This window comes from Nesoenas mayeri (assembly GCF_963082525.1).
Source record: "Nesoenas mayeri genome assembly, chromosome: 19".
Classification (NCBI taxonomy): domain Eukaryota; kingdom Metazoa; phylum Chordata; class Aves; order Columbiformes; family Columbidae; genus Nesoenas; species Nesoenas mayeri.
The window spans coordinates 11,777,717-11,832,843 of NC_137568.1; the positions used below are offsets into that span (position 1 = coordinate 11,777,717).

Here is a 55,127-nt window from a genome sequence, read left to right on the forward strand (position 1 = left end):
TCCAGCACGGTGCCCAACACCGGCCAGGGGACCAGGCAGGGACACACAGCGAAGGGACAGGGCCTGGGGACAGTGGAAGCACAGAGAAAGCCGGTCTCCACCTGTGCAGCACAATGTAAACACGTCCCCATGCACATCGTCCCCCAGGAACTCAGGCCACTGCTGTCACTACTGTTTCCTTTTATTCTTTGCATTTGTACATATATGGTATAAAACCCTCCTTTTCCACCCGCCTGTGCCAAGCCAGCCCCATGACAGTGGCCACCCGGCACGCAGGACCCTGAGGGACAGACCCACGCCCTCATCGGCATCCCCGCGCCCCCCGGGCTGTTTGGAGAGTCAGGCATTGGGGATGGATCCATCCATCCATCTGAGGGATGGGGAGCGACCCCCGCAGCACAGGGCTGGAGGCTCCTGGTCTGCAGAAGGTCCCCGAGAAACCTGGGGAGCTGGGGCCACCCATGGTCCTGGGGTCCCCCCTGAGCTCCAGAGCCAAGTCCTTCCTCATGGGAAACCTCCCCTCTGTAAAAACCAATCACAAGAGTAAAGAAAGTTAAGTACAAATCGGAGAGCAGTAAAAACCGTACGGTGGAAAAAAAAATATATATATATTACTAAAGGGGCTAAAACTTCAAAGCCTCGTCTTGTTTGATCCTATATTGCTTTACATGGGGGGGAGGAGGGAGAAGAAAAGAGCTAATATCCAAAGTCCAACAGAAAGAACCAAAATCAGGTCTGCTTTCCTCCCCAGGGGCAGGGGGTGTCGGGGCTGTCCCCAGCCCGCAGCAGAGCACTGTCCTGTCCCACGGCCATCGCCGCCGAGGAGGGGGAACAAGCGAGGAGTTGAGTCTTCCCCGGTGCCACCCATTGCAGCACCGGAGCATTCGGCCCCGTGTCCAACAACCGCAAACGAGAACCAGACCCCTTGGCTCAGCTGCCCGCCTTTTATACTCTGATCTCGTCGTCATCTTCATCAGCAAATGAAAACTCCTTGTCGGGGCGTTTCAGGGGTCCCCCCCGCTGGCCCGGTGGCCCGGGGACAGGGCTGCGCTGCTCCGGCCCGGAGGGGCAGCCGGACACCGAACTGCTGTCCCTGGGGCAGCGGCCGCCGGCACCGCGGGATGGGCTCTGGCTCAGCAGGGCTGCCGCCGCGGAACCAGGCAGGGCGGCCTCCTCCTCCTCCTCGCGGCTCTGATCCAGCTCGGGGTCTTCGTCCTGCTCCCACTGCTCCTTATCCATGATGCTCAGCACGTCCCCGAGCATGGAGGGCCCCAGGTCGATGTGGAAGGACATGATGGACTCAGCGTGCTTCATGCCCGCCCCGCTCTTGGCCACCATGATGGGCAGCTCCGTGATGTCCCCGAAGTCACGCTCGTCCAAGCCGGGGCTCAGTGGCCCAGCAGCCGCCCCGTTCGGGTGCTGCTGCTCTTCGGGACTCCCCTCCTCGGGCAGCTTCTTCACCGGGCTGGAGGAGAGGCTCTTGGGCAGCTGCCCCGCGCTCCTGTCCACCTCCTTCTCGTTGAGCTGCGGCAGGGACACGGCGTTCTTCACGAACAGAGCCGAGTCCCGCAGCGACCCCAGCATGTCCTGCCGGTCACCCCGCGTCACCGACTGCGAGCGCTTGCTGCTGCGGAAGCGGCGGGAGAGCAGGCTGGGTTTGGAGGCGCCGGGCTCCTCGCACACCTCCGGCTCCCCTGCCTTGCTGGTGAGGAAGGACGTGTCCCCAAAGGCGTCCCCCGCCCGCCCCACGTGCATGGTGTGGCGGAAGTCCCCCAAGGGCGCGCTGATCATCTCGGCCGTCAGGTCGGCCCGCGAGCGCCGCTTGGAGTGGGCAGAGTTGGAGACGAGCTGCTTGAGGATCGGCATGGCTGCGGCCAGGAGCGGCTGCGCCGGGGCTGCTGAGACGGAGCTGGGCGTCCCACGGGGCCGGTCGGGGCTCACACCTGCTGCCCTGCGCTGGGCTGACACCGGCGTCACAGACGGGTCACTCCTAGGGGACGGGAGAGAGGGACACGGTCAGGTTTTGAGGACACGGCCCTGCCAACGCCAGCCCTCATCCCACCAGGCTGGTGACCCCTGTGCCCAGCAGCTGCTCCACCGCCCCAGGAACCGCTGCCACGCAGAACATCACTCCGCAGGGACGGGTCCCCAGGCACCCTGAGCTCCCACACACCCTAAACAAGCAGGTCCCAGACCCCATCCATGGGGCAGACGCACAGAAAGGACTGCAGGAGAAAGACCTGCCCATGGGGGCATTGCAGGACAGTTCCAACCCTGTGCCCCATGCGAATGGGCACCGTTTGCACCCACTGTCCCCTCCCCGTGCAGCCCCAGCTCACTGACGTGGGGCACGGCAGCGCTGGAGCCTCCGGGAGCCGCACGCCCAGAAGATGCCTGGAGTTTTAGGTTTTTTTAATTGGCAGAAAGCAGGGAGGAGCGGACGCCAGGAGGAATTGGAAGCAGACGGCAGGAAGTGTGCGAGGAGGGCGCAGAGCCCCGGGAGGCACTGCCGGCCCGGCGGTGGGATGGGGGGGGCTGGGATGGGGCCGGGCAGCACCCGCAGGGACCTCTTCCCACCTGGTTGGATGGGGACACAGCCTCGCTGCCACCCTCGGGCACCCCAAAGCTGTTTGCGCTGCTCCTCGCTGTACCGCGGTGCTGAGCCCGTGTGTGGCCGTGCCCACCCGCCCCGGCCACCTCACTGTCACCGCTGTGACTCAGGGGCAGCAGAGATGACGAGGGCCCTGGCTGACTGGGACGTGGAGAGGCACGTTCCTCCTTCCCACAGCCACCTCGGTGCCACCAGCCGACCTGTCCAGCCCAGCGCCCGTGGTCACAGCGGAGGGGACAAGGACAGCGACCACGTCACCGCATCCTGCACTTCCTCGGCGCCAGGCAGCCCCAGGTGGTCCCGGGAGAGGCTGCCGGGAGGAAGGGTTTGCAGCCGCCCTCTTCCTCCCTTTGGGCACAGCCGGTGACACTGTGACAGCCACGGGAAAGAGACCGACATCTCGCCTGGGGGCGGGGGCCATGTCCCCCCCCGTTGCCCACTCAGCCGCAGGGTGCACTGAACAGCTCCGCAGTGTCACCTGGAAGAGAGTCCCAGCCCCACAGCCTGCGGCCCCAGCACAACCCAGTGCTGTCCCTGCCCAGCCGGACAGCGCAGGGGCCACAGCATCTGCCCCAGAGCTCCCAGCACAGCACAGCTCCTGCCCCATCCCTTCCCAAACCTGCGACACCCACCCATGCCCCACCAGGGCAGCACGGCCTCAGGCTGCGGCCAGGCTGGTTCTGTGCAGGCAGGACGGACTCTGACCCCACACGGGTGCAAAGTTCTGGTTCCCTCCCATGCACGGCTCCCGTATGGAGCTGGTGTTCCCCGTGGCACGGCGACGACAGCACATGGCGGCGCTCCCCGTCCATCCCCAGCAGGATCCCACCACCCCTGGCCCTGAGCCCTCCTGGACAGAGCCCCCAGTTTATATCCAGCAGCTGAGGGAAGAGGCAGAGCAGCCGCACAACCTTCTCTGCACCCTCAAACTAGGAGACAAGTGGAGCCCCCCCCTCCTCGCCCCAGCGGAACGCAGACGAGCGGCTCGCGGCAGCCCCGCTCCCCTTGGCAGGGCGTCCCGCACGCCCAGCTGAGCCTCCGCGTGTGCGTGGCACAGACACCCTCCCCTCGCCCGCTCTCCTGGGCCGGCATTCCTCCAGCCCTCGCTTTTACATAAAACAAACACTCCCAGCGAGCTCCCCAGCTGGGCCAGGCAACCATGCTGCTGATTTAGGCCATCTGGGGACTGTCCCTCCCTTGTATTTAGATTTCAGGGCCAAGTTCAGCATTTGTGAGATACTTTGCAAGCGGCGGCGAAGGGGCCACCAGGAGGTTGGAGCGTTACCAGCGTGCCGCGGCAGCCTCCCCGGCCAGCGGCTCTCCATCGCCATCACAGCCCCCAAACAAGCTGCCGTGTCCCCCCTTTGATGCTCCTGCCCACAGAGCCTTTTCGTAGCAGCCAAAGTCTGCCCAATCTCCCGGTGCTCTGCTCCCAGCTCACCCCAAGAGGTGCCGGCAGCGCGGCGGACGCTGCTGCCCGCACAGCCCGGCTGCCGGCCCCGTCCTGCCCGCAGGGCGCGGGACACAGAGCCCTTTTCTCCTCCTTTCGCTCGGGGAGAGCGGATCCTGTGACATTCCCACTGCCGGCGCTTTCACAGAGGAAACCAGGCCAGGGTGGCTTTGCCACCGGCACCTCTCCAGCTGCCTACCAGGGGAAGCGGCTGGGTAACCCGAGAGCCGCGGCGGGCAGCGCTGCCCGCCCTGGCGCAGCCAGCTCCGGGCACGTCCAAGTTCCAGCAGAGCTTCGGGGAAAGGGGAGGGGATGGGACCTGCGAGCGTGGGTCAAGGACGAGAGGGATCAAGTGAACCGACAGACCATGCACTGCTTCTCACCTGCCCTCTCAGCCCTTTGGGACCACGAGCTGAGAAGCCTCAGGTCCCTGGGGACACGACTCTCCCTGCGAATGGGTGGCTGTGGAACAGCGGGGTCCTGCAGCCAGTGTGGAACGTGGACAGCCCCGGTTGGGTGCTGGGACTGTGTGCCCCGATGGTGCAGGCTTCCCACAAAGACTCCCCACCCTTCCCATCTCATCCCACCCAGCACCAGTCACCCACAGGGTCCGGTAGCTTAAAGAAAGAGCCCAGTGCATGGTGCACATGAGGGAAAGGCCGATTCCAGCCACGCTCCCACGCATCCTGCCCCTGGCTCGTCCCGCTCAGGGGCTGGGAGAGCCAAACCCACGGAGGGGAAAGCATCCCAGCCAGCCCGGCCGGCTCCAAACGAGCCTCCCCAGCTTTGCTGTGCAGATGCCCCAGGCAGCAGCCTCCAGCCCAGAGATCAGAGGATGCTCTTCCCAGCCAGCCAGGCGCTGGGGCAGGGGCTGCGCTGGACCGGTTGGACACCCCCATGTCACCTGGGGTCAGGTAGAACCCACACTCTGGGCAGGGAGGACACAGCAGCTGCTCAGCCCCACTTTCTGGTACAGAGCTCCTGGGGATCCGGCTCAGGAGGCCCTTTGATGTTGGTGCCTGGCAGACAGCTGATGGAGACAGGGCACGGAGCACACCCTGACACCGCCAGCCCCGGGAGGGGACCAGCCCCGGTCACACCGGGCTCTCCGGTGACTCTTCCCAAGGCCTGGGGGCAGCCAGCCCTGTTAGTGCGGCAGCCCAGGCGCCCCGGTGATCGTCTCCTCCCCAGTGGGTGACAGGTCTGGTCCTGTCCCTGGCACCAGGACACTGCTGCAGCTCAGCCAGGGGATGCACACAGCAGCCCCAGCAGCGCCTCTGGAAGCTGAAAGGCAACCGGCAGTGAGCACCAGAGCTGGGGATGGTGAGATAGCTCGCCAGGGCAGGAGGTGAAGCTCAGCTCTTGCCCGGGCTATCGGCACATCGATCAGAGCCAAGCCGAGGAACTTCTGGCACACCAGTGCCAAAAGCAGAGCAGCTCTCCCCAGGGACTGCCGACAACCGGGAGCTAGCCAGAGTTCAGCGAAGAACTATTCGCAGGACACGCCAGAACACGCACAGGACCATAAATCCTCCCGCTACGGGGCCACGAACCAGCCCACGGCTCTCCAGGGCGAGGAGGGGACGTTTCCGGGGGGAAAGGTTATCTCCTCGCTGGCCCCAGCTCTGTCTCTCACAACAACAGGGGCTGGCTGGGGTCCCACAGGATACTGGGGCTAAACAGACCTCCCGACCTCTGCCAGGCTCCAAATTCCTGCGGTTTTGCTGGGGTGGACGGGAAGTAAACAGGCAGCCTTCCCACGGCTTGGCTGCAGCACCCTACCTGCCGGCGGGGCCCAGCACCCCACAGCCGGCCGGCTTGGGGGGCCCGCGGCTGCGCCGGCTGTTTGTGCTCGCGACAAAACCCAGGGAACAAAGGGAGAGACCGCCATGGTCAGCACATCGCTGCCGGCAGCGGGGCTGCCTGCGGGGAACGGCGTGGGGCTGCCGGTGGGGCTGTGGAGGGAGCCCCACAGCACAGGGTGGGGCGGCTGCCCCCGGGGAGGGGGATTCGGGCCAGCCTTGCTCTTCTCCCCACCAGCACCCAAACTCACTGAAACTCCCCGGTGCTAAACCTCAGCTGGATTCGCTCCACGGTCTCCGAGGGAGCTGTGTCCAAAACAGACTTGTTTACTGCGTGCCCAACTAGGGAGAAAGCCCCATCCTGGGGCGCAGAGACCTGCGCTCCCCTCGCTGCCTCAGTTTCTCCCCCGGACAGCTAACGATCTCAGCTCCCTCTATAGCAGCCTCCCTAATCTATAGATTCGGCACTTGGAAACATCTATACTTCACACTGCCAGTGCCGGGGTCAACCCAGGGCGGTGCGGGCTGTGTCCAGCTCCCCACGGGCGCCCGCTGCCCACCAGCCCCGGCTCTCCGGGCACCGTCCCGCCCCGGAGCGGGTTCGGGAGCCAGCCCCGTGCCCGGGCTTGCAGAGCCGGCCCGGTCCCCGCTCCCCGGGGCACCCATGGGAGCTGCTGTGTGCTCCCCAGGGACGGCGAGCAGCGCTGGGTGGGACCCGGAGCCCTGTCCGGGCTGCAGAAGGATGAGCTGGAGGGGGATTTCGGGCGGCTCTGACTCAGCACCCGCCCGCGCCCGGCCCCGGCCAGCCCAGGGGTGCTGCTGGACCCGCTCCAGCGCGGGGAGGATCAGCCTTTCCGAGAAGGGCCCCGGGCAGCCACCGCCCCGGCTGCGGCCACCGCCGGCTCCGGGCACCGGGAAGCCCCCGCCGGGCTCGGGGGCGCGGGGAGCCGCGGGGAGCCGCGGGCGAGCGGCCGCCGATAGCCGGGGCGGGGTGAGCCAGGCCGGTGCCTCACACCGGGCAAACACGGCTCCGCATCCTGTTAACCCCTTCGCCCACCCGCGCCGCGGACCGGCCCCAGGCCCCGGGGTGGCGGAGGGGTCGGAGAGGGAATCGCCACCGCCCGCAGCCCGTTACCGGAGCGGAGCTCGGGGCAGCCCCGGGGACCCCGCCCGCCGCTGGACAATAGCCGAGCCGGGGCCCGGCTGCCTCCCCCCGCGCCGAGACGAACCGAACCGAGCCAAGCCAAGCCGGCCCGGACTGAACCGAGCCGAACCGGGCTGAATCGACCCCCCCCCGTGCCCCGGAGCCCCCGTACCTGCGCGCCCGGGCCCCGCTGCCGGGCCATGGCCGAGCCGAGCGGGAGCGAACCCGCCCCCCCCTGCAGCCGCGGCGGGCATGATGTCATCGCCCCGCCCGAGCCAATGGCGCGGCGCCACGTCACGGGGCAGTCCCACGCCCTCCATTCAAACCCGAGTGGGGCGGGGGGGGTGACCCTTGTCCCGGGCGCGGCTCCGCCCGTGGGGGGGTCCCGCGGTGGATTAGGGGGTGTCCCCCCGAGTAGGACCACGAGTAAGGTCCCCGGCCCCTCCATGGGCGTGGTGCGGAGGGTCCGCTGAGGTGGAGGGTTCCGGATCCGTTCACTCCTGGGGGTCCCAAGTGGGGTCCCAGCGGGCAGAGCAGGGGCTGGCTGCACCCCGGCAGACCGGCCGGCGCTGGGGAGGTGGGCGTGACCGACTCTAATTAATTAAGGGGAACGAAGAACAAACTGAGCCGCCATGAGGAGGTGTGTTCAGGCACGGGGTAGCACCCGCCTCCCCATTCCACTCATGACCGTGACACCAGCACCCACACTCGCTCTCCATCGTCCCCCAGCTCTCAGTTCCCGGCCAGCCCTGCTGCCCCGTCCTCCTAGGGGGGTCGCAGGGCCCCTCCAGGCCGTGGGGCAGTTGGGTGGTCCGTGGCCAGGACACAACAACGGGGACACCATGGCCACCCTGGCGATGCTGAAAGGGAGAGTGCAGGGCTGCACAGCCGAGGATTAAGGCGAGACCTTTGTGGGAGAAAAGGGGCGGGAGAGATGAGATTATCCCGAATCTGCCTAATGCAGCGTTTCTTGCATATTCCGTAGCGTCTGGCGGCTCTGCAGAGGGGGCCAGGCTGGGGCGTAGGTGGTGGTGGTGGGTCCCGGGATGTCCCAGCCATGCCACCCTGGGGGCTCGACAATGCTGCAGGGAGCTGAACATTTCCCATGTTATCAGAGCAAGAAGCTCCATTCCCTGGGCTCAGCGGCACTGACTGGATGGAGCTGGGTCTGGGCAGCACTGGACACTTCGATGGCTCAGCTGGCGCAGATGCTTCCATCAGTTGGAAGGGCAGGAGGCTGCTTGCGGCATAACCACAGAGCCGGCGCTCCTGCAGGCCGCAGGGCGAGTGTGGCACAGCAACAATGCCGGGGTTGGCGCAGGGTAGAAGCTCTGCCAGGCTGAGCACCGTGGCCAAACCACCCAGGGCACAGCCTCTGCCCGCAGGCAGGGTGTCCGGCATCGCCCGCCTCCACCGGTGCCGGCAGTCTGCTTCCCAGGCCGTGCTGCTTCCTCGCCTCGCACCAGGGCCATTTTCATAGCTGGTTTGTTTGGCGATTTTATTTCCCTTGCTTTCCATACGAGGAAACTGAGGCAAAGCCCCAAGCCCACAGTTGAGCAGTGGTCCCCTAGAAGCCACCGCTGGATGCGACACTGGTTTGTTACTGGGTGAGGAAGAGGAGGAAGGTTTGCCAGAGCCCCCACCAGCAGCTCGCGTGGGGCCAGCGTGTCACTCGGAGGCCGGTGCGGTGCTGCTCGCCTCACCTGACGCCGTCACGGGAGCACGGCGCTGGCTGAGACAGCGCAGTCAGGAGGGATTAACATCAGTCGGCGTGTGGGAGCTGCTGGGGAAGCTCCCGCGGGCTGGCCTGGCGCCGGCTGGAAGAGAAGCACCCACTCAACTTGAAAAACTGCCTGGGAGAGATGGGCCCCCTCCTGTCCCCTCCAGCGCAGCTCGGGCCACGCAGAGCCCCGGGGTGGACGGCGGCGTGGTCGGGGCGCTGGGAGGCTCAGGAGCACGGAGCGGGGTGGCCATGTCGCTCCCACCCCTCCTGAACCCGTTGCTGGTTCCTTTTGCTGCTTCTCAGCAGCTTTTGAATGTGGAGAATAAAAAAAAAAAAAAAAGAAAGAAAGAAAAAAGAAAAGGGTTGAAAAGCACTTTGAAAAGCAGGGCAGGGAGAAGCGCCCAAGTTTCCCGGCAGCCCCGTCCCCTCCTCCTGCCGCCAGCGCCTGCCAGCTTTGTCTGCTGACGCTGCTGCGGCCACGCAGGAGATGCTGCCGAGCGAGGCGGGGGCTTTCCCCCAGCCCCAGCGCTGCAGCAGGGTCTGGGATTGCATCCAGACACCCCAGGGGGCCAGCAGTGGGGCATTGCCCCCACCGCCCCCCTACATTCCCTGAGCTCCGAGGCCCAGTGCTGGCTGCTGCCAGAAACATCCCCGAAAGCCCAGCTAACCCCTGGACACCAACTCACTCCCACAGATGTGGGGTTTCACCCCCTCCTCATGCCCTTCATCCAGAGGTGAGTAGTTGCCCAGCTCACCCCGGCAGGACTGTGCCACCCGCTTGCTGCTGGCACCTCAGCACCCTTGGGTGCCTGGGTGAGCGCAGGACACACCATGTGCAGGTTGGAGCCGGCCGTGTGTGAGCTCTCCCTGCAGCCACCTGCCTTTCCCACCCCGAATGCTCCCCTGACCAGCAGCGCTGGGGAACAGGCTCACCCAACCTGCCACCCACCCAGGAACCCATCGCCCACCTGCGGTGTGCCCCAGGGATCCCACCTGAAGTGTGGCTGCTGCGGGGACCCACCGCTGGTGGCACCCATGGAAATCCCCTGTCCTGGCTCAGCTCCAGCGCAAGGACCCCTTTGTTTGGGGTGCTGTGGTGTGAGCTGCACGACGGTGCCAGGCACCCGTGTCTGCAGGACAGGGTGCACCGCTGCAGGTCCGTCCTCTCCGCCGCTCTCCTCTCCGGGAGGGCTCTGCCGGTGCCGGGAGCTCCGCAGCCGGGCACAGAGGCGGCAGGGCCCGCGGCACCCGCGGCTCTGAGGATGCGCTGAGTCCCAGCTGGTCCCGGGGGTGACAGGACAGGCTGTCCCTGTCCCCACACCCCAAGGCAAGGGAAAGGTGGGGACACCTGGCTCTGCCGCAGGAGGTGGCGGGGAATCGGGGAAATTAATCTGGAGGGAAGGGAGAGCCCAGGGCTGCTTCTCCTCCAATGCACACTGAGCGTTTCCCTTTGCTCCGATTGCTCCTTGCTGACCTGATCTCAACCCGGAGAATAAACTCTTGCTACCTGCCTCCTCCGATAGCAACGCTGCTCCAGCCAAATAAATAAAACCCACAGAATTCAGCCCAGGTTTGTAGACTGCAACCCGTTTCTGGCAAATAAACATCTCCCCACCACACCTGTGGCAGCGAGTGGGTACCGCTCCAGTGCTGCCCATGCACCCGGCACGGTCTGGGGGTGCAGCCTCTCCCCCTGCCCCCCTTGGCTCACAAACCATGATAAGTGAGCGCTGCTCTGCCCTTGGGAGAACCCGGCAGGAGCTGGGAGACACGTCAAGGCCAATTCAGTCCCGGGGGGCTGATGGCTGCCGACAGCTCGTCCTGCCTGTCTGCCGCGTGGAACAGCCTGGAGAGCCGGCGGGGCGGGCACGGAGGGGTTTGGGAGAGAGCTGGTTGTGGTAGGAGCACGGTGAAAGCCGAGGAGGGAGAGAGGTGGCTGTGCTTGGCAGAGAGCACAGTGCCTACCCCTGAATCTGTGCTGGGGGGAAACTGAGGCAGCACAGGCAAGCAAGAGCTCCCACTGGTGCCCCTGGCACTCAGCCCGTGTCTGCTGTGCCCACACTGGGCTCTGTGCCCCGTGCGGCTCCCAGACCATCTCCAAAGAGCAGAGGGTGACCCCACCGCTGCGGTGGGATGTGGGATCCGTCACTTCCTCGGGTGCCACATCCATCAGCCGTGGGAAACCACGAGCACAAAGGGCGCGTCCTGGCTTTGTCACCATTGCTGCCACAGGGCACCGGCGGCTCTGGCCACAGCCGCAGCGGCGGTTTCACCTCCTGGCACCGCACCAGCTCCAAACCTGCTGTGGAGGTTGCTGAACCTCTGGCTTCTCCTCCACGGAGCACATGCAGGCTCACAGGACCCACATCCCGCTGTCCCTGCAACAGGGGACAAGTCCAAGGACCACATCAGTGCCCGCTGGGTCGTGGCTGCTCACAGGAGCTGAACCATGCCCTGCGTGGGAGCGGAGCATCCCTCGCACGAGGAGCGGCCCTTGCACATGGCGCATCCCCCGCATGGGGAGCATCCCTCGCACGGGGAACTCACGCATGTTGTTCGACTCCCCAGACCTGCTCTGCCCCACGTTGCTGGCGGCTCTGTGTCCTGGCCCCGGTGACAGGATGATTTCTCTTGCACAAGCCCAGACACCTGGGGCTGCAGTTGGGCTACAAACAAGGGGCAGGATTTGTCCAGTCAAACGCAGACCCCCCATCCGTCCCCGTGCCCATGTCTGCACTCGAGTGGGGTGTCAGGGAGGTGACAGGCACCCCAGGGTGCCACAGTCCCTTTGGCACCAGCTCCAAAGTAGGTCGCATGAGTCACCTGCCAGAAATGCTCCTTGTCCCCACTGGCACTTCTGGCTGTGTCCCCAGTTTCTCCCCATCCCGGCACTGCAGCCTCTGGCACCCTCTGCCTGGCTCCTTCCCCAGTGCCATAGGGTGGACACAAGGCCAGCTGGGGCATCAGGACAGATGGACGCATCCCGCCAGCCCCAGGGTGACAGAGAGGCCAGACGGGCTCATCTCAGGCTGTTTATTGGCATCTCCCTCGGCTCAGCCCGGGCACCGCGGCCCCGCCGGGCTGGTGCCTGGTCACCCATAGGCACTGCAGGGGGTTTGCTGTGCAGAGACCACCCGAATGGCCCCAGAGCCCCCGGGCATCACGGCCCCTGTGCGCCCTTTATGCTCCCAGACCGCTGCACAAAACCCCGTTAAAAAAAACCACCAAACCACCAGCAATGCAGAGGAGCTGCCACGGTCTGAGCCCTCGCCAGATCCCGTGCGATATCAGGGTGCAAAATGAGGGGGGACATCAGCACCACTTGCACCCTGGCAGGGCTCCCCTGATGTTCAGTTCTGGCTTCTGCTGGGGCTGCTGTGCTGGGCCAGGCACTAATGAGGGGAGGAATTAATTGCCCCCTGGGTTCCTGGGGGTCCAGGGTGTGGGTTTCAAGTCCAGAGGTTTTAAGTTCAGCAGAGCTCCTCTTCCCCCCCGCAGTCAGTGGTCTCTGTGTCACCGCTTGTCCCCAGAGCCTGGGGTGCCACAAGCCGGTGGAGGGGCCAGGGTCAAGGGCAAAGTCCGGAGTCCAGAACCCAGAAAGCTTTGGCCAAGAAGAGGAGCTGGTTTTGCTGCGCAGCCCCAGGGAAGGCGCTCGGTGTTCTGCTTCGGCGCTGCCAAGAAAGCAAAACACCCTGAGCCGGGACCGCTGCCCCCGGCACCGCTGCCCCCGGCACCGCTGCCAGCCCCGGGCCCTTCGGCCTCTCTGCTTCCTCCTCCTCTTTTTCTCCTTCTTGCCGCCTTTTTTTTTTTTTCTTAATTTCTTGGGGCTTTTCTCTTTTTTTTCCCTCTCTCTTTTTTTTTTTTTTCTTTTTTTAATATACATTTTTTTCCTCCTGTTTGTTTTCGCTTCTGTTTAAATATCAAACGAAAGAAGAAAAGCCAGCGATGGGGGCCCTGGAGCCGGGAGCCAGGCTGCTGGGCGGGCGGTAGAGGGTCCCGGGCTGGCTGGGGGGGTTGCCGGGGGTCTGGGGGGTGGGAGTCCTGCTGGCTTTGGGACGGAAGAGGCTGCCCTGCTGCGTGGAGGTGCTGTTGGCCAGGGGCGCGTGGTCGGGCTCCCCCGAGTCGCTCTCGGTGTAGCTGTACGCCTGCGCGCGCGAGATGCCCTTCTGCTGCCGCCGCCACGAGTTGTAGTACGTGGGGTCGCTGATGTAGTGGTTGACGAAGGAGTGGGCTTTCTGGTGGCCGGGGTCCACCTCGTACTCGCTGTCACTGCCCTAAGGACAAGATGAGGGGGGTGAGCATGGGTGGGGGGCTCCAAAAATAGGGTGAGCTCTCACAGGCGTGGATCTTTTGGGGATGCTGGTGAGCACATCCCAATGAGACCGCACCACTGGGGTGTTCCTGCCTCTTGCTAAATCAAAATAAAGCCTTATACAAAAGGGTTGCAGGGTCCTGGGGCCCCTCGGGGGGGTCCCCGAGCTGGCGGGGAGGGTGTTTTTGGGAGGCGGGTGCGGGCGGCCCTGCCTCCCCGCTGCCGGTAATCGGATTCAGCTTCCCCCGGCCGCACACAAAGGGCCCATTGAGGCAGTGGGGACGCTGCTCGCGCCAGCTCCAGCTCCCGCTGCTCTTCACAGCTCCGCAAAAGCCACTCGAGCCCCGCGCGGGCACAGGGGAGCGGAGCCGGCAGCCACCGCGCCAAGGCAAAGAAACAGCCGGTGCCGGCAGCCACGGGGGGACCCCTGGGGCTGCTCCCCCTCCAACCTGGGGACAGTCATGGGGACCCCGGGGAGCTTTCCCCGGGCTTCAGCCTCAGCTTTTCAGATCCTGCCCAGCATTGGTCCCAGTGACGATGCCCCATGGCCTCCCGGGGCCGCCTGCCCGCGGCCGAGCTCCTGCGCGGCCACAGCTGCCCGCTCCTCCGGGAGGACACAAAGCTTCCATTTTGCAGGGTTGGCAGAGCCGTGGCCGTTGCCACCAGCGACCGGGCAGCAGGACAGTCCCCAACTCCGCTGCCCTCCTGTCCCCTGTCCCCAGCAGCCCCAAGGGCACCCCTGCGGTGCCACAGCCCCAGCACACGGGCCAGGGGCTGCGCCAGCTTCGCTCAGGCTCCATGCCACAAAACTGCGGGGGATGCAGGACCAGCATCGCTTTTCCCAAACGCTCCCCTGGACCCACATCACGGTGGGCAGAGCGTGGGGCCGGGGAGGGCTCCCAGCCCCATCCGTCCTGCGTCCCCTGCCCCACATCCCTGACCCCTCCTGCAGCCCCAGGCGGTCACCTGCGAGTCGGAGACCTCGGAGGGTTTCTCCGTCAGGCTGCTGCTCTCGGCGGGGATCAGGTCGTTGTACTTGGTCACGTCCTCGTCTGAGTAGTGGAGGCTGCCGGGGCTGGGCCGCGGTGGGGACCTTGGGGAGAAGCAGGTGCTCAGTGTGGGTCCCCCCTCAGGGCTGTCACATGGCGATAAGCCCAGCCAGACCCCAGGGCCCCCCCAGGCTGTGCCAAGCACTCCCCAGGGCGGTCCATGAGCTCTCAGGGATCCCCAGCTGTTTGGCATCCCGGCACATCAGGGCTGGTGCGGTGGCTGCAGCTCACGGGAGGGGGGGCACTGGGCAGAACCGGGTCACTCCCCCAGTGCCAGCCCCTCACCAGCCCCATGCCCACCCCACAACGAGTGCACGATAGAGTGATGGGCACAACCTCCAAAAAGCTCCCCCCGGCCCGGGGAGAGGGCTGTGGCGGGGGATCTGTACCGGGTGTAGATGCCATTTTTCCGGCAGAAGGAGTTCTTGACGGAGAGGCGCCGGTTGTTGAGCTCCAGGGCAGGGAAGCTGCTCTCATCCAGACTCACCATCTCGCCGTGGCTCAGGGCAGTCGCCTTGGAGCCGTTCCCTGTGGGACGGGATGCTCAGCCTCCCCCGGACCCTCCCCGGGCAGCACAGCACTGGGGGCCCAGACCCTGTGCAGGGGGACTGGGAACGGCCCGGGGAGGGGTCAGGTCCGGTGTTGGAGGGACCACAGCGTGGGGACAGTGGCGAGGTGACAGTCCCACAGCGGTGGCTGTGCAGTGACAGTCCCCATGTGTGGCATCACCCCATGCCCGGCACCACCTCAGCTCACAGCCTGACCTTCCCCATTGCCTCCGGCCCCTGGCTCAGCCGCTCTGTTTGCACAACCAGGAGATCTGGATTTTCCCCACAATTTGAGCCCTTGATACAGCTAAGAAAACAGAGCTGTGTTTGGCTAATCCCGGTGACCTCTGCCGAGCCCCCGGGCTGCTCTGCCCCCGCAGCTGACAGCAGGACAAGTCACTGATTTAATCTTTAGCTCGCAGCGCTCTGCAGGAAGCCCACAGCATCTCTAGCTCATGTCACAGAGTCTCTAAGGAGCTGAGCCCTGAGGCAGAATCCTACCACCCCAAAGGCAGCAGGGAGACCCCGGAGAGGCTCCTATGGGGTCAGGGCTCTGCACCCCCCAGCTGTCACCCCAGAGGGTCCCATCACTACCCACCAGATCCCCGGCGCTCACCTGAGTCTGACTTCTTGGCGTACTTCTTGCTCTGCCCGCGGATGATGAGCACAAAGACGAGGAGGAGGATGAAGATGAGCCCCACCAGGGCAATAACCACCAGGAACCACCACTCCTCGTAGAACGGGTTGGCTTTCTGGGCTGGGACACAGCAGGGATGATCAGAGGGGGATGGGCACGGGGGGCAAATCAGTATGGATGGGGAGACCTCCCTGCAGGGCACGGGGTCGCTTTGGGGAACTTTATGAGACCTGGATCCACATGAGGGAGTGGGTTAGATGGGGAGAGCAGGAGGTTTTGCAAGGGGACATGCTGCTGGCAGCGGGATTTGGGACTCTGCAGGAGCCAGGCAGGGTTGGGGATGGGTTTTGGTGATGGCCATGAGAAAAGAGCAACGCTGGGACCCATCCCACCAGGGGTGCCCATGTGCTGCCCCCCAGGCTACCTGACACGGAGGGGGAAGGCGTGCTAGGGGTCCCGTAGCCATAGTCATTCACAGCGATGACACGGAAATCGTAGCTGACGCCCTGCTTGAGGATGTCCATGCTGAAGGTGTAGGAGGTCACCTCCTTGGGGATGTCTTTGATGAGGATGTCCCAGAGCCCCTCGTCTGGAAGAGAGAAGGGGCCTGGGAGCGGGGAGACCAGCTCTGTGGGACCCTCCCAGGGTGAGAAGCTGATCCCCCTCTGTCCGGGAGTGTGTGCCCCCCACCCTCTCCCCAATATACACCAACCTCACTCACCGTGGCACCATGGCCACAACCCCAAACACCCAGGTCCTAATCCCCAACCTCCGGGTGGCCTGTGAGAGGTCAGCACTCCCTGCCTCAGTTTCCCTTTCTCCTGAACCCAAAGCACCGCCAGCACCAAGATGGGGATGGGAAGCAGAGAGGAGCTGCGATACCTGAAGGACGCGCTTCGAGGACGTATCTGGTGATGGGTCCTTGGCCGGGGTCCCCACTCGACCAGTGGATGGTGATGGCCGAGCCATAGCGGGAGATGAAGGGCTCACCGGGGGGACCGGGGGCACCTGGGGACCCAGAGCAGAGCTGGAGGCAGGGGGTACACACTGGGACATGGCCATGCCAGCCGCGGTGGCACTGGGGGAACTGTCCCCACCACATGTCCTCCCTCAACCCTCTCGTCCCCACTACCTTCCCCGGGCCCTGTGGTGATGTTTGCCTCCACGTCCGGCCCATAGGCGAAGGTTTTGGCCCGGATTCGGAACCGGTACGTCACGCCCTCGGCCAGGTCCTTCACCTTCATCCACAGCGGGCTGTTCCCCTTCACGTCCACCGTCACGATCTTACTGACACCTGTGGGGACAGAGGCTGAGCCGGGACTTACCCGGAGGTGTCCCAGTTTCCCCCAGTGCCCCCAGTTCCCCAGCCATGCCCTCACCATCCACGGGCATGCAGGGCTCGTAGACCAGCCGGTAGCCCTCCAGGATGCCGTTGGGCAGTGGTGGTGGCTCCCAGGACACATTCACCGACGTGGTGGTCAGCTCGCTGAATCGGATGGAGCCGGGGGCACTGGGGGCTGCAGGGGAACGGGGTGGCCGGGGACAGCTCAGCACTCCCAGGGGACACCCCCAGCACTGAGCTGGCCCCTCTCCCTGCTGCCACCCCAGTGGAGCTGGGACATCAGTCACCATCTCCCACCACCCTGGAGCCACTCCGTGTCCCCATCCTCGGAGCAGACACCCCGCCAGGGCACCACACACAGCTGGGGGAACGAGGGTCACAGAATTGTTCAGGTTGGAAAAGACCTTTCAAATCCAACCATAAAACCAACACCGCCAAGTCCACCACACAGAGTCACAGTGTCTCCTCCTTGTCTCCCTTCCCTCCTAAGACATTCATCTTCTTTATGTCCCACCCAAGACCTTCACCCCCATGTCCCCCTAAACCAAAACCCCTCTGGGGGAGCCCATGGCTGGTCTCTGCTGGGGACGGCAGGAGCCAGCATGGAGCTGAGGGCATCAGATGGACCCATGGCCTCAAGTTGCGCCAGGGGAGGCTGAGGTTGGATCTGGGGAACAATTTCTTCCCCAAAGGGCTGTGGGGCATTGGAACAGGCTGCCCAGGGCAGTGCTGGAGTCACCATCCCTGGAGGGTTGGACAGATGGACATGAGGTTCTCAGAGACATGGGGCAGGGACAGGGGTGGAGTAACAGTTGGACTTGATGAGCTTGAGGGTCTTTTCCAACCAAAACAATTCTATGATTCTGTGACACCTCCCCACTGAGCCCAGGGGCAGGAGGATCTGGATATGACCGGGCTGGGGACAGCAGTGCCACGGGCTGGGGACAGCAGTGCCACGGGCCCCACCTGCCTGCTGTGTCCTCCCCGTGACAGGGGGGCTGCGGGGCCCATCGCCCGCAGCATTAAAGGCGGCGACGCTGACCCAGTACGAGGTGAACCCCGTCAGGTTCTTCAGCTTCACCCCGGTCTCGGGCAGGAAAAGCGTCTTCACCCTCGTGCTCTCATTCTGGCGCTGGGCCTCCCAGAAGTGGATCTGCAGGAGGAGGAGGGGACACAGAGACCCGGTGATGCTTTTGCCCGCCTCAGGCACCTTTCAGTGCCCAAACACCCCACGCAGCCCTGCTGGAGTTCCTGGTGCTGGACATCAGCAGCCTGGCAGCATCCCAGTTGCATCACAGCAGCATCCTTGCTGCATCCCAGTTGTATCCCAGCACCATCTGGCTACATCCCAGTCGCATCCCAGCAGCATCCCGACTGCATCCCAGCAGCAACCCAGCGGCATCCCAATGGCATCCTGGCTGCATCCCAGCAGAATCCGGCTGCATCCGAGGGCCGATATCGCCACCTGCTGCCCCATGGCCGCTCGGCACCGGAATAGGACGCCCGACATCCCCCCGGAACACCCGGCATCTCCCTAGAATCGCGTCCCTAACGGCATGTAGAACATTCCCAGAGCACCCAGCAATTCCCAGGGCACCCTGTGCCCCCCAGGAACCCAGCCCCTCCCCAGGACACCCCGAGTCCCTGAGCCCTGGCTCAGCGCCAGCTCCCAGGTGACAGGCTGCGGTACCTTGTAGCCCTGGATGTCCCCGTTCTGGGTCTCAGCGGGTGGCGGTTCCCAGGTGACATCCAGCTGGGTGGCCGTGGCCGCCTGCACCGCCACGTTCTGTGGCGCAGCGGTGGGCACTGTGTCGAGAGAGGGGACAGTGTGACAGCCCCGCTAGGGCCAGGGCAAGGGACATCCCACCTCCAGATGCGGGGCACGTGTGTGGGACGTGGGGTACCAGGGTAGCCGAGCCCCATCCCGGTGCACTCACCCGCTTCACCCACAAACACCTCCTGGGGGGGACTCGGGGGGCCCTCGCCCACTGCGTTGTACACGCTCATGCGGATCTCATAGCGTCGGTGCTTGCTCAGGTCTGGCGGGGAACAGGCAGGTGGGTTGGGGGTCCCGCTACGCCAGGAGACCTGGCAGAGCCCCCCACCTCACTGGGGGAATCCCCAAGGAGCAAAAGGAGCGAGAGGTAGAGGTGTCCCTGGGCTCAGGGGGTCACCCCACGGCACAGGTAGGCAGAGGGGAAGGACACACAGGGGCGGCAGAGGGGAGCAGTGACTTACTGTCCAGCTCGTACTGGGTGAGGGACACCTCGCTGAGGTTGTGCACGGCATAGACAGCTGGTGGCACAGGGCAGAGAGAGCAGCACCCGGTTAGTCCCCTGTGTGGCACAGCTGGGGTCCCACTGGCGAGCACCCACCCCAGCACAGCCACCCACTCCCGGGGTCCCCTGCAAGGGCTCTGTCATCCCCAGGTGCCAAGAGGGCTGTCACAGCACTGAGGAGCCTTTCCACCCTCCATCCTCATCCCCCAAGTGGCACAAACTGGGTCTGGGCATCGGGGTGTCCATGGGGCTCAGACCACGGTGCACACGGCCAGGTCCCATCTGGGGCTCTGCCCTTGTCACTCATGCCCCTGTTGTCCCCAGAAGGGAGGTAACCCCTTTCCCTTTGGGGTCTGACAGCAGCACAGCCGGACACATACAGCGGGACGTCACACAGACGCCCATCAGGTGCAGACATGGGGACAGCTGTGCTACAGGGACACAAGGGCTGAGCACAGCAGGACTGAAACAGTGACATTGCAGGCAAGCGTGATAGGGACCATGGACCTGGTGGCACAATGGGACCAGTGACATCTCCTTGGAGCACAGCCCGACCCTGCCAGCTCTAGGAGAGCCTATGGAGCACAGGATGCTGCCCTGCCCACCCTCCCCCCACCACCACTGGGTCACCCCCCAGCCACACGTCCCCAGGCTCAGCAGGGCCACCAGCACTCACGGGTGAGCTCAGCCCAGGTGGCGCCGGGGTGGCCGATGCCACGCAGGGTGACACCGCGCAGGCTGTCATACACCAGCTCCCGGTAGCGGAGGCGGAAACCCAGCAGGATCCCATTGATCTTGTCCTCAGCCGGGGGCTGTTCAGGGGGGAACAGTGAGCGGCTGCTCTGGTCCCCAGCACCCCAAGGTGACTGTCCCCAGTGCGCCTCAATGCCACCTCCCAAGGGGGACAGTCCCACAACACCCAGCAAGGCGGAGGGGACAAGGGAAGGTACCTGCCAGCGGATGAGCACCGAGGTGGTGGTGTGCGGGGTGACGGAGAGGATGGTGGGGGCTTCCTCGGGGGCTGTGGGGAGAAGGGGACAGTGAGGCTGCGGAGATGCCCCGGGCACGGGGGGGTGCCCAGGCTGGGGGACACCCCCTGGCCCTGCTCCAGGAGCCGCAGCCCGCGCTGACCCGCCTGCAAGGTGGTGAGCGACTCCGACTCCTCGCTGTACTCGCTGTCCCCAATGTCATTTGTCGCCTTCACACGGAACTTGTAGGAGGTGAAGGGCTTCAACCTGCACGGGAGCAGAGCGGGGCGGTGAAGCCAGAGCGTGACCCCACGAGCCACCCTCCTTCCTTCCCACAGGGCACAGCGCTTCCCAGTCTTCGCATTGGATGGGGAAACTGAGGCACAAGGCAGCTGCCCAAAGCAGAGCCCATCACCTTCGCGGATCAGGGCCGGCCATCCCTCACCTGTCCACGACGAAGGCGGTGGCGTTGCGGCTGATGGAGACGGGGTGCAGCGCCCACTCGCCGTCGGGCAGCTGGCGGGTTTGCACGGTGTAGTAGCGGACGGGGGAGAGCCCGTCGCTGCCCGGCTCCCAGGAGAGCAGCACGCTGCGCGCTCGCACCTCCTCCTGCCGCGCCAGCGGCTTCCCGGGGGGCTGTGGCCGGTCTGGGGGAGGCAAAGGGCTGGGAGCGCCGCCGGCACCCTGCGGGCACGCACAGCCCCCCACCACAGCCTGGACCCCCCGTTATACCTCTCTTCTCCGTGGTGACCACGAGGGCTTCAGCTGGCTCGCCCCAGCCCTTGCGGGTCTGCGCCGCGATGCGGAAGAGGTAGGTGGCCTCGGGCTGAAGGCCGGTGGCCGTGTACTGCCGGGTGCTGGGCTCCAGCACCTCCGTGGTGGCTGTGGTGGCCGCCGTGGTGTTGAGGCGATGGGTGACCTGGTACGCTGGCGGAAGGGAGCAGCATTGGGGGACTGGTGGAGGGGACACTGTCCTGGTCCCCCTGTGCACGCTGCCCCCCTCTGCCCCACCTCTGCCCATCAGCAATGGGGGTTCTGGGCTCCTGGCACAGGGGAGCTCACACACAGACAGAGGGGAAACCCCAGCCCTGGGGGGAACGGGCTCCGAGGCGCTTGGGGGATCTCAAGTTGCACCAGGGGATGTTGAGGTTGGAAATTAGGAACAATTTCTTCCCCAAAGGGCTGTGGGGCATTGGAACAGGCTGCCCAGGGCAGTGCTGGAGTCACCAGCCCTGGAGGGGTTGAACAGACAGAGACGAGGTTCTCAGGGACATGGGGCAGGGACAGGGGTGAGGTCACCGTTGGACTTGATGATCTTGAGGGTGTTTTCCAACCAAAATGATTCTCTGATTCTATTTCAGGGAGCTCATCTCTGCCCCCCATGTTGATCACTGCTCCCATGGGACCTCTGCCCGCCTCTGTAGAGCATCCCACCGCAGCGCCATCAGGACAGCCCCCACCTACCCAGGATGATGCCGTTGGGTGCTGCGGGCGGCTGCCAGACCAGCCGCACCGAGGTCGTCCTCACTTCGGGGAAGAGGATCCCCACAGGGGGGCCGGGCACTGCAGGGGGGAAGAGATGGGGGTCACTAGGGGTGCACAAGTGTGTGCGAAGTTCCCATCCCCTTGCAATGGGAGCCCAGAGTGTCCTGGGCGGGGGGAGAGAGACCACCCCAGGGAACAGGGATGGGGTGGGTGGGACGGGATGGGATGTGGGATGGGATGTAGGATAGGGAGGCCTTAGGTACCCAGGGAACCCCCCCCAGCCCATTTAGGTCTCTCTGCCCATCTGGGTGCTGTCACCCACCATCATCCAGCGTCCGCTCGAGGACAGGGGGCCGGCTGGGGACCCCGTCGCCCATCCTGGTGAAGGCCAGCACCCGGATCTCGTACAGCGTGTATTTGCCCAGCCCGCTCAGCTGTGCGCTGCGGGAGGCGTTGCCCTCTGCCAGCCAGAACTGCGCACGTGTGTCCGCATCCTTCTCCTTGTACATCACCTGCAACGGACCCCTGTGACACAGCCGGGCAGGGCCACAGCCCCTGGCACCCCTGGGATGGCACAGCATAGCCAAGGCTGGCACGGATGGGCACCAGCTCTTGGAGGTGGCACCACCACGGACCTGGCAGCCTGCGGGGTGATTCACCCCAAGGAAAGCCGTGATTCCCAGGTCTGCGGGACAGGCAGGCAGGGCATGGGCAGGGCTGCAGGCAGGGCATGGACTGCAGGACAAGCTCACCTTGTAGCCCAGGATGAGGCCGTTGCAATCAGCCTCAGGGATGTCACCCCACTGGACCAGCATGCTGCTGGAGCTGGTGGCCAGTGCCGACACGTTGCTGGGGCCAGAGGAGGGCACTGGAGGGGCGTGAGAGGGCGGTCAGCAGCGGGATCCAGCCGGGGTGGGTGCGCAGTACCGCAGGGATGGGCAGCAGTACCTGACTCCCGGGTGCGTCCCAGCACCGCGGGGCTCCAGGGCCCCAAGCCGATGGCGTTGAAGGCCTGGACCTGCACCCGGTACTCGGTCCACTCCTCCAGGTCCTCGATGGTGAACTCCCGCTCCACACGGTCGGGGACGATGTGCACCGCCGGCTGCCCTCGCCTGTCCGAGCGCGCGCACCGGATCTTGTAGCCCACCGAGTCGGGGTTCCCGTTGTACTCCTGCTCCAGGAGGGGCTGTCCCCACCCGCAGAGATGGGCACTGTCACCCCCGAGCTCCCGCAACCACCCCAGCCCCAGCCCTTGGCTCCTCATCCTCCCGCCTGCCCTGTGAGCCCCGCGCCTGTGCGCACAGCCCCCCAGAGCTGTGCTCCCCCCTCACCATCCAGCGCAGCCACAGGCTGGTCTCACTGGCCGTCCGCAGGGTGACATTGGCAGGTGCCACGTCGGGGGGTGCCTGCAGGGTCTGGATCCTGCGGGAGGGCAGGCTGGGGGGGCTGGTGCCCACGATGTTCACCTGCCGCATGCGGAAACTGAGGGGGGAGAGGGAGGGTCACGGTGCGGGGGGGCAAGAGGGCTCCAGTCCCCAAGCAGGACACTGTGACACCGTCCCACCCACTCGCCTGTAGTAGGTGTAGGGCTTCAGGTTGGGCACCTCCATGGAGCGGACATCGGGCTCATTCGCCAGCTGGTGGACGAGCCCCCACTCTTCGGCCTCACCGCTCTGGCCCATCTGCATGTAGGAGGGGGATGAGCTGCCCCCCAGCACCCCCTCACCCCCCAGCACACCCCGAGCCATCCCATACCTGTGCCTCCACCTGCCAGCGGGAGATGGAGGTTTTGCCATCATAGCCCGGCCGAAACTGGAGGGTGACGGAGCGGGGTCCGATGTTGGAGATGCCCAGGTTGGTGGGGGCACCGGGGAGCTCTGTGGGGACAGGACAGGGTGGGTGGCACCGGCTGCTCATCCCCGGCACTACCCCAGCGCAGCGGCACCCCCGCACTCACCTGGCGGCACCCCCGAGGAGATGGTGGAGGAAGAGAGCTGGCCCTGGCCCTTGGAGGTCATGGCAGCCACCTCGATGGTGTAGGTGGTGAGGGCGGTGAGGCCGGTGACGCGGTACTCCAGGGTGACGTTGGGCAGGTAATGGGTCACCCGCGTGTTGGTGCGGTTGTACTCCTCCCAGGAGATCCGGTAGCCTGGAACGCACCCCATGCCGTCAGCCCCCCTCAACACCCACCCCCAGGGGCTGAGTGGGATGTGGGAGATGTGGTGGGGTGGGATGGGGACCAGGGGGGATGCTGCGGGATGGGATGGGGACCAGGGGGTGATGCTGCAGTGGGAGATGCTGTGGGGTGGGATGAGGATGAGGGGAGATGCTGTGGGGTGGGATGAGGACGAGGGGAGATGCTGTGGGGTGAGATGAGGACCAGGGGGAGATGCTGCAGGGTGGGACAGGGACCAGGGGGGGATGTGGGGGAGTGGGATGGGGACAGAGGGACACGCTGCGGGGTGGGACGGGGCTGATGCAGAACCTGGGTATCTGTCCGTGCTCCCTCACCTGTCAGGATGCCGTTCTTCTCCAGCGGCTCCTGCCAGCTGACCTTCAGGGATGTGTCCAGGATGTCACTGAAGCTGAGATGTCCCACGGGGCCAGGAACTGCCCGAAGACACCCAGGCTCAGCACGCAGCCACGCACCCACGGCCGGAGCCCTCGGCACCCATGGGAGCCCCACCAGGAGCGAGCGTGGAGGGGGTTCCTCTTGGATAGGGCTTGGTGGAACCCCAATTCCACATCCCGCGGGACCAAATCCCCCATCTCGAGGCGGCTCCCCCCCGTACCGTCCTCGTGGGTGCGCACCAGCTGGGGGGGGCTGCGCGGGCCGTCCCCCGGCGTGGTGAAGCACAGCACCGAGGTGAAGTACTCGGCGAACTTGCGCAGCCCGGCCACGTAGCCCACGTGGACGCTGTCCTGGAAGTTGGGGCGCACCGTCACCACCGTCGCCTCCTCCTCGTGCTCCGGCTCCCAGGCGATGAGCTGCGGGAGGAAGGGGCTGGGACGCTGCCGCCAGGCATCGGTGTCCCCACCGCGCACATCGGCACCGCAAACACCGGCCTCCGGGCACCTCCGGCCCCTCTTATGTATTCAGAGCTGATTAAATATCAATTAATGGCTCAGGGAACACTTGGTGCTTTTAAAAGCACATGTTTACGAGCCAATACAGAGCACACGCTCGGTGATTAACTCCCATTGATAACGGCGTGTAATCGCCCCTCGCCTGCGTTTAGGAGGGATGTTTGGGCATTTAATTGGTATTGTGCATGATAGCCTATAGCAACTTAATTAAATACTAATTAGGCCCTAAAAATACTAATCAAAAATACTAAGTGGCATTTAATAAGAATGTTAAATATCCTACTTGCTCTGGTTATCTCATTCAGCGGCAATTAAATTCCTGAACTTCTTTTGAGTGGATTAAGAAACAAGTTTAATGTTTTAATTCAATTTAATTAATGTAAATTTGAATTAATTGCAATTTGGAATTAATTACAGAGCATGGGAGACTGCGAGCCCATGCAAGTGTTAAATTTCAGTAAATATTATTCTAACAGCCAGGCCCGAATCAATTAAAACCCGGGGGTCCTGGGAGGAGGAGTCCAGATGGTCTGTGAAGGTCGGCCAAGGGGTTTCCCCCACCCAGCTGCCCTGGTTTTGGGGAGACCCGCGGGAATCGCCCCTCACCTTGTACCCCTGGTTGATGCCATTAATGAACTGGGGACTGGGGGGGTTCCAGGTGAAGCGGATGGTGGTGGAGTTGGTGGCCTCGGTCTGCACGTTCCCTGGGGGCACCGTGGGGACTGTGGGGACCAAGGGACAACTTGCAGCGGCTCCAGCTTGGTGAGGTCCCTTCCATTGCTGGGTGCCACCTCCCGGGAGCCCAAGATACCCCCGGCTGGGCGCATCCCTCCCCAGCACATCCCAGCACCCCTGGGACCCCCAAACCCATCCTCCTCCTGCCACCTGTCCCCAAGACCCCCTATGGCACAGCCTGTCACTGTGGGGTGTCCCTGCCCATCCCCGCCTACCTCCCTGCAGCGTCCACTCCGTCACCTTCATGCTGTACACCCCCAGGCCCGCGCTGTTGTACGCCGCCACCTCGATCTCGTAGTTGGTCCAGATGATGAGGTCCTCCAGCAGCAGGTTGTTCACCTCGGCATTGGTGATGTTCTTGAACTGGTAACCCACGGGCAGCCCGGCCAGGCAGTACCTGGGGACCGGGGCGGGGGTCAGAGCTGCCGGTGTCCCCACCAGCACCCTGGGGTGTCCACGCTGCCCCGCCAGTGCCTACCGGATGATGTAGCCCTTGAGGACACCGTTCTGGTGGCTCTCGGGGGGCGGTTGCCACTGGATCATGATGGACTGGTTGGTGCGGCCGCTGGCGATGACATTCTGGGGGGGTGCGGAGGGGGGCTCCTCGGGCAGGGATACCCTGCGGGGGACAAGGCGGGGGTAAGCACCAAGGGCTGCCAGCCCCCTGGGACCCCCCAGCCATGCTCACCTCTCTGTGTCCTTGCTGAACTGTCCCCTGCCCACGTCGTTCACAGCGCAGAGGCGGAACTGGTAGGAGCGAGCGGGGACCAAGCCCCGCACCGTCACCGAGGTGGCCTCGGGGTCCACGCTGCCCAGCAGCACTGTCCAGGGTGCGTCTGCGGGGGGAGAGGGCGGTGAAGGTCCCGACCTGCAGGACACTGGGGTCCCCTGCCCAGCTAATGAGCCCCGTGGTCCCCAAGGTCCCTGCAGCATCCCCTGCTCGCTGCTCCCAGGCGGTGCCAGGGACCAGCCTGGCCAAGGCAGGGCAGCCCCTTACTGTTCTCGGAGACCTCCAGGATGTAGCGGAGCAGGGGGCTGTTGCCGTCGAAGGGCTTGGCCCAGGTGAGGTTGATGGCCCGTTTCTCCAGGGGGCTGAGCATGGCCACGGGGCTCTCCGGGGCGTGGGGGAGCTGCCTGGACGGGGAGTTTGGGGGGTGATTACGGGAGGGGGCACAGCCCAGGGTACAGGGTGCCAGCAGGGCTGAGGGGGGGGGTCTCACCGGACACGGAGGTGGGCGCTGCGCGAGTCGTTGCCCCCAGCTGAGACCACCTTGCAGGTGTAGGTGCCGATGTCACCCGACCAGGTCTGCGAGATGTGGAGGGCGCCCGCCTCGTCCAGGCGCACCCGCGGGCCGCTCTCGGGACTCAGTGGCGCCCCATCCTTCTCCCAGACATACCTGTGCCGGGGGGACACCAGGAGGGCTGGTACCCTGCAGACCCCCATAGGGAGAGGGGACCAGGGGTCCTGGCACAGTGCCAGGCTCCCCGTGCGCAGGGCACCAGGTGGCACTGCAGGACTGGGCTGGAGACAGTGACATCCACCATCTGCCTGCTCCCTCCCCAGGCAGGCAGCCCAGGGGTGCCCAGATCCCCCCAGCCCCGTCACACATACCTGACATCCACGCTGGGATCGTGGGTGACCCCGCAGCTCATGATGGCTTTGGTCCCCTTGATGACGCTCTGGTCCTGTGGCGGGTCGGTGATGCGTGTCCTTGCTGCGGGGGGACAGGGTGAGCCACCGGCACCGCAGGGGTGGCACCGGCAGGGGACAGCCCAAGATGTCACCCATCCAAACCGACCAGCACCCATGCTTGGCATCCCCAAACTGCTCCATCCCACACCGCGGCAGGAGCCAGCGCCCAGCTGCCCGTGGGGCAGGCAGGGTCTGTCCCACAGTGGGGACAAGGGCTGGGTGCAGGCAGGGTGCAGGCAGGGTGCAGGCAGGGTGACAGGCAGGGTGACAGGCATGGCCTTACCCCAAACCACCAGGTCGGCGGAGGCTTCGTCCACGCCGCGGGAGTTGGTGGCCAGGCAGGTGTAGGTGCCGGCGTCGGCGCGGTGCGCGGGGCTGACAAGCAGGCTGCCCGACTCCAGCAGCGTGAAACGCGGCAGCTGCACCGACCCGCTGGCCAGGATCCGCTCCCCTGGGTGACATGGTGAGCCACGTCACCCCCAGTGCCCCGGGCACACAGCCCAGTGGCCACAGAGCCTGAAGAAAAAGCCCTGGAGCCATGTGGGTAGGGATGGGCAGGGCAGGGCTGGGAGGGCAGGCTTGTCCCCACCCCAGTGTCCCCAGTCCCTTTACCTTTCTGCCAGGTGATGGCTGGGCGAGGAGCCCCTGAAGTCTCACAGTTGAGGATGACGGACATGCCATCAATGACTGTACTGTCCTGGGGACCCCTCGTGATGTTGGGGGCGATGCCTGCAGGGTGGACAGACACATGGACGGACACCCCTGAAGCCCTTCCTGGTGCCCAGCCCAGAGCTGACTTGCTTCCAGGGGCAGTTCCATCCCCATGGGAGGGTTCCCTGGGGTCCCTGAGCCCCCCATGGAGCCCAGCCAGGGGGTCCCAGGCAGGACAGCCCAGGCTCCGGGGTGCAGGGGACTGTCACCTACTGGTCACGGCCAGGTACGTGGTGGTCTGCACCTCGCCGGCCGCGTTGCGGGCGAAGCACTGGAACATGCCGGTGTCGTCGGGGAGCAGCCCGCTGATCTGCAGGCTGCCGTCGGGCAGCAGCTGGAAGCGGGACAGCTTCTCCAGGCGGATGAGGGCAGCGTCCTTGTACCAGGCCATTTTAGGGGGGGGTACACCTGCAAGGGACAAGGCCATGTCAGGCACGGGGCGGCGGTGGCGCGGGGAGGGTGGCTGGCGAGCGGCTCACCTTTGGCTTGGCAGGGGATGGCCACCACCTTCTCCATCTCGGCTGTGATGTGCCGCTCCGGCTCCTTGACAAACTGCGGCGGCTCTGCAAAGCACAACCCAGCGATGGGTGTCAGCACCGGGGTCCCCCAGCCCCACCACCAAACCCCCCCCAGCAACTCCTGCCCGGGGCTGAGACCACCCCAACTCATCACACGTGTGGGCTGGGGCTGCCCGGCCAGGCCCTCACCCAGGACGGAGAGGAAGGCGCCCTCGGCCACGGCGGGGACGCTGCTGCTGCGCAGCACGGCCTCGCACTCGTAGTAGCCGCTGTCGCTGAGCGCGGGGTGCAGGATGGTGAGCCGGCGGCTGTAGTCGCTGATGCCGCTGGAGAGGGGCACCCCGTCCTTCTTCCAGATGATGTGCAGCTTGATCAGCGGCCTGGGGGGCCAGGAGCACGTTGGGAGGCAGCCCCAGCCGCCCCGGACCCTGCCAAATCCCCCCTCGCTCCATCCCACAGGAGCCCTGGTGGGAAGGGACATGGGGACAGCCAGGCGATGGCGATGCCACCAGGGGGATGTCCCATCCCTACTCACCTGGCATTGGCCACACACTCCATGGTCACCTCCGAGGTCCCAGCCACCACGCTGGTGTTCCTGGGTGGGACAATGATGGTGGGTGCGATGGGATCAGCTGGGCCACCCACATCTGAGGGACAGAGAGACAAGCCATTAGCACCCCCTGCTCACCCTGGGGTGCCCCAGCTCCCGGCAAGTCCCACAGGGCACCCAAAGCCTCGTGTCTGCCCTGCCTGGCACGGAGGTGACAAAGGTGACAGGGACCAAAGGGCCATGGGCTTTGCTGACCCATGGGAAGGACGGGCAGGTCCAGACTATCACCCTGGTGTCATGGCACTGTCCCCAAGTCCCCTCCTCCCATAGGAGCCCCTGGCACCAGCCCAGCTCCCAGCTGGCAGGCAGGAGGGAGATGGAGAGTATATAAAGCAAAATGATTGCAACAATAAAAAACCCTCGTGTAGGCGCTGTAAAAACGCAATCGGCTCGAAAGCTGCTGATAGAGCTGAATCCATAAACATGGGCTCCGGGTTGTTTATTGCGCACGGAGACGCTGAGAAACAGATTAATGGGGCAGGAGGGGAAGGGGGACGGGCAAAGGAAAGGGATAAACCGCCCCACGGAGCCACGGGAGGGGACGAGGGATGAGAGCACCGGGAGGACTGATGTCATTTCAGGGCGTCTTCCCTGGGACCAACTGTGACAACCTGAATGGGGGTCAGGGCACCCTCAGCCGGGTCCTGCAGGGTCCATGGGGACCCGAGGGATGGGACCGCAGGGGTGTCCCCAGGCAGGGGCTGACCCCGAGCAGCGTGGGCTGCGAGGGGACCGATGGCAGGAGCGGGGTGCCCCCCAGAAAAGCCACTGCCAGGGGGCTGCACTGCCCACCCCCTCCCGCAGCCCCATCCCAGGGCACGGGGACACAGTGGGGACAGGGTGGGGGGCTCTGCCGTGGTACAATTAGCGCCTGCAGCACAGCCCAAAGCGCCAAAATAAATTTTGAGGCGGCTGAAGTGTTAAGTCAGCAGAAGCCGGAGCCTCCGAAGAGATTTACTGCAAATTAAACTTGGGGATGAGCCAAGCGGCGCGTGGGGGGGACACAACAGCCCCCGCACTCACTGGCCACGGTCAGCGTGATGGGCTGGCTCGTCTTGTTGTCCCCGTTCTTGTCGTTCACCGCCTGCACGTAGTAACGTCCCGCGTCCGGGGCCACCGTGGAGAGGATGACGAGGGTGTTCTCCAGCGTGATGGCTCTGTGGGGAGACGGGGTGGGAACCCAACGGGGACACCGATGTGAGGAGCTGGGACCCTTGTTCCCCCACCCAGCACCCGCACCGGCCTCAGGGCACCCACATGGGATGGGCATGACCCCCAGTCATCCCCCCGCTGCCCCAGGCTTGGCCAGTAGCCTCAGCAGGAGCTGGGACGTGTGGGGACTGAGCCCCACGTCCCCCTTGCCCCAAGTGGAGCCCATCGGACACTGCAGATTAATAGGACTTTCTTTTTTTATGGAACGATCTAATCTGCCGGAAACATAAAACAGTTTGGGGAATATATTTTTTACCATTAAATATGAGATAAAGGAGTTTTATCTCCTCAATCCTGCCTTGCAAATAGAAAGGAGACTAGTTCAATTCCTGCATAATGTGGGTTACAAATTCAATTCTCACACGCTGTGTCTGCCAGCGCCGGGCTCGCCGCTCCAGTGCCACCGGGTTCTGCCGCAGCCCCGCAGGGACGCTTGTCACACACGTGTGTCCCATGCCCGGCTCTGTCCCACCGGCTGCCGCCCCAGCACACACAACGCCCCTCTCACCCACCTGCCTCCCTCTTATTTTGATTTCTTTTAAAAATTCATTTCCCGAATGACAAATAGAGCCACTAGCGGCCAAGCCTGTCTCTGGGTTTCAGCGCGATGCGCTCAGGACGCCTGTTAAACATCCTCATTGCAAGGACAACGGCGGCCGAGGGAAACGCGGCTCCCCCGGATGCCGGGGGGTGCTGGGGGGTGCTGGGGGACTCACATGCGGCTGCTGGGGGAGATCTTCCGCCCGTCACGAAACCAGGTGACCTGGGGCTGGGGGAAGCTGGCGATGCGGGGTGCGCGGATGACGGCCGCCTCCCCGTGCGACACGCTCTGCTGCGTCTCGCTGTCCTCGAAGCTCCCCATGTCTGCAGAACACGCAGGAGAACACGTCAGGGGCTGGGGGGGTCAGGTGGGATGCAGGGGGGTGCTCTGGGTTCTGCTTGCTGCCCCCTCCCCAGCTCGGGGGGCTCAGACCCCAGGGGCTGCTCCTGTATCCCCAAGGCTGCGCTGGCAGCAGGATCAGTCCCCGCGGCACCCACAGCTGCACAGCCCCACAACCCCGGCACGACCACAGCTCCAGGGACAAGGTTGGGACAACCGGTGTCCCCATCCTGCCCAGCCGGTCATGGGCTGGGAGCACAGAGTGGCAGAGGGAAGCAAGGTGCATGGGGAATGGGGGGCAGGGGATTTTTATTGACTTCCTTTAATTGCTGTAATTAAAAACATGTAAAGAAGCTCTTTTTAACGACTTTGCCATTATCATTAGTTGTTAGCACAGCTGCCTTATTAATTTCTCATTAGCTTCCTGATTTGTCATTGCTCCTTAGGAAGGGGTTGAATGGACTGGGGGCATCCCAGAGTGAAGGGGTGACAGAGCAGGGCATGTCCCCTGGGTCCCAGCACTCTCCTGTCCTGCTTAACCCCCCGTGGTGCCTTTGTATCCCCCCCAGCACAGCCCCCTGTTCTCTGCCCTGTCCTGGGGTCCCCCCCTGCACCCCCAGCCAGCGCGTGCAGCAGAGGCAGCGACAGCCCCATCCCTGCCCACATCACCCCAGGGATGCTCCGGAGCCAGGTGCTGATCCTGGGCTGCACCGAGCACCACGGGGCTGGGTGTCCCCAGCTGTCCCCTGCCGAGCGGGGCTGCCACTTACAGGCCACCTGCACCTCGGTCTGGCGCTGCAGCAGGGCTCCCAGCCGGTTGCGGACGATGCAGCGGTAGAAGCCGGCGTGTGTGCGGTCCAGCGACGTGATCATGTACCTGTGGGACAGAGGAGCCACCTCAGCGGTGTCGGGGACAGTCAAGTGACTGTCATAGCCCTCGGGAGAGGCTGCAGGTCCCACACGAACCCATCCCATTCACTGCTGGGCAGCAACCCCTGCGCCAGGTGACAGCGCTGGAGCCGTGCAAACACGCGTGTTTGTGCACATCTGTGCACGCTGGGGAGACACTTGGTGTCCCCCACTGCCGCACAGGGACTTGCGGCCACGCACACGGGGGGGTTGTCACCACACCAGGCATTGGGCATGAGCTGGTGACGGTCACCTGCCTGGTGTGGGGGGAGACGGTGACTCATGGCCACAGGTGGGAAGCGCAGGGCAAGTGGCTTCAAGCCAAGCGGAGGTGGCTGCTGGGGACGTGGCACCCGCTGTCCTGACCCCTGCCGGTTTCACTGCACCTCGGTCCCGCACACTGAGCCCCGCGCCGCTCCGAGGAGCCGGGGCTGAGCCGCCCAATCATCCCCAGCGCCGCTCTTATCATCCCCAGCGCCAGCAGCTGATAAGCAGATAAAGTACATAATAACTACATCTCAACTCACCCACTGCTAGCAAGAATCACCCGAGCAGCCCCCATCCCCACAAGGGATGCAGGTGCTCCTGCTCCATCACCCCAAAACCAGGCTGGACCCCCCACGGGGGCCTCGCGGGTGGGTGATCCCGGGGGGGCAGGCAGGCACTGCAGCATCACCTTCCCCATGGGGAGCACTCACAGATAGAGCAAAAAGGAGTAAAGAACCAAGCTCAACCCTCCCTGCCCAAAATCTAATCTTGCATTAAAACACGCCGGGGGCTGTTTCAGCAGAGCTTTGTTTGTTCTCTTGATAACTGAGCATAAACTCAACTTTCAGAAGACACGAGGAGCACGTTCCCTCTGCTGGGAAGAGGGGGGGACCCCTGTACGGGACACGGTGGCTCCCACCTCATCCCCTGGTGCTGCTGAGCCACGGTGGGCACAGCGTGGGTGACACCAAACCCATTGCCGATAACCCCCACCCACGCGGCGTGTGGGGTCATCCATCCCCACGGGAGATGGGAGGAGGCCCCTTCGGAACGAGCCCTTGAGTGTCACAGCCGATATTTAAAAATGATCCCCAGGGGCTTTAAACAAGAGATTTCAATGGCACGGCGCTGTCAGGGGCTGACGCGGACACTGGGACTGATGGGCCCGCTCTCCTTGCCGCGTCCTCCTCCATAAATCACACGCACACGCTGTGACTCCTAAACACACACGTGTGGGTGAATGGACAGACAGACGCTCACTGACACTCGCCTGCTCGGCAGTGATGAGGCACATGCGGTCCCCACACAGACCCCCTCGTCACCCCCTCCAAACCCTCATGGCGGGAAGGCGCTGGCACGAAGCTGCCGGCACGGCCCGTGAGCCGCCCCATGGGACACAAACCACCCCCGTTCTTGGGGGTCACACACCCGCGGATGCACGGCCCCCTGGCAGCGCCTTGTCCCCATCGCTGGGAGCTGGGGACACCTCGGTGGGCACAGGGAGCCTTCGCCCCCCGCCAGGGACACCCCCACAGCCCCAATTAACGGGGCTGTGTCTCTGCACCACCGGAGCAGGAGGAGGAATTATGGAGCTGAGCTTTTGCACACACCTGAGCACGGAAAACAGCCCGGAGAAAGGAAATCAATTACCAGACCCGCAGTCATTAACCGAATCCAAGCAGAGACTTTGTTCTCCGCCGCTTGGCTTCCACCGAGGCTTTTATCCAAGACGGCGCTGATTTGATTCCCTTCCCTTCCCCTGGCGCTGTACGAGAACCAATTTCATCCCCTTGCAGGGGGACGTGCAGCCGCAGCGCACCGCGCACCCCGCAGCTTGGGCAAACAGGAGCGGCCACGAGCCACAGCGCTGTGGCCGGGAGCCCCCGGCTCCTTCGTGCCACCAAGCAAGCGGCTGCTCCGCGTGGGCCGATCCTGCCACCCAGCGCCCACAGTCACTGTCCCACCCGCGTCCCTCTGCCCATCGCCAGCAGTTTCCGCAGCCGGCCGGAGCTCTGGCCGCGCTCCCAGCACAGCCCTGGCTGCTGACGCTGCTGTTCCGGGGGTCTGTTTGGTTTGGTTTTAAAGACAGAGGTTGACAGGGCATCGTCTGCGGGGAGCAGCACTTCGGAAGCGAGGAGTGACCCGGCCTGCAAAAAAATGCACTGCTGGCAACCAGCGATGGTCTCGGGCTCAGCACCGGGGTCAGGAGGCGGCTCCGGAGCCAGAAGCCCCGTGCCGGGGGACCGGCGGGTTTGCAGCTTTGGCACCGGATCCATCTGACAGATGGACAGGCTGCACGTCAGGAACGACGACCTCCCCATCCACCCGCCATGGTGAGGGCACAGCACCACCATCCGCCACGACCCCCTCGCCCCGCAGCCCCGGCAGGGCACCAGTGGCACATCAGGCTGCATGTCCCACTGTGTTATTGCAGAGTTGCTCACGGTGCCGCGATGCCCCAGCCTGGCTGATGTTGGCAGCTCTGTTATTGTAGGGTTGCTGCGAAGCACAGGGCTGACGCTGCCGAATTATTATTAGATTGAGGGGGTGGAGAGGGGCTGGGAAAAGCATCAGCCAAAGGATTCGATCCATCAAATCGAAAGCCAGGAGAGCGGAGAAATCTGTGGTTCTTCAATGCCGCCCAGTAACAGCAACAGCTGGATCGGATTTTGGATATAAGCACATTGGCACGGTCCCCTTTGATTAATACCCTGTATAACGACTAATTAATTCTAGAGGGGACATGTATTTGAATAGTTACTGTGTGATAATGAAATGTCAAGTGAGCATTAAAACACACTTAGCAAAGGTTTAACGACTCCCAGCATCTGAGCCCCGCGTCCCGCGCTGGGCTGCTGCTCAATGTGCTTTTAAATAACCCCCCTGGTATTTCATCAGCCCCTGTTAACTGTATTATTGGATCTCAATTAGCTGCTGGTTGGAAGGGGCTCCGTTTGACACACGTGGCCGGAGCCGTTGCCTCTCCACTTGCCAGAAGTGTGTCCCTCAGTCAGGGGGATTTGGCAGCACCGCAACCCTGTAAATCGCTGCCTCAATCAGCCCTGCCAGGACAATGAGCCATTTAATAATTAATGCCCATGTATTAATCTGAGCAAGGAGCGGAGCTGGGAGGAGGGCGAGTGTACAAGCCACGTTCCAGAATCCGGAGGGTTCTGGGGTGTCCCTCACCGGGTCCTTGGCTGCTGCCAGCTCCGGTGCACCCCCAGGCACTGACCCCTCTGCCGGTCCCCTGCCCGCGGCTGCCTGAGCCCACATATGGTCCCAGCAAGAGGGTCTGTCCCCTTCATCGCCTTCCCTGCTGCTCACTCACACCAGCCTCCTTGTGTCCCCCTCGAAGCCAAACAAGGCACAGAGAAAGGCAGGAGGCACCGCGGCACAACCATCACCAGCAAAGGCCACCCCGTTACCAGCTCCGTGCTGCCTCCCTGCACTCCTGGGGGCTTTGCCACACATGGTAATGCCAAACGTGAAGCCAGAGCCACCAGCAGCAGGAGCTCACTGCTGCGCTCCCAGTCTGCATCCCCTTTGACGGGCATCAGCTCCCACTAATTACATTATTGAATGGCAATTAGCTCCCGGGGGAGGGTTGTGCTTCACACCTGGGCTGGCAAAAAGCAGGTCCAGCCAGAGCAGGGCTGGGACCCCAGCAGGGAGTGGGGGTGAATTCACCCCCAGATCTGTGTGTTTCAGAGGATCCTGTCACCATATTCTATATAATTTGGGGACAAAGTCCAAGTACCAAACACCCAGGGTGCTCAAAAGGCCACAAAGGCTTGGTGGGGTCCCATGAGTGCAGCATGTTGTGTTCCCCGGGGAACACGCACCCCAAAACACCCCAATGCAGCAGGACGGGGAGTCCAATGAGCCCCAAATCCACCCTCCTCAGTGAGCTCCGGTGGGGCGGCTCCTGCCAACCCTCCCCATGCATGGGAGCAGACGGGGACACCACGTGCTGGAAACAAACCCAGGGCTCAGGGGGGTCTTGGCGAGCGGCCACGAGGCCCCAAAAACCCTGGGCAAAGCCAGGAGGCTCCATCGTTCCATTGCTGTTCTGCTGGGGGGAGGCACAGGGAGCACCACAGCAGCAAAACCAGCAAGCGCTGGAGATATAATTACAGTTTCCCGGGCCCCCAGCTCCCGGCAAAGAGGATCGGGGCTCTCGGGAAGAGGCGGAGGATCCTCCAGTAGCTGCTGGGCTCCCGCACCAGCTGCGCAGGGACATGGGGAGAGGAAAAAGGGCTGATTTAGTAGCTGGAAGATGCATTTCTATGGATGGGAGTCTGTCCAGAGGTAATCTATGTGTAAGGTAATTTCCGAAGGCAGCAGGACTCGATGCAGCCCTTAATAGGACAATCTCATGTGATAAATTACCAGCCCCAACTAATCTGCATGTTAAATTTCTTGTATGAGAAATAAATATCCTCAGTTCACCAGAGAAGTGCTTTCCTTCCGAGGATTTCATTAAAGACATCAAGCTGCTTGATTTGCATGTTATGATTCCTCGTACGAGGAGAAGTCAGGCTCCGGAGAGCTCGCGGGGGAGCCCGGCACCGCCGAGACTCCGCACGGCAAACCAGAGCCCTGCAGAGCGCGGTGCCGGCGTGCCAGGGCACGGGAGCGGAGCGTGCTGGCACTGCCGTCACCTTAACTAAGGTCACAACGGGCAGCGGAGGGGACGGGGCTTTGCTGTGGGGTCCCCCCATGTGGGATGCAGCCGGGGTCCCACGGGAAAGCCGTCTCCATGCCCTCCACGGCAACGCAGGCAATGGAGGCAGCAAGTGGGTGAAGACAGCACGGTCCCCGACCCCCTGTGGGCCCCAGGGATGGTCCCAAGGGGTGATGGCTCCATGCACACAGAGCCAAGATGGTCCCAAATCCTCTGTGGTTCCTGAACCACTGCGGTCCCCAGGGATGCTCCCAGCATGGGATGGCTCCATGCACAAGGAGCCAGGCTGGTCCCCAATCCCCTGTGGCCCCCAGGGATGCTCCTGAGGGGGGCAGCTCTGCGCACACACAGAGCCAGACTAGTTTCTGATCCCTCCGTGGTCCCTGATCACACTCGATCTCCAGGGATGCTCCTGACGGGGGACATGTCTGTGTGCACAAGCAGCCAAGCTGGTCCCCGATCCTGCCGCGGTCACCAGGGATGCTCCAAGGGCTCAGCTCCACCTGCATGCAGGGGACAGCATAGGCCCCTGCCAGCCCGTGGCTGGGGACCCACCGAGCCCGTTCCCCATCTGCCCTTCGCCACACGCCAACAAGTCGCTCCGGTGGCAAGCTGGCAGCCGAACGCTGCGGGAAGGAAAGGGCGGTCGCCATGGAAACACGCTGCCAAACGGGGAGAGCGGCTACTTCCCTTAAAACACACCGTGAGCTCGTGTGACCACAGAGGAGGACGCACCGGGGTGGTTTGTGAGGACTGTGGGGATGAGGGGGCGCGAGCCCCAGCCCGCAGCCCCCAGAAGAACAGGTCAATGCACACGGTGACAGCAGCCGCAGTGCCGGCGGGACGCCCTGTTGCATGAGAGGATTTGAGGGGGAGCGGTGAGGATGTCGAGGACAAAACACTCAGTGACGCACCATCCTGGCTGGGAACCGTGAGGTGATGCCACCGAGCTCGGCTGCTCCCCAGGCACAGGGGACATGTGCCAGCTCCAAGCTGGGGGGATCTGGCTGCACCCCCATCCCTCCCCACGCTGCCGATGCACCCACAGCCATTCTGGCCCCCGTACGGACAGGAGCATCCCTGAGCCTCCCTGGCCACCAGCGCCAGCCCTCCCCTCTCCAAGGACTACTCTGTTTCTAAACTCGTTAACTTTTAATTACTACCTTCCCACAGCCTGAGCAGGCTGGCTCCATGCCACTGACATCTCTATTAAAATGCAATTTCTGCCCATCATAACTAATTTGAGTACGTCGCCTTCCTCACCGGCAGCCTTCAGTTCCAGGCAAGATGTCCAAAACTCTCCTCTTGACACATGAAATCCCCGCGGAGACGCGGGGGCCGGCAGGATGGAGCTGATGCTGGCAGGTCGCATCCTCGCCGGGCTGGAGCCAGGCAGTGATTTGCATAGCGGCTGTTTGCTTCATTAGCTGCGCCTGGGCTTGTTTGGGTTTTCCCTGTGTGTTTGTTTATTCTGTCGCTTCCTTCCTTAATCCTTTCTGGCTGGATGCTGGAGCCGGAGGCCGGGGGCTCCGGGGAAAGGGAGTCACTTTGGCATGGGGACGTGGGGACATGGGGCTCCAGAGCTGCCGGGCGTCCCAGAGCAGAGACACGAGTGCTGAGCCCGTTCTTATGGAAGGGTAAACTGAGGCACAGAGTGAGCCCAGGGGCAGACCCATGGAAGGAAGGCAGGAGTCCCCGTTCTACGTTTGGAGGGGCCCCCCAGGCACCCAGACCTGCTCCAAGGACAGGGCAGAGCTTTCTCCTGCCCAGGGACAGATAATGGGGTGCAGGGTCCTTGTGCAGGCTCCATGTCCACCCGCCCTGCTGTCACCGCTGTCCCCACAATCCCATTTGAAGGGTGACATTTCGCGCTATTCCCGTGGCTGTCAGCGTGACTCCTGTGGGAATCGTGGGGCTCAACGGGTCTCTGAGCTTTGACACTGGGGCTGGGGACAAGCGACCTGTCCCACGGGGCACTGATCTTTGGTGCAAACACCCAGCACCAAACCTGGGGCATTGGGGACATCGCAGAGCTGCGGCCACCACGGCTTCGTGGGGGACAGTCCCCGGGGTCCCCAGGGATGGCGTGGCACCGTGCTGGGGGGACCCCGCACCCAGCTCCCAGCAGCGAGGGGACGTCACCAGCCACATTGTCTGCGTTCCCGGCATCCCGGAGCAGCCCTGCGTTGCTACAGCAACATGAAGCCTTTGGATTCAATACCTTTAAATGGGGAACGGCTTGTCTCGGCCTGAATTATTGATTAAAACAGAGAGGATGACACATGCACGCAGAGGAGACGGCGAGAGGTGCCTGGTGTGGTTTAAAGGAGCTCCGAGCGGTCATGACATAGGGCCAGCTGGATTAGTTGGTGCACGGGGCTGGATGCCCAAACTCGGGGCACCTCTTGTGCTGCGCTTTCTCGCCCCTTCCCGCGGTCGGGCCGTTCTCATGGAGCCACGAGCCGGCCGTCATCCACAGCGCGGTGTTAATCCCGCCTGTGCAAACGCCTCCTCCCCAGTGTTGACCTGCTTAAATCCATCGTTTGCTCTCCAAACAGAGCCGGCAGCCCCCGGCACGCCAACCGCTGCCTCCCCCGCACGCTGCCCCTGCACAGGGACACCAGCAATGCCCGTCGTGCCGCGGCGCTGCCGGCAGGGACCGGTGTGCCAGCTGGGATTCACCCCTGATGCTCGGGGCGGGGGACTCACCGGTACTCCAGGGAGAACTTGGTGAGCTCGCGGTTGTTGTGCAGCCACTTGAACTCGAGGGGCCAGCTGCCCTCCGCCATGCACGTCAGCACCAGGCGGTTCCCCTCCAGGTGCACCTGGCTCCGCACCGGCTCCGTCTTGAAATACGGGGAGACGTCGTCTGCCGAGAGAGGAGGGAGAGGGGTGAGAACCGCCCCACAGCCAGCCCCACAGCCCGCCAGCCCCACGCACCAGCACAGCTTCACCCCGGGCAGGACCAGGGGGATGCTGGCGGCCACCTCCCCATCCCTCTGGCCCAGCCAGGGTCCCCAGAGCTCTCCACAGGCCATTCCCCCCCCGTCCAAGCCATTTCACAAGAGCTTAGCCCATCTAGGGTTGATCTAAGCTGCTTGCTCTGCTTTATTCCTGCCTGCCTTTGGAGTGCTTCGGAAGCACGGAGCTTTTAACTCGGGGGTGAAGGGGGCGGAGGGGCTGGGAGCCGAGCGAGACATAAACACTTACTCCTCTCCTGTTTTATTTGCTAAGTAAAACTATAAATCGAAACACACAGCTCCATTTTCTGCTTAACAAATGGAAGCCCTTTTACTTCAAAGACACATTCATATTCCCCAGCAGCTTTCAAGTGCGCTTTCAATCACAGCTTTGGGTTTTTTCTTTGGGGTAGGACTTTGCTTTCTCGTGTACGCGAGCTGAATTCCTGCCACGGCTCTCCGCACCGCGAGCCGGCACCAAAGCAGCGGCCGTGGGCTCAGCCTGCCCTGGGTCCCACCGCCCTTGGGGTGCCACGAGTTTGCGGGAGCTCAGAGGCAGCCGGACCCGCGCCGGGGGTTCCTCTCCTCACAGGCAGCGCCCAGCGCTTGCAAATCCTGGGGTGCCTGACTGCTGCACCCATGTGGAAATGTCCTGCGATTTACCCCATCCAGCCTGTCCCCAAGGTGGTGCCGAATGCCAGGACGCTCATTAGGGAGGGAAGGAGCAGCTCCTGGATTCAACCCTCCGCTCTGACCGCCAGCGGCGCCGGCTGGCACGGGCAGCCCTCACCGTCCAGGCGCAGGGTCTGTGTGCAGGGCTGAGCACACGTGTCCCCACCACGGTGGGGCACGAGCTCAACCTGCAGCTCTGGTGCTTCGCCCACGCTGGGCTGGAGACCGTGGGATTAACCACAGCGGCCGGCTGGGGCTGTGGCACAGCCAGAGCCCAGCTCCGCGGCCAAACACCTGCACAACGCCAGCAAAGGAGCCACGGACCAGACTGGGAGTCTGGCTAGATGCAGCCGATGCATCGCTGCAGTAACGAGCGACAGCACAACAGGCTGATCACCCGGCACCGGAGTTGGGGGACATCAGCCATGCCGGCAAGCTGGACCTCAGGGCTGTGCTGAGTGCATCAGGACTGAGACCTGGCGCATTCGGTGCATCCCCCACACCCAGCACAGCATCCGGGCGGTGTTTGGGAGGCAGGGTGCTCCTGGCTCACCTTCCCCCGGGCCCGCGCACCGCTTGCATACATCCTAATTTGACTTTAAGCAGCTAAGGCTCATCTTGCTTTGAAGCGCCCGAGCCATCTGTTCTGCATTAAGGGGTGAAAAACGGCGCAGAGGAGGAGAGGCGGCTCCCGATTCCGCTATTGATCGCGCGATCGTTATCCACCCGCGAAGGTCACGGCAGACGCCGCGGACCGAGCAGCTCCCCTGTGCCCCCCACCGGCTCCTCCGCTCCCCGGGGAAAACCAAAGACAGCCCAGCCAGGGGCAGGTGACAGCAGAGTTGGGGGTTCATTGACGGTCAGGTCCCCCACAAACAAAGGGTCATTACTGCTAATTCTGCCTCTCCCCCATCTGTTGTGACTGTTTACACTCCACTTACTAATTAGAGACTAATTAGTTGGTGCAGAAATTCATCACTTTCCAAACACAGGCAGCAGCGAGAGGCGTCCCGGGGAACATCTGCACATCTGGCAGCGGCGCGGGACGGTGCTGAGCTCCCTGTGGCCACCGCACCGGCCCAGCACCAGCCCCTCCGCGCAGAGGGCTGCACCAAACCCCGCTGTCCCCAGCCTGCCCACAGTGTCCCCTGCAGCACCCGTGACCCCTGCAGCACCCGTGACCCCTGCTCCTGCTGAGCTGCCGGCCCTGATGGATGGGGGAAAACACGATGCCAAGTGCTGGTGAGAAGGGAGGGGGACGGAGACGACCCCACTCTCTCCCTCCACCGCCGATGACATTTTAATGCCAGGGCCTCACAAGGCACTAATCCCGCCTAATGGGATCAAAATCTTTGCCCCTGCACTTTATTTACATAAGGGCTGCGGGAGCCAGGCTGAGCCCGCTGCATTAGTGCCAGGGAGGGGGTGCAGATGTAGGGCAGGGGGGGCCCATCTTGCTTAAAGAGCAGTAATGGATCCTAATTCCTGGGTGTAATGGGTGAGCTGGAAACTAAGCTCCCCTCTCCCCAGCTTCAAATCCCTTTGATGGGAAGGGACGGGGAGTTTTAAGGCCAGAGGAATCCCGGGATGTCGGCCAAGGGCAGGGCTGGTGGGGAACAAGCCTGGGACCCCCTGCGCTGTGAACCCCACAAGCAGAGACAAGACGGGGCTGGGGGCACTACGCCCATCCCCATGGGTCCCCTCAGCCACCCACAAAGGATCAGCCGCTGGTGGGACACCCATGTCCATCTCCCATCTTTGCTGCTTCAGACCAGCAGGTCATGGGTCCCCCCCCAGCTCAGCACAAGCCACATCCCCAGCCCCCCAGGCTTTGCAGGGCTGCCCCATTCCTTTGGGGACATCCCTGCCCAGACAGCAGGATGGCAGCACTCAGGGAGCGCTGTCACTGGCACCGGGACCCCCACCCGCAGCCCCCCCAGCACAGGGAGATGGAGCTAAATCTCTCCTGCACCAGACTATGGCTGGTGCTCCGCAGCACGAACAGATTAAAAAACAATAAAGAGAAAGCGAAACCCTCCGCTATAATTACCAGCCTTTAGCCGCCAGCAGAGACAGAGGGAGGGAGGGAAGGAAAAAGGGGGAAAAAGAAACAGAGAAGAAGAAATCCACTAAAATTTTAATAGGAACCACTGCATTTAATTTAATGACACATTTTTTCAATTACCAGAATAATTGTTTTATTCATAAAACGAGTTTCAATAAAGAGGGTAATTTTCCTTTGTTTTTATTATTCATTTGTGTAACATATTCGTGGCGCAGTTCCACGGCGCCGCCGCAGCCGCTCCGCACCTGGGGGCTGGGGGAGGCGGGAGCGCCGGTGCCGGCACAGCAGGGAAGGGGTTAATGTCACACCATCCCCAAACACAGCACCCATGGGGGACCACGACACCCCTGAGCACCCCGGGGGGGTCGCAGCCCCAGCCGGGTGCAACAAGAGGTGGCCCCATGGGACCCATCCTGGTCAAGTCGCGCTGTCCCTTGGGCACAAACCGCATCCCCTCTGTGGCCACCATGGCCGGGTGGCCCCGTGCCCAGGGACCCGGCCGAGCCCTGGGGCTGTGCCACTGCCCCAGGAGCCGGCCCTTGGCTCGGTTACATTTCCTGCTTGTCGGACGCCAGCGTGCGGTCAGAAGCATCAATTTTTCAGCAGCTGTTGGTAAATTCATGGGGCTGATTAAACAGCACGTGTCCCTGCGGGCTCCGAGGGCACAGCCCTGCTGCAGGGACGGGGCCGCCGTGACACCCCAGCACGGTGTCCCCCGCGCTCCCTGCGGGGCGGTGACGGTGGCCCCGCGGGGTGGGTGGCCGGCAGGTGCGGCAGGATTAGCGGCGCTCTGCACCGCGCCAGAGCCATTAGTATTCCTGAGACGAGGCCTCGTCCCCTTAATAAAAAGCAAACATAGAAATGAAATTCTGAACGCTCCTGGCACCTGGGAGCTGCGGAGCACAATGTGCTGCCAAGCGGGAACCCAGGCGTCCGGGGGTGCCAAGGACAAAGCAAGCATGGCACTGCGATGGCAGGAGCACCCCGAACCCCACTCACCCCTGGGCCAGCACCTGAGCCCCTACCCCCCCATGGTGTCTTTTAGCACATTGGGGAGTTTTGTGTTTTGTTGTGGGTTTATTCTTTTTTTCCTGCCCCCTAAGAAAGAGACTTAGAATTGCAGATGTGTCCCTTAATCCTCTCAACTTTTTCTTCCCTTCCTTCCCTGCTTTTCCCCTCCCTCCCCTTCTCCCCACACCGAGACTGAGAGCTTTACAACTCTCCTTCTGGCTATTAATTAAAAGCAACCTCTCTACTACCGTGAGTGTACTTGCCATAAATTAATAACAGCCTTCTTAATCAAATCTTATCTCCTCTCCCAGCGCCCAGTGCTGGGGTTGGTATCCCAGCCCGCCCGGCCGTGAAATGCAATTTCCAATGCTCGGGTAGGCTCGGCAGCTCTGCCCCGTCTCCTCCTCCTGTCCGTGCCCGTACCTGTGCCGGTAGCACCTCATCGGCCAGAGGGACCCGCCACACCGGCCGCGGTGGCTCCCAAAAGACACGCTCCATTTCTCAGCCATTTACCGTGTTTATCCGCAGCCCCCTCAGACGGTTCCCACCTTCCTGCACTATTTAGAGGGCACAGCCCAAGCTGGGGTGTCCAGCGCTTGCCAGCAGCACGAGGCTGTGACGGCAATCGGGGAAACGCCAGGGCTGGGGACACGGGAAGGCGGCACGGCCATGGCACAGCTGCTCAGGAGGGTCACCGAGAGCGATGCTCTTGGTTCTGCAAGCCCGTGGTGCCTCCCTGGCCATGGCACGCTGGAGAACATCAGCCCCCCGGTCCCTCATCCCTGTCCCACCAGGTTTCCCTCCTCCCCATCCACACAGCACCTTCCCACTGCGCACCCTGTCCCAAGGGCAGGTGCGGCCCCTGGGTGACAACAAGGACCCAGACACAAGTCCCAGACAGCCCCATGTCACCATCCACCCCGGCCACAGCCCGATCCCTCCCAAGGCTCAGGACACAGCTCCTGCCCACCCAAAGAGACACGGGCGAGTCGGGCACCTTTTCCTCTCCATCCGACCCTCTGCCTGTTCATGCAACCGCTTCAGCAATTTCCTCGCAGAGGAAAAGGTCTTCTCAGTGGTGGGGGAGCCCTCGGGAGATGCGGCCACCCCCAACAAGCATATATGAATCATGAAATCATTTTGGTTGGAAAAGACCCTCGAGATCACAGAGTCCAACTGTAACCCAACCCTAGCACTAAGCCATGCCCATGCTCATCACCCACACAGCAAGAAGGGTCTGGGGAGCCCACTCGGCGCTGCCCCCCAGCACAGAGCGGGGCTGGACCCGGCAGAGCTCACGGCTCCGGCATCGCCGCCCCGCTCCCTGCGCCTCCCTCGGAGGAGATTTGGGGTTTCTTACATGCCATAAGCCGATTGCAGAGGTGTGTTAACTGGATTAGGTGGGAGGCTGAGAGAGACGCAGACCTGGAGGAGCTGCTCAGCGGAGCGCGGCTCCTGCCCGTGTGACGCCGGCAGGATTTGCAGAGCCGGCTTTTAAACTGATTTGCTTCCCTTAAGCCTTTGGGAAGGTGAAGCTGCGGGAGCAACGTGGGCTCTGCTGCTTCCACCCAAAAAGTCCTGCAGGGCCCCGGCGTTGGCTGGCACAGGGGTCACATCCCCGCATTGTCCCCACAGCCACCTCGTGGCACTGGGACCAGCGGGTGACACCGCCGTGTCCGGGCAGCCGCAGCGCCTCAGGGAGCAGCAGTGACCCCGAGCCCCCGCACGTCCCCGTCAGCACCCATCGCAGCAATAATCGCAGCCGGCAGCAGTGACAGCCCTGCGGTTAATGCAAACTGACCATTGCTGGGCATGGCTCAGGGGGCCACGGCCACAGCACCCCTCTCCCCAGCTGCATCCAGCTCAAGGGAGCCCAAACCCCCCACACAGCCCCAGCACAGGGCAAAGGGGACACCAGTGGGGACCACAGCAGCCCCTGCCCCTAGGGATGTGATGTCCCCTCCTCCTCATGCGGTCCCCAGGACAGCACTGGTGTCACCTGCGACCTGCACAGCAGTTTTGCTGGTGTCAGAGCCCATCCATCCCCACCAGAGGTTTTGCCGGTGTCAGAGCCCATCCATCCCCGCTGGAGCTCTGCTGAGCGCAGGGGACGGGCAGCAGCAGCGATTCCCAGGGCCAGCGGTGCTCAGCAGAGCCCAGGCAGGGACCCAGAGCCCCAAACCCAGCCACGGTGACCCTGGCATGCCAGACAGCCACATTTGTCGTGGCACAACCAGCCACTGTTCAGCCCCTCCGAGCAGGGTTGGCACTGCCCGCGGGGCCATAGCATCCCCCAGGACAGACAGATGGACCAATGGACACCCTCCTGCCAGCAGGACACCCCAACCGAACTCTCATCTCCCCTTCCTCCTCCTGCATCATCTGTCTCCAGGCCCGCACTTATTTATTTGTTAATTAACTGCTGTTTCCATAACAAACGCTCCAGCTTCTCCCAGCCTCCAACAGCCCTGGGGCTGGATTGTTAACTAGGATTTTAATTTGTTAATTAAAAGCAGGATGGCTCCATAACAAGCTCCTCTTCCGCAGCTGGGCTCCCGGAGAGCTCCGTGGGCCATGGGCTGAGCCAGCAGCAACGCCATGCTTGGCTGAACCCCCAGGGACGGGGCACACGGGGAGGGCGAGCACGGCTCCCGCGGACAAGCGCTGTTTGCAAAAGGGACATCGAGCCCAGCAGCACCACCGTGCCAGCTCAGAACCTCCCAGCAGTGATGCTGGAGATGGAGCCACCTCTCCCTTTGCACAGAGACATCCTGGCAATCCCTTCCCCAAACGCCGACCAACCCCCAGTACGTGTCACCAGCCATCAAAGGGTCCCAAACCTGGAGGCTGATGCCCTTCTGCCCACCGCAGCAGAGCCGGGGCTGTGCCAGCATCACCCCTGCTTCTGCCCAAGGACCACAGCCCCAGGACAGCCCTTAGCACCTATCCTGGGTGCACCCCGGTCCCAATTTGGGCCAGGTAAGGCTTGAGATGCTCCTGGAGCCAAGGGAGGGATGTGAGCCCTGGCCGGGGAACAGCACCTCATTCAGCCGTGGCCAGGAACAGAGCGGGGCTGTGTGCCTGCCCGCCCCTGCCTGCCCTCGCACACCCAGCCCCGCTACCCGCACGGAAAAAACAACATTTCCCCTGGCAGGAAACCCCAAACAGACGCACACACGGCACCGTTGTGTGTTCCCAGCCCGGGGGGGGACGACAAGCAGAGCTTTGTGCTCTAAAGCACCACACGGCCCCTATGGACCCCCAGTGTCTGTCCCCAAACCCAAACGCATGGGGCTGTGGGGAGCTGCAAGGGACCTGTAGCAAAGGGACACGGGGGGATGCTCCTTGTGGGGACAGGGGACTCCCAGCACAGAGGGGACCTCCCCAGGACAGCACAGCCAGACATCACCACTACAGTGACCCTGTCCCCAAACTGAGCACATCCCCAGGCAGGGCACAGCCCCGTCCTCCGCCAGGGACACTTAACAAGCTCCAGGCTGCAGCCAAAACTCCTTCCCCAGCAAACTCCTTCCAACACCTCGAATCCCCCCGACCCCGTGATTACGCAGCTTCACCTCATCTGGGTCCCCACTGTGAGTCACAGACACCTGGGGAGTGACTCAACACTACGAGAGGGGCCCGATCCTGCAGCTGGTGTCCCCAGGAGAGACCGCAGAACAGTGAGGAGGGGAAGGACAGATGGACATCACCTCGACCCCCTCTCCACAGCCTCCGAGGGGTGCAGGGTGATGACAACCCCGGCGCTGGGTGGGATGGGTGGCACACAAGCCCACTGCAGCCCAGTGCAGCTCCAGGCTGGATTTGGTCCCGTGTGGCACATGGAGTGTATCTTCCAGGTATTCCTGGAGGGCAAGCACAGCCCTGGGAGAGCAAAGCCAGCACCACAGCCCTGACAGCACCTGGGACGTCACTGCTGCAAGGAGCACCCGTCCCCGAGCTCCCCCCGTGCCCCCCGGCTGCACATGTTGTTCAGCGCAGCCCTCGTCCTGCAACCGCACTCGCAAACAGACAGACAGACAGACAGCCGCTTTCCAGGCTCGCCGTGAAAATCTCAGCAAGGCAGCGTTTCCCAACCGAAAAAAATACAGCGGGGAAAGAAAAACAGAAGACAGAAACCACAAGAAAAACTCCACTCAGCCTTTCCCATGGCACTGACGCAGTGAAGTCGCCAGCCCCGCGGGATGGAAAACACTTGGCCAGCTCCCCACCCTCCCTGCCCAGCGGGACGGAGCCGCGTCCCCCCGGCACGGCCCCGAGCCAGCGGGCGCTGGGCGCTCACCAATTTACTGGGGTGTTGCCCAGACATCCTTTTTCCAAAGTATTAATTAGTCATTGCATTGCTCACTTGAAACATAAATAGCTGCAGCATGACAGCGAAACACGAGGTTTTTTTGGAAAAAGCCTTTTCCAAAGCCTTCCCAGACGCCCCTGTGCGAAGGTGGGGGACGGGAATCATTCACAGCCTGCTAATCCCACCCCAGCCATCCACGACAGCCCTGGGTTTCCAGGGCAGAGAAGCGAACTCTGCTCATCGCGCTTATTTACACACTTGTGGCTCTCCCAGCCAGAGGGGCTTTTCCAGCCAAGGCCGCGATGCTGGGCCAGCGACTCCAGCGGCAAAGCCGGCGCCGCTGCCCAACCTGACGTGAAGCTTATGGGGAGAAGCCAAGCGAGCAAAACCCCCCCACCGCCCCCGGTCAGGAGCCTTGGCAGCTCATTGCCCCTGCGTGTGCTGTGTTTCCACCCTCCACTGCACAGCTCAGCTCCCCGCCACTGCCCTCCCAGCCCTTCGTTCCACCAAGCAAGAAAAATGGAGGAAACGGGGAGATGAAGGCACCCATCACCTTCCTCCCCTCGCAGCCCACGCGCACGGGCGAAGGCCAAGTGCTCCGTGCTTCCCAGCAGCTGGCGGGGACGGCTCTCCCAACAGCAGAGCTCTGAATTAAACATACCACCCCTAATGAGTTGATTTTATTAGTTTGCGAGTGCATTGAGAACTCATTATCAAAATAAACATCAATTCACTCCACCGAGCGCGGCACCGCACACGCACACACCCCGGCAGCGCTGCAGCTGGGGCCGCACATGGCTGCCGCCCCAAAAAAGTGTTTCACTGCTCCCCCTGCACCCCATCTCCAGCATCCACCAGCCTGGGGGCGCAGGGGCAGCAGGTGCCCACCGTCATCACCGCAACATTCGCTTTTCCCTTTCGGCTGCAGGCAGAGCACCCAGCTCTACCACCCCCCACCAAGGTCCCTGCGACACCCTGGGTGCTGCTGCGGGGTGGAAAGATAAGGCACAGCCCCCTCGGCTGCCCCTGCCCCAGGGTCTCCAGCCCCCCGGAGCCGGTGCAGCCACCCACACTGGGCCAACGGGCTGGAGACCCCAAGGTCCCCAAGGAGCCAGCGCAGAGCCCCCCAGCAGGGCCAAGGCGTGACGCGGGGGCACAGCGGGTGCATTGTCCAGCCGGGCAGGACACGCTCCCTTTGGGAACAGCCGCTAATCCCATTTCATCCCCCTTCACGGCCATCAGCTGTTTTTCAGGCATTCAGGAGGCGGGTTACTGAAACCAGAGCTATTGTGTCCGCTGCGCCCCAGCCCCCTCCAGCCAGCCATCCGTCCGTCTGTCCGTCTCCCCCGGCCCCACGCTGGGCCAGGATCCGGCAGCAGGTTCGCACCCAGCTCCCTCCCCAGCCGGAGCTCCGTGATCTGCACAGGGAAGGGGATGCTGGACTCACACAGGTCCTGCTCCTCTTCACCTTCCCTCAAGCTCTCGGTCTGACCCTGTGGTCCAAGCCCAAGCGAGGAGGAAGAGGAGGAGGAGGAGGGGAAGCACTGAGCACCCCACCATGAGACCTGGGGACAGCCACCCGCACAGCCCAGCACTCAGCAGCTCCCAGCCAGGGAGACATGGGCTCTGGGAAAGGATGAATAGGAACATAAATGACCCCATAAAACCCCAGTTAATGCCAAGCCCCTGCCCTACATTCAGCCCAGTTTCCTCACCCAGCTGCAACTCACAGCCAGTGAACCAGGATGTGCTGGGGGGGACGCAGCTCTGCAGGATACGGACAGACGGACAGGCTCCCCCAGCCCTGCAGACACGGGATGGGGAGCAGGTGGGTCCCCAGCCCCCATGGCCTCTCCTCGGGCGATTCACACAGCCAGGAGCAGGCAGACGCACCCCGATCAATGAAGGGGCTCTAAAAATAGCATTTCCCTTCATCACTGCATGTGAGCCATGAACACAGCCGTGCTGAGCACCGGGGGCTGCACCCCCACCCCACGGCTCCTACCAGCAGGGGTGACCCGCTGGCCACAGGGGACAGTCAGAGCCTCCCCCATGCCACATGCATCCCCGCTCCAAGAGCCACAAGAGACATTCACCCTTGGAAGCCAGGGACAGCAGGACCCCGCCAGGCACCCCAACCCTGCCAGTGTCACACACAGAGCCCCTCCCAGCAATGATCCCCATCCTGCTCCAGATGGACCCCGGCACCGCTGCTGTGCAGAGCCAGGAGGGCTCAAGGTTACAGACGAGGACTCGCAGGTTGTCATCTCACCCAGCAGTGCAAAAAGCAATTAGTTATTGCAGCTAAAATTAGCCCAGCAGTTTCGTCCTGCTAATGGTCAAACTCATCAAGGTTTCCCCACACCGGGGGCCTCCGCGTGGGCAGGCGGTGATTGATGAGAGCCGACGGGGCCGTTCACGTGTGTCTGTGCACACGGGGACACCAGCAAGCACCACGGTCCTCTTCCCACCATAGCCCGACATCTCTGCCTGTGCCTCAGTTTCCCCACCCGGGGCAGAGGGAAGGCTCCCGGCACGCTCAGGAGAGCTGGCCCAGAGCTGCCATACTCTGAGGTGGACGATGGGGACAATGACTGCTGGCAGGGAGGGTGGCTCCGGCACAGGGGGCCCCGGCATTCCTGGAATTGCCACCGCACTGTCCCCGCCGCCAGCCGGGATGCCCAGCTGCTGGCACATGGCAGCAGCTGGTCCCGGTGCCCAGGGCCATCCCCAGGCCATGGTGGCTGCTGGCCAGGAGGTGACACTGATCCATGCAGGGAGGTGACAACCCGGAGCAGCCAGCAGCTGCCAGTCACAGCATCTCCAGGGACAGCCCCGAGAGCCCCACACACCCCAAGTCTCCATTCCTGGGGGGCCAAGGGTGGGGCGCAGCCACCCCCTCAGACTGGGGAGACAAAGGGGACCAGGGACCAGCTGCAGCCTGGGAATGTCCCCTGCCCTGGGCCACGTTCCCAGGGATCAGGTTACCCAGTTCCCAGGCAACCCGAGCCCGGCATGGCTTTCCAGGCGCAGGCATTCCTGCACCCCGCGGGGCTGGGGGCGCGGGGACGGGGGCCGCCGAGGGGGCCGCTGCCTGCCCCGGGTGCGGGCAGGTGGTCGGCGTCAGGCAGGGGAGAAGGGCAGGAGGATGAAGCTTCCCTGGGAGTGGGGTGCAGGATGCACCCCCAAAGCATCACTGAGAGCTGGGGGACACACACACCCTGACAGCCGGTCCCCGGCCCCACGGAGGTGGCATTGCCTGCGTGCCCAGGGTGCGAGGGATGCCAAGCAGGGCTGACGAGGCAGCGAGCTGCTGCCAGCACATTCCTGCCTGCCGGGTGCAACAGGAATGCACCCCGAATCCAGATCCACCTCCATGGATGGCACCAGGGCTTGGAAACCCCAAAACAGAGCACCCATGGGGATGGGGGAGGTCCCCGGCATTGCCACCACATCCCCAGCCACTCCAAGTGTCCCTGGCCCCCTGTCCCCTCCAACAGCTCCGTGCAACACTCCCCTGTACAGGGACATCTCCTGTCCCTTGGGAGCTCCCCAGATACCTCTTTGCCCCCAGCACCCACCACCCTGAGCCAGCCCGGCCCCACAAGGTGCAGGATCTCCACAGGTGCCTTGGAAGACGAAAGCCCAGTGCCACGCACCAAGGCTGTGTGACACCGGCAGAGCACCGCTGCCACCGGCCCCCACCCCAGCACAACCCCAGGGGCTCCGATCGCCCTTCGTTAGCACAATCACATCACCACTGACAGCAGCATATTTATTACTGGCCTGGCACTGACCATTTCTCACCCAGCAACATGACTTATTAACAAGCTCAGGGAGGTGACGAGGGCTCAGAGACGAGGGGACGTACCCCAGCTGAGACCCAGCACCCAAAGTGTATTGCTCCCACACAGCTCTGCACCCCAGCCAGAGCAGGGCCTTATTTACTCCAGGCAACAGCCCACACTGCTGCTAAAAACACCAGTGCACCCCCAAACAGTTTGTGCAGGGCCTACAGAAACGTGTGTTGTGGCAGGAGCTCTTTCGTGAGGCTGGAACCAGCCACATCAGGGATCAGCTCCAGGCACGGGCTGGGACAAGGACATGGTTTGTAGAGACCTGTGAAGGTAGACACAGGGTCGCTCCTCATCACACCCACCCCGCTGGCACCTTGAGAGCCTCCCTCCTCCCGGCTTTAATTATCGGCGTTTTCCCAGGTTCACAAGCAACTGGCATCCTCCTGCCTCCCTCCTTCCCGCTCCCCTCCAGCTCCTTCGATTTGCTCCCGCTGAGCAGAAATGCCACTGCAGCCTAATCCCCATCACCAAGGGACAAACAGCTCAGGACGCTGCCACCCTGGCTGGCCCCGGGGCCCGAGCCGCCCAGCCCCCCATGTGCGCCCAGGGGAGGGGCTGTGAGCCCACAGCCCCCTCCCCGTTACGGGTATCAGGTCATCAAAATTTCATTGCTGCGCCTGGTCACTAATGGCTTCCAAAGAAGCATCAAATTTTAATCTTCCTCTCCCCTAAAAGCCACTTTCCTTCCCAAGCCAGAGCTTCGCATGAGGCCACCAGGTAACGTGCCAGTCGTGCTCACAGGGAAGGGGGAGCAGGGCAGGGGCCCCCCATCCCCTCCCTGCTGGCACCGAGGGCACCGGCAGCACCTTCACCAGAGCCCTGGCGTGAGCCTGTCACCAGCACCACATCCCGGGCAGGTGCTCAGCCCCTCGGGGTCCCATATGTGGACGTGCTCACGCACCACACATGGGTGCCAGAAGGTGCCAGCACCCCCCCTCCAGCCCCTAATAAGCCTCTTTGGTGGAAGCTGCCCATCTCAGGCCTCTGCCCCAAATCCCGTCTGGAACCTTAAGCCTCCCAAATCCCCCCCTGGGATTGGCAGCAGCCTCTGCAATCCCATTAGAGGTGCTGTGCCAGGGTGAGGGGTCCTGGACCATACCCCCAGCCCTGCGTGGGGGGAACCGCATCCATGGGGGGCCACAAAAATCTACAAAAAGTGGGAAGGAGAAGCCTTGGACCTCCCCAGACACCCAGTGACTCCCAGCTCTCAGAGAGCCCTTTATTCTCTTGCTCAGTGGGCTGAAGGCACCTTTGCTGCAGGCGTGGGCTGGGGCAGGGTGGCCTGGGGGGCTGCCCACGTCCTCCCGACCACGGCACAGCCCCCCGGCCGTGGCACCGGCACAGGTCGCACTGCGACACAGCTCAACCCGGGCGGCGCTGACTGATTCGCCTGCTACCCAGCACCGCATTCGAATCTGGCTAATTAGCGCGAGGCCCCTGATCAATAAGTTAGTTTTTTTGCCGTGGGTAATTAATAATTACCCAGCACAGATGGGCTGTAATTAAACTTCTATCCCCTTCTCTCCCCAGCAGTGAGGGGTCTTTGTTTTACCAACTGCAGGTATTAAGTGTCTCATCCTGCGCCCGGGGAGCCCCCGCACCCTGGCCGGGAAGGTCTCACCCTGTTCCCTCCTCCTTCCCGGCTCTATTGATCCCATTTTCTTTGGCTGCCGGAATCAATAGCGCCAGCACAAAGCCCCGCTGCCTCCCTCGCTGCCAGCCCTGCCGGGATGCCCGTGGGGGGCTGCCCTGCCGCCCCACCGCCGTGGGGCTGAGCCAGAGCCTGAAGCTGGGGATCCTGCCCGCGCACCCGCTCCATCTCCAGCTCCCTCGCCCCAGCGCCGAGTCCACCCCAAGGGGCTGCCACAGCAAACGTCAGCCGCACACGGTCACCGCGTACCGCAGCCGCCGAGGTGACCCTGCCAGCGCGTCCCCGGTGCCAACCGCGGCAAGGGAGACTGGCACGTGCCAGGGTTTGGCAATGCTCCCTCTCGCCGTGACTCCGCCGTGGGCAGCACCGAGCAATGTCACACCGCCCGCGAGGACGTGACACACGCCACAGGGAGCTGGAGCCGCAAAGCTCAGATCCTGCACGAAAAGAGGGGAGCAAAGCCCCTTCTCCACCCCACGAGAGGGCTGAAGCACAGACAGCCCCACATTTTGCACCCCATGGAGACAGCTCAGAGCCCCACAGACAAACGGCAGGAGATTCGGTCACACCGGGAGCCCGTCCCGCAGGCGGGGAACAGACGGACCACGGGGGACCCGCCAGCCGGAGACGCCAGCCAGGAGAAGAGAAACTCGGCAAGGGAGTGAATCAATCAAAGAGACCTTCACAGCTCCCCACACAGGGCCTGCCCGGATAATATACTGCCGCTTTAGATGTGATGTTCTGAACTTAATTACTGAGAAATTACAGCAGTGCTGGGGGAGGCTCAGGGGGAGCAGCAGGACGGGAGTGCACAGGGACTTCTGGCTCCACTTGCTGCCACAAACAAGGGCAAGAAATGTTGTGGCTGAGGACCCCCAGTGCTACGCCCCGCTGTCCCCCGCGATTTGCAGCCTGGATCTGCTCAGTTGAAGCAGTGGGGACGGATGTGGCCGTGCTGCAGCCCTGCCAGCCCGGAGCCTCCTCCGCAGCCCTGCCGGGAGCCTCGCTGCTGGGGGGGACAGGACCCCAGGGCTCCCCCAGCATCGCTGAACGCCAGCTGCACACCGAAGGGCCACAAGCTATTTCTACATTCCCCTCAGGTAGTGTAGCAGCTAAAAGCACAGTGTCATGCCAGAGCCCCGGAGGTGAGGAGCAGAGAGGGACTGTTGGTGCTGCCTCACCCCAAGGGCCGGCTGGGAGCACAGGGAGCCCCGGGCACCCACGGGGGCTCAGGGCTGCGGACCCTTCCAGCCCCAGCCCGCTGCGAGCAGCCAGCTGGCGGCTGATGGGACCAACACCAGGGCAAGAGCTGCTCCTTGGGAGCTCCCCAAACTTGCACCCCGGGTGTTGTGGTGCAATCGGGGTCCCCTGGGAGGGGGTGAAATGGGTGCCTTGAGCCCCCACCAGCCCCGGGGGATGCTCAGCCTCCTGAAAGTGGTACAGGGCAGTCTCTGTCTCATGCTCAGAGCAACAATTCCAACCCCATCCCCAGCCTGGGAGCAGCCATGGGGCAGGGGGAAGGAGAGCAGAGCCTGCTGCTCGCCCCCGCTGAGCGCTCCCGGACGCTGCGCTGTGCTCAGCACCGGTAGGTCCCGGGTTCCAGCTCCAGTGGGGCTTCTTGAACCCCATCGATGCTGTGCACTCCCCCCACCCCCTCCAGCAGGAGCCCCGGGGCCACCTCGGTCCCCGGCTGGGACAAAGCTCGGGGCTTGGCTGAGGGGGGAAGCGCTGGGAACCCCCCAACCATTCGCGGTCCATCTCCAAGATCAAAGTCAGAGCTGGAGGATGTTCCCTCCCGCACCCCCTTACCTTGGGCACCGGCTCCCGGGGGGCCGGGCAGGGCGAGCACCGCGAAGCACAGCAGTCCCCAGCTGCCGAGCCGGGCCATGGCTCCGCCGAGTCGGGCTGGGGGGGAACTTCCCCGACTTTATAATCCGGGGGACTGCGGCACCAGTCCCCGCCGCTGGCCGGGCACCGGGGCGTCCGCCGGTGCAGGGACCCCCGCAGCAGCGCTGCTCAAGGGGAGGCGAAGACGATGGGGTGCAAGGCTCCTGGTGGGGCAGGGGGGAGTCCGCAGGCAGCTCCCCACCATGTGCAACTTCCCCGGGGACGTGTGGAGCTCGGACCCCCAAATCCAGAGGGGGGCGGCAGCCGAGCCCCTCCCCAAGCGTTGCGCCTCGCGTCAGGGCAGGGGATGGCAAGCGCAGGGCTGCGCACCC

At 63.5% G+C, this 55,127-nt stretch overlaps 2 protein-coding genes across 2 annotated transcripts; both read right to left on the reverse strand.

Moving 5' to 3' along the window:
* Positions 1-945: 945 nt before the first annotated feature.
* CDC42EP4 (CDC42 effector protein 4) lies at positions 946-7,231 on the reverse strand (the record flags this gene model as incomplete). Its single annotated transcript, XM_080356520.1, has 2 exons — positions 7,180-7,231; positions 946-1,990 (listed from the first exon to the last, which is right to left on the reverse strand). The coding sequence occupies exon 2, from the start codon at positions 1,864-1,866 to the stop codon at positions 946-948; it is 921 nt and encodes a 306-aa protein (XP_080212646.1). The 5' UTR covers positions 1,867-1,990; positions 7,180-7,231.
* A 4,912-nt stretch (positions 7,232-12,143) lies between these two features.
* On the reverse strand, positions 12,144-54,796 carry SDK2 (sidekick cell adhesion molecule 2; the record flags this gene model as incomplete). The annotated part of the gene is made up of 45 exons (XM_080356564.1): positions 12,144-13,004; positions 14,009-14,135; positions 14,481-14,619; positions 15,256-15,396; positions 15,701-15,865; positions 16,159-16,284; positions 16,409-16,570; positions 16,656-16,793; positions 17,585-17,771; positions 18,309-18,424; positions 18,556-18,657; positions 18,857-18,913; positions 19,574-19,709; positions 19,848-19,918; positions 20,029-20,132; positions 20,311-20,512; positions 20,598-20,792; positions 21,330-21,428; positions 21,673-21,862; positions 22,103-22,218; positions 22,299-22,536; positions 22,682-22,832; positions 22,923-23,032; positions 23,106-23,227; positions 23,308-23,499; positions 23,862-23,960; positions 24,143-24,338; positions 25,044-25,159; positions 25,388-25,569; positions 25,651-25,791; positions 25,861-26,008; positions 26,170-26,306; positions 26,393-26,569; positions 26,785-26,887; positions 27,149-27,316; positions 27,478-27,594; positions 27,790-27,984; positions 28,056-28,139; positions 28,284-28,474; positions 28,630-28,741; positions 29,728-29,861; positions 30,633-30,780; positions 31,567-31,673; positions 39,090-39,249; positions 54,718-54,796. The coding sequence occupies 45 exons, from the start codon at positions 54,794-54,796 to the stop codon at positions 12,651-12,653; spliced, it is 6,534 nt and encodes a 2,177-aa protein (XP_080212690.1). The 3' UTR covers positions 12,144-12,650.
* Between the last annotated feature and the right edge of the window lie 331 nt (positions 54,797-55,127).